The 72,089-nt window shown below is 32.0% G+C and overlaps 4 protein-coding genes across 4 annotated transcripts; 3 read left to right on the plus strand and 1 right to left on the minus strand.

Annotated features, from left to right (window-relative positions):
• Positions 1–10,367: 10,367 nt before the first annotated feature.
• LOC148627331 (scm-like with four MBT domains protein 1) lies at positions 10,368–28,700 on the minus strand. Its single transcript, XM_088571425.1, has 16 exons — positions 28,639–28,700; positions 22,663–23,897; positions 21,927–22,021; positions 21,290–21,530; positions 20,997–21,085; positions 19,758–19,998; positions 19,129–19,226; positions 17,940–18,198; positions 17,337–17,419; positions 16,191–16,453; positions 15,689–15,729; positions 15,039–15,276; positions 14,151–14,326; positions 12,859–13,226; positions 11,736–11,906; positions 10,368–11,038 (listed from the first exon to the last, which is right to left on the minus strand). Exons 2-16 carry the CDS (start codon positions 23,867–23,869, stop codon positions 10,898–10,900), a joined length of 3,711 nt encoding a protein of 1,236 aa, XP_088427551.1. The 5' UTR covers positions 23,870–23,897; positions 28,639–28,700; the 3' UTR covers positions 10,368–10,897.
• On the plus strand, positions 28,541–30,406 carry LOC148627332 (uncharacterized). The gene is made up of 2 exons (XM_088564828.1): positions 28,541–28,565; positions 29,413–30,406. Exons 1-2 carry the CDS (start codon positions 28,541–28,543, stop codon positions 30,390–30,392), a joined length of 1,005 nt encoding a protein of 334 aa, XP_088420954.1. The 3' UTR covers positions 30,393–30,406.
• Positions 30,407–34,261: 3,855 nt separating this feature from the next.
• On the plus strand, positions 34,262–46,208 carry LOC148627333 (store-operated calcium entry regulator STIMATE-like). The gene is made up of 7 exons (XM_088571438.1): positions 34,262–34,721; positions 36,734–36,782; positions 37,243–37,338; positions 38,237–38,358; positions 39,621–39,733; positions 41,231–41,314; positions 42,302–46,208. The coding sequence occupies exons 1-7, from the start codon at positions 34,556–34,558 to the stop codon at positions 42,527–42,529; spliced, it is 858 nt and encodes a 285-aa protein (XP_088427564.1). The 5' UTR covers positions 34,262–34,555; the 3' UTR covers positions 42,530–46,208.
• A 3,721-nt stretch (positions 46,209–49,929) lies between these two features.
• LOC148627334 (uncharacterized) lies at positions 49,930–58,465 on the plus strand. Its single transcript, XM_088571452.1, has 7 exons — positions 49,930–50,053; positions 51,761–51,872; positions 52,521–52,589; positions 52,829–53,022; positions 54,304–54,408; positions 56,954–57,008; positions 57,336–58,465. Exons 2-7 carry the CDS (start codon positions 51,812–51,814, stop codon positions 57,584–57,586), a joined length of 735 nt encoding a protein of 244 aa, XP_088427578.1. The 5' UTR covers positions 49,930–50,053; positions 51,761–51,811; the 3' UTR covers positions 57,587–58,465.
• The last annotated feature ends 13,624 nt before the right edge of the window (positions 58,466–72,089 follow it).

Here is a 72,089-nt window from a genome sequence, read left to right on the forward strand (position 1 = left end):
AACATAAATGTGTTCATAGTTCAAAGCTATTTTAAGGTAATCGAGTGTATTTATAAACATGAACTGAAAAGTTCAACTTTTGATGTGTTTAACCAAACTAAGTCGTGAAATAAAGGCAATCTAAATATATAAATATCACCCACCCACCCACCCACCCACCCACACATACACACACACACACACACACACACACAATAAGTAGGGTAAGCTCCCCTCAACTACCGTTTTGCTTGTATCTTCACTATTCTATTGATAGTAATTTAACAGACTGGACAAGACAAAACAGGTAAAAAATACAACAAAATAAACTAAAACTGCTGCTGATGAGAAACTGGTCATTGCAACACAAGTACAGCTCATAGAGAATTACAATATTTTTCTTTTAAAAAAATGACGACACCACAAAATATTTCCATCTTTGCCTTTCAAAACCACCTTGTATAAATTTGGAAGCTGTCACATGAATAAAATTTATATTGAAGCACGTAGGTGTACAGCATACTGAAATGTGCAATGTTTGTTTGATTAATATTTTTTTGTATTAAAAAACCAGTGGTTAGATTATACCGCAGATGGGCCACAAATCCTGCAGAGCATTGACCTGCCCACTAGCCAGACTTGTCTGACCCGAACTACTTACCAAAATTTTTCGAAAGCACAAATTTTGAGATCCAAACAGATACATTATGGCTTAATTTCTTCTGTTGAACATGCTATCTACAACCTCGATATACTTTGGTAGAACTTGTTGATGCTGGGTATGTCTTCCTATTTCGATATTTTTGGTTTTGAGCACTTCTTGTATACACTTTACTTTTATATCTTGAACTTCCTTAGTATTTGTTTCTGATGCTGCTAATGAGAAATGAGAATTTGTTCCTTTAAACGTGTGTACAGAATACTGAAATCTGCAATAACTATATGATTTATATTTATGTTACATGAATGAATTCATATTTGAAGCATTAAGTCGATGCTACTGCTAATGGTTTAGACGTCCCATAGGAAATTAACATTACTGATCGTGACACTTGAATATATCATATCTTGATTATATAACATATATTCATGCCATTACGTTCAATTACGCGCCATTTCTTGTAACATCGTTTGACAAATTTTGTTAACTTTGTGCAAAAATTGTGAAAAAATAAGCTTATATAACAGAACATCTGAATTTCTCGACAGGGATCAAGCATTTGCTTTAAATTGCCAGAAACACTCCTTTTATTTACTACAAAACCTTGCGTGCTGTTAAAATTGTCGATTCATATGGTGTGTTACTGTAATGCTCAAAGAAATCATTGCATTAGGTTGAACATTTGCAGATAAGATTATTATATAGATCGACATCCTCGGTTGTAGATTTGATATGTCTTGTCATTTTGAATGATTTTGCGTAAATTTATTCTGTAATATTAAGTTGCTTTTAGTTGTGAAATAAATTAATAAAAGCCGATTCGCCTTTTTGAAAAGACGGACTCCACATTCGTCTTTTGTAAAAATGTTTCTCTCAGAAGTCGCTCTGAGCAAATTAAAAATCATTTTCATCATCATCAGAAAACACAGCAACAACATTCCGATATGTACCAAGTCAGTCATGGTCTTGGTTCATATAAGCTCTACCTTCATATTTCCTTGACCTGTTTCACAAAGACACAATCTTCGTTCTCCATTTACTATTAATACAACCTGTATGGAGATTTTCACCATAAGCCGGAACCGAAACAGAAACCGATAAAGTAAACACATTTAAGTAGCAGTCTTTATAAAAATCAGACAGAAGGTGATTTATGCATGTCAAAATCTCACCGAATTCACTTTAATTTCTTATTTAGAATCAGTTACAGACCACATAATCAGTCATAGATTTTCATTTGGGTGTTGCGCTTTTGAGATAAAATTTATATATATTTATAAAATTAGCAAGATTTATCGTTCTTGATTTTATTCCCTTTGGTTGATTTTAGTGGGAGATAAATGTATGATATTCTCAAAAGTACAGATCTGAATATGGAAAAGACAACTGTTATGTAATAATATAGCATATGTAGATCGAAAAAAAAACATTGTTTGTTCGGTGGGTTTTTCTTCACCATGAATCACTTTAATATGCACTGTTCTGAATTTTATTTAGACTGGTTCTTAAGTGCTTGTATAACCAATGGCATTAAACTACTCATTTTTATTGTAAATAAAGACATGTCTGCGAATTCGTAATAGTGATATTGCAGATATAGACAAATATTTTATGGCCAGTTACGCTGAAATAGGAAATGATCTTATTTAGTCGCTTAATAGGTTTATGGGTTTGAATAAGAATTTTTACAGTCAATTTCTGAATATTTGTCTACACATTGAGTAGCCCCTGTTACATCTCCTTCTCCCTTCTTATTAGTTTTTTTTCGCTGATGAGGAGTGATCATGATCATGATCATCTTCAATCTCGGGTTCTGATATATTGATTCAGTAAATGATACCTTTTTAAAAAGTTCTGATTATTTGTATTTTCAGGCTTACACTTAAGCAATTTAAATATGGTATCAATTATTTAAAAGTTTTGTACACATCGCATATTTTCATACTGTGTCAACATTTTAAATAAGAATTAAAGCAAGGCAGTTATAACCACTCTCGACTAATTCTAAATATTTTCAGAGACATTCTAGGCCAACACTTGTAACGTTACGATATGTGCAGTGTCATCGTACTTGTGACATTCATATACTGATCAGTACCCATCCAAGCATCAAAGCAAGCTATATTTAATTTAGTCTAATAGAGACCGATCTCCTAACCCCTCCGCGATATTGGTGCTGTGACCAGGATGACATCTAAGATACGCCAAGGCCACAGAAGTGTTATTACTGTTATTATTATTATTGTTACTTTGTATGTATGATTTTAGTTACTTTATGTTCTTTGTTGTGTATGTCTGTTTTCCATGTCTGGTCTTTGTCCCTGGATTGCATTCTTTTGATTACCGCTATAATCTTTGTTTCCTTGATTATTCTTTCCAGACCTTTGAGAAAATTCGTAGAAATCCGTGATGACAAAAATGAAACAGTGCACGCACAGGAGCAAGCAAAAATATTCGGAAGTATTAGGGGACTTTACAAAAATTAGTTCAAGAAATTTTACATAGAAGCAGACATCGTTAGTACAGATATGTATGCTTACATATTAGATGATAAAATAAGCAAAATTCCATAGCTCCTTCCTCGCAACACAGTTTCTAGTGGAGACCGAATTACTCATTTACTCTTGTTACTTTATGTTCATTGTTGTGTTTGTCTGTTTTTTGTTCATGTCTGGTCTTTGTCCATGGATTTCATTCTTTTGATTTCCGCTAGCTAGAACCTTGGTACTCTTGATTACTCTCTCGCTCAACACAAAAGGAGCAGAATCCGTTAGTTAAATAGAAACTTTTTTGGCACAATCGCAGCCGCCTACACATGTTCATCCCACACTTGTTTAATCCATATATGCTCAACCCACACAATTTCAACCCGCAAATCCACAGTCTGTTCATTATCACTATAATTATAATCACTCCAATGTAGAAAACATTACAGCATTTTACTATCACTTGCTTACTATGAGAAAGCTATCACTTAGCTCCTAGAAAGATACGGACATCCCATGTGATCAGACGTAAGAACATGTAAGCAGCAGTCAATATCCCAGCACAATATATCCCGGTATACATTATCTAGCATAGAAAACTACTAACAACATTTTTTTATTAACTGCAGGTGAAATCCGCAGAAATGTAACCTTACAGTATATGTCGACATATTTAGGTTTGAGTGATTCATGTCGTGCATGTTTTGACAAACTTTACATCATACATACAGGAAAGATGTTTGAACAAAGTGAGCCGCATACAGCAACAGCTGCTTTTCTGAAAAATATTGAATCGAGAAACCGCATTGACTAAAAGCACACTGAGAGAAGTAATAACAACAGAAAAACAAACTGTAATAACGGTACACAAAAAATATATTGTGCATATTGTCAAGAATCACACTCATCTATATACTGTACAAAAACTCCAGATGCCCAATATAAATCATAAAAATAGATCGCCTTTTTTTAACTGCTTCGCACACCAAAATGCACACACACAGGAATCCAGGAATCGTCTTTGACAACAGGATAAAAGAGTGAAGCCGCAATACAGCACAACTCCGAACCACTTGGACACAGCAATTAACACTGTAAGTGCGAGACATGCCATTATTGAAGCAAATCTATTATTTTATTTTATTTTATTTTGATTTGACACATTAGGAAATTCAGAATGCATATGAAGATATGCATTTTTGATACAATGACAACAGATACTACGTTACGTCATTGTGGAAAGAGAATCGTCCAACGTTAATGGCAAATGTAATGTACTGCAAAAGACATTACTCGTGAAAATCGGTAAAATAATGGATTAGAAGGATAAAACGGGCTTTTTGGAGAAGGTTGATATACGAATGTAAACGAGGAACCGACGACAATTAACTACATACCTCAACATACAGTGAAAAAAACACAACGGCAATCAGAAGTTTGAACGTTTTAGTCTGCCTAATACAAATACTTCGTTTACACAGGTTTCCCCTCACATCTGATATAGAGATGACATTCTTGATTATTAGATTAGAGGCACCTGATCGAGATATCACACGTTCCGTTTTGTTCGATACAATGGATCCGTCAACACTAATAGCAGCTTACAGATTGTAGTCGGGGCTTCCTCCACACTATTCCTATCGAACGTTATTTTACATAAACACTTGAAAGTAAACCCATTTAAACGAACAGAAACCCTACTGAAACATTTGTTTGTGGATAACATATTCAAGTTTCTTGACAGAAAGTGGGTCAATCAGATATTTCGATACACCAAGAGAGTAACTCGTAAAGTCAGGCGTCAGCCTTCGCTCTTGGGCGCCTACCTAGAAATCGCTGGGCGACCGAGCAGATAAGCTTATATACTAGACAAAAGATGACTCAATCAAAGTACTTGGATTGATTTGGAATATGTGTGAAAACACACTTACTTCCGCAAATCGAAATACGCCGATTTTCGAGATTCAAAATCTACGATATGCTTGGATTAATTAGCCCACCTTCATTTCGTAGTGAGATAAAACTATCCTGCCTGAAATTGTGTCACTACAAGACGAAATTGAATGCACAAAGCTACGGGAAAAAGAGCGTATTTACGAACAGTAGATGATCTGAAGTTACATGTCTTCACGGACGTCAGCTTTAAGTCGTATTGGGTATGCACATATCTATTAAATATTCATAAAACAATTTTGCATTATCAAAGAGTAATTAAGGAAACCAAGATTCTAGCGGATATAAAAAGAATGTAATCCAAGGACAAAAGCAGACATAGCAAACAGACAATTGCAACAAAGAACATAAAGTAACTAAAATAATACATACTCAGTAATCGTTAAAATAGTTGATAATACATAAATTACAGTTGAATGCAACATTGATGGAAGCAAAGACAGTTAAATACATCTCAAACCTAAATGTAACCGAAGTCGTGATTTGGAACAAAAAGGCAAATCACGCTTAATTAGCTTACTTCTTAGAAGCAGTAAACAGGAGTTTTCGTTCGAAATTAGAGATATTACGAACAAGTGTCAGTGAACATATTGTCCGACAGATTCAAACCAGGCAGGTATGCATTCGAGAGGGGTGCAATGTACAAAGCTGTTAGCGTCAGATTTATGAATGAAATGGATAACGGATAAATCGAAATGACCATCGTGGAAAATCGACGAATCTCTCATTCTCAACACTACAGCTGTACATGATCAAGGGTCTATTAGTTCAGCAAAAATGATTCATAACAAACCAGTCCATCTCGTGAAAGAATCACTAATGTGATTGACATTCGACGATATGAATCGTATCAAAAAAAATTGTGGACTTGACGCTAAATTATCAGGAAAGTTAAGTGTAAAGGAAATTGACATTGCATCAAGAGTTATGTGATTGAATGTCTTGTTAAAAAAATTAGTGAAGCACAACTGAGAATAAACATGGCATATGAACAATATCCGTTGCCGCAAGGTGAGTAAAAATGCGCCCGTAAATATTGGATGCACACGCAAGAATTCTTCATATAGGACAAGAAATTTTGTGATACTTATCCGTAATATGAAAGTGCCCATATCCAAATCTTAGTAAATTTAATACAATGCTTCGAATATCCATTTTAGTCAGAACATATTTATAGTTACTATTTATTTTCAAAATCTGACTAAGGCTATATTCTTCATAAGAAACCCAAGCCTGTTTTTTTATATGTTTTGCCGGTATCCTGTATTAGAATTTCTGAAGGGGGCTGACACCAGGTGGTTTTATTCTGGAATATATTAAGCGTGTGATAATATTTTAAACATTCTGTTTCCTGATTATTCAAAGACTTTATTTTTTTTCCATGGTATCCTTTGATTTATTTTATTCTGTTCTAATGAACAAAGAAAATCCGTGATATTTTGATTATTTTTTTTTCATCTCAATTTAGAAAAAGTGATATAGTCTTTTAATTTCTGTGCCTTTTATATGCAATTATAGGTGGTTTGTTAAGTAATTGTTTCGTTTCTATATCGTTTTTAATTATATGCCAATGTTTATTAACAGCCCTTCTTAATTGATTGAATACCGGGTTGAAGTGTGTAGCTATAACTAATGGAGGTTTTTTGTTTTTATGTTTTTCTTTATACTTTTGGTTACAGACCACCAATTCAACCAATGAGCATTTGGAACGTACGCAAAAATAGTCCTACGCAGAAATTACCCCTGTTCCTCATAGTGCTGTGAAAAAAGTTCTCATCTTATTTAAAAAATTTAAACAGTTTCTGAAAGGAAAAACATTTCTGTACATTTTATAGGTGCATTTTGCTTCTTGTGATGTGAAGCCTAATCTCCATAATGATTTCTAAATATACCCCTATCTTGTGAAAACACTGGGATTTCCCATGCTATTTATAGACACTTCACTTCCGGTGACCAGTACTGCACTGCAAGTCTGCTAACCCCACATGCCATTCTGAGGATTGTGAGCTGACATATGTAGAATCATGCTGATATATAGTCCTCTGCAGGTTAAAGTTAAGGTAAAGTCCAGAGAAGCCATTGAATATTGTGAAATTTGCATAGAAGCCTATGGGAAGTGGAATTAGTGGTTTCTAGCCTTAAGCTGAAGCCATGGCAAAATGAAAAGTTTCTTGGAATAGCTTTAAACTACTTGAAGATCTTGATAAATTTTTGTGTCAAATATATTCGTTGTTTTGAATCTGTTTCCTTTGAAGACAGTTACATCGAGAAACTGTAACGATGTGTCCGACATTTGGAATTTGGATTTCTGAAGGGGATGTATTGTGTGCGATTTCAAATAAAATATTCAATTGACTTTGTTCGCCATTAAATGATATAATCCAATCGTCACGATATACTGACAGTAATAGTATTTTATCTTTGCGGGGGAAAGAATGAAGTAATTGTGTAATAATTTCAAACATACGTATTTTTTTTTAACTAGGAGAAATGGTTGATCCCATCGGAACTCTGACTTGCTGTTTGTATAATTTACCATTAAATTCAATTTCATTGTTTTTAATATGATTTCAATAGTTTCTAGAAGTTGTATTTTAGGAGGAAGCGGAATATTGAATTTGATTTTAGTAATTTTTTACCAAACCCTATTAACAGCTTGCAGTATTTCTTCATTGTGCATATTTGTGTACATGCAAGTAATATCGAATGGAGCTAAAAGCGTGTTAGTGTTTACTTGTATTTTTTTTTCAATTTTATTTCTAAATGTTGTGGTGTCTTTTGTATAGGTCCATTGCTATAACAGGACGTTAGAAATAATCACAAAATTTACTAATACGTTCCAATGGGCTTCCGCACCAGGAGATAATTAGTCTGTATGGAAGGTTTATATTAGCTAATATATTATCATTATTATTTTGTGCTTCATCGATATATAGTTGACCCTTTCAGAAATTCCGAAACAGAATAACGGCAAAACAAATAAAAAAAAAGGCTTGGGTCTCTGATGACGAATATGGCCTTAGTCAGATTTAGAAAATAAATAGTAACCATAGTTATGTTCTGACTAAAATTAATATTCGAAACATTAGGTGGTTGTATTAAATTTACTAAGATTGGATATGGGCACTTTCATATTATAAAACTGAACAATTTAACGCATATTGTACTCAGAGGAAATTTATACCAAAGCGTGCGCCTGGGAGAGATTCATCGGGATCTCCAATAACTGCATAAAAAAGTGCTAGGGCGTGCACTTGTAGCGGTCACGTGCTAGAGACTGTGAAATTCGAAATCGAATCAATACTCAATAATCGCCCGTTAACACACGTATTATCAGACCAAAAAGATGAAAAACCACCAATACCGACTCATCTTCTTTGCGGGAGATAAATTACTTTTAATTACCTTATTTAGGATCAGCAAGTGAGATTAGTGAACATGACACGCGAAACAGCTAATAAACTATTTACTACTCCATCACTCATCATTAATGACTTTTGGAACTGGTGGAGACGAGAATACCTCACCTCACTTGGGGGACACCCCGGGACCACTGGACATGAAGTTGGCAAAATTGTGGAATTCCAAAGACAATTTGAGATATAGCTATCATAACGAAACAAATTCATGGAGGTGCATAGGTCTGCCATTGTATGCACTAAATTAGTACGACATCTAGATCAAGTAGCAAACTATATCCACTCGAACTCTTTTCAAACGATAAAGGTGAAACATCAAGTGATAAATGTCTAACTCTCAGCAGTCGAGCAAAGTCCGATGCCAAGGAGAAAACCGAGATGGATACAACATCGATGCAAAACATAAGAACGTTTTAAAGTTTATTTATTCAATCAATTATTTTTAAAAGTTGACACACATTAATTTGATTTTTCGCAACAGTTATTCATTTAGCGAGAGACTACTGTGAAGTTAATATTTTCCATTTGATAATTGTATGTATGCAATTTTTTTTTCATTTGCGCGCCGAAGTACGTCGGGATTTATTAAGAGACATTCTAAGCCCACTCTGTAACGTAAGTACCAAAGTAAGCTGGCGTTCTAGTTTATTTAGCCTAATACAGTCTTATTCCAACTACTCTTTGATATTGATGTTACTGCCAATAATATTTTCCTCCCCGCTGCCCTAGTAAGTTAGCATTCTCAAATGTCTTTTTTCCTTTTCTTCTCGCTGGCAGTTATATTAATTTTTAAACAGATTGTATCATTTGCATTTGGCTGTTCCACATTGTAGCATTAGATACTTGTACATGTTTTCGTCCTCAAGGATCTCCGATGTAAAGACTGGTCTGTGTACATGAGACACAATCTCTGAAACTGAAATTTTTGAATTTGTTGTTACACATGCATTGAAAGTGTGCATAGTCATTGACTGTAAGCCATGTGCAAAGCGTTAGTTATGTAAAGGGAATAGATTTTCGAAATCATTTTTATCATCATGTAAATCGTTATCTAGTTGATATTCATCATTAGGAAAGTCGTCTCCAGGAACTCCAAACTTAAATGATTTTATCACATTTGATGAGTTGTCGCTTATTACACACACACAAAATTTGTCGCTTATATCAAATGATGTTTTGCATTCTTCATATTCCAGGAGAATTTGATTTGAATCAGTTTAAATAAACGGAGCATTCTACTTAAGTCTCGGGAAAGTCCTCACAGCCGTTTTTGATGCAATCTCTATCTACTTTTTTCCCCTTTGCATTTAGGTAACAGTAAGTTATTTTTAAAATTTCAAAAATTAATTCAGACCTTTAACAATTTATATGAAAGTGTCCTATATTGCAGTCCAACCTTGAAGAAAAAGGTAGTTGGTTTCAACATTTATATTGATATAATGTTCATCCTTTCTTTTGTGATAAGGGGCATTTTGTACAATATCAAACCATATATTTTTACTCCAGCCAATGCTTAAAAAACTGTTATTCCCCCTTAATTCCTAAACACTTAGTCATATATCCAAACATAAATCCTAAGCATTTTAAGGTATTAAACCTTGTGGCATAATTTCACTAATTTAATGGAGATTCATGGTTAAAACCCAAAAATCAACCCATGTCCGACTTAATTGTTATGAAATCTAGTAGTACAATATAATCACTTCATACACTTTTATTCAAGCTATTTTTCAGAATACAGAAAATGTTTGTTAAAGCCATGTTTTGTCCCCTTATTCTAAAACAGTTAAAATTATACAATAATTGTTGGTTCTATTTTGTCCATTGCTTGTACTGCTATCCATCTGTGCTAATCAAAAGTAAAGAACATACAAGTATTCATATTTTATTGAAAAAAAAATCAATAATCATGATAACAATTTATTCAACAATATCACATAAATAGATGTTTGATAGGTATAACACACTGTTATACACTTATTTTAGGTATATCCCAACAGAAGTATAGCAAGATTTCTGCCACATCTTACTGCATATCGAAGGAAACACATGTTGCAAAATAGGTTCAGACAACGGTCTGTCAGCAGATTGTTGTAATACTGGATAGACAAAAAAATAATTAAAAAGCACCCCCTTAACTAATCATTAGTCCATTAATCATTTGGCTGTTAAAAGGACATTAGTGTCCATTGTTAGGTAAGGATATATATGTCCACCTCATACAAATTTAAATGTATTTCTTTATGAAAAATAATGAAAATTGTTGTTTTTTATTAAATTAGCCACCTCAGACATGACATAAAAGCAATCAATGTCCCAGCCTTCTACCATATCAGGTTACTTGAAATGTCAAGTTTGTTTTTAAAGACATTGACAACAAAACACATTTAGTAACATTATCAATGGGCATACTGTTGAAAGAATGCTACTTTAATCTTTTCTATATGATGGCACAGTTTTATAGCAGGTCCAAGTTTTAGATCCAGGTATTCTTGTACTGTTGGCAAGTTCAGCAGTAGTAAAGCTTGTCCATCTATTTCCTGAGCAAGAAAAAAACACATCAAGTTTTTCTGTTATACTGCATAAAAAATTAATAATGTCATTTTTGTCATGTAACAAGATAAACTAGAAAAATTGTAAGCAATGCCTACTTAATTGATATCGCACTCCCCTTTTATTAACAATAACATTTTGACCTCAAATTGGTTTGGATCAAAATTTAAAATGGGACATGAACAATGGGAATATGTAGTAAAGATACTGTGAAAGTTTCATAGAATTCCATTCAAGGTGTAAGAGGAATTACAGATAAGAAATGCATATCCCTCTATGTAATGGTAGGAAGTACGGACTTAAGGGCAGACACCTCTATCACAAAATACCCCACTTTTGCAAGTGTGGATAGGGATGATGTATAAATTATGATTTTGTTTCAGTTTGCAGGTGACATTATAACCTCATGCTATTGCTTCTGTGAACTAGCATATTGAAAATATAGCTAGGGTTGTATAAATACAGAGCAAGGTCTGTTGGATTTATCAAATATTCTCATCCAGGAACACATGAAATTTCAGCCACAGGATTTAAACCACAATCAATCAATGTTCAAGCTTTGTTTTGTTTCACAACTTTATGGTCCTAGAACATTACATGCCATTTCAGTTCCCCATAGTTTCTTGGAAATCTAGTACAGTATTTTACAACAAGTCTATGAATTACATTTATTTAGACCATTACCTGTTCCTTAAACACCCTTGCAATAGGTGCACATTCAGTCCCCTTGATAAATTGTACCACCTCCTGGACAGACCAATATAAAGGATTACTATCAAGTTTCATAGCAGTCTTTACAGGAGAAATGTGATGTGGAGAAGTTGTTGTCTGTTCCTCTTTGTTGTGGGACTTTCTCTGTTGAATATTAAATTGTATACTCTATTATTGGCAAATAAATCAATTTCAGAAGTAAAACCCTTCATGATGGGATAAAAAAATGTGTCCATCATCTCATAGACCAAATGATTTACTTGTTGAATTTTTATACTAAAATTAAATTATAAAGAATGATTGTTATACTTCTTTGAAATAACCTCAACACTTGAAATTACTGCTACACAGTCATTTAGTGTACACCACATGATTGAGGTTATTTCTTCATTGACCAAAAAAATGTAACAGTCATTCTTTAATGAATTTAAAAATTCTGTATAGCTAGATACTTTACAGAAATATTAAAATAGATTAAGTGAGTGCATGATTAGATCATTTGTTCACAAAATTATAAATTAATGGTTACCCTGTTAAAAATTGTAATGTTTATTTCCAAAAAAATATTGCATTTCTTCCATGAAAAATAAAGGTTTCCGTTCACCAACATGCATTGATAATAATGTTATTTTGCACTAGCTAAATTGTAAGGATAGACAAATAGAAGATATGGTAGAAAATGATTTTCATAGGTAAAACTAAATCAAGAACGTCCAAGTATATATTAGCCTATTCTGGATATAGCCCAAATAACTGAAAAACCTTATTTCTAGACTAATATGATCTAAGGCTTAGCCCATGAGAGATAGAGCTTTTTGTACACAGTTGACTTAAGTGATAATGCAATGCCATGTTGTTATATTGCTCATGTCTTGACCAAAGGGAATATGGGAGATTTTATACTTGCATAGGTCATTTCTGAAATCCGCCACCCTCTGACAATGATTTTGAGCCATTCATGTTTCAGAGCATCTACATAAACAGGACAAATCTGACACTCCTTCCCTACATTAAAAATGTGATCCAGTTGTTAACATTGATTCATGTTTCTTTAATCATTTGTTAATAAAAAAATATAAACAAAGAAAATGCTTACATGTGGCTTTTGCAGCGGTTTTTCCTGAATAGGAATCTTTTTATGTGTTTTCCTCTCGAAGCTATATTTGGGTAACTTAGCACCTCTAGTTTTAATATCTGATGGTAGAGGTACTTGATGAACATATTTGCGCTTGGCTGGTTTTTCACCATTGTCATTATTCTCCACAGTCTTTGTTTCACTAGTCACACTTTCCTTATCCTCCTCTCCATCCCCAACACTTCCATTTTCCTCCCCATTCCCACCATTCTCAGATAGAATATTCATTCGTCTTTTCTTCTTCTTTTTTCCAGGTTTTTTAGGTCCATTTTCTAGATTTGTATGTCCACCAGGAGGCCGTCCCACTTTCTTTTTCGGATTATAGTAAGCTAAAATAAAAGTTTTATACAAAAATATACCATTTTAATGGACCTGTTATACTATCTATAAAAAAAGAAAAAATGTGACTCTGTATGCATGTGAAACTGTTCTGAATGAGAAGTGGAAGATTTTGCTGCAGAACCAAAGGGAGTTTAATCTAGAAGATTAAAATAAACTTAATAAAGCATATAATTTTGCAATGTTCATAACTGTAATCAATACAAATTTAACCTTTGACCTTAGAAGCACTGTGGACCTGCTTTCAGTTCGACAGGAAGTTAACCTGTAAGACCAAGTAAGAATCTTTACTATGATAGCTTCGTATCTTCGACAAACACAAAATGTTTATTTGTGTATAGCTCACATCTTAAATTTTGTTAAAATATGAAAAAAATAATTTCTAGTTAATGTAACACTGTAAAAGGTGTAATTATTTTTAAAATATCAATATATTCTTTGTCCTTTTTCAGGTTACACTTGCCACATATTACTCATTTCACCTCAGAAATGGACAAAATAATTAACTTAATTCATTTTGATGGTTTAAAGTACATATATAACTTATAAAGATAGTTCATGACTTTTAAAATACTGAAATGTCGGTGAATGAGCACATTATAATATATTGAATAATAACCTTCACAAACCTGAATTCTTCTGACTGTGTACTGAACTTTTTTTGTATAAATAGTTCATTTTGTGACACCACAATAGTGTAACCTTGTAACAGATCACATCCTTCCTACTATTTTATACTGTAAACAATACAGCAACCTCTATGTTTAAAAACCTAAAATAATCTTTACTTTTTTCTCATTCATAAAAAAATCTATAAACAGAAATCTAATATAGATAAATTTTTAACAAAACATCATTTTCATGTTGTTGTATGCCTAAAAAATAAAAATATTAAATATTGACAGCCTACTTACTATACTGTGTTTTTGTCAACAGCGAACACTTTTCGGGACATTCATTATTTATATATGTAGGGCTGATTAGATTTTTACAGCATTCTAACTTCAAACAAACATTTCGACAGAATTCTGGTAGATTTTCAGCCTGTCTACAAATCTCTACAATAGCTCTGTAACTTTTGCCTTTGTACCTGTAAGGCATAAAAATAAACAAATTGCTTTCAATCTTGCTCATTAAATACCCTTTCAATTCAAGAAAGTACACAGAATTAAAGTTCAAAATACTTCATTAAAATCATGGATGTATTGCATTTCTAATAATCTTACTCCCTGTAAATATCCATTAGCAAAAAAGGTAACAAAAATGTCACAAATATATGTTCGATATTAGTTCAGTGATTGACTTGAAAAAAAATATAAAACTCTTATACATGTTGTATTATTAATCAGTTCTTTTAAAAGTATACATTTTTTTCGAACTGAAGGAACATGAAAGTTGTTTTCCCTACATGGGAGACCAAATAGTACACTGGCAATTTTTAAGTTATTTTTTCACTTCTTATCGGATACTTATAAAAAGAACATGTAAGTAATAAGCAGGGATTTTTTCCACTAAAAATATGAGTAGGATTCTTGACATATTAAGGAAAATCTTGAAGCAAGCATCAATGCTTAGATAACATGGGGTAATTTTGACTGGTAACATAAGATTTAAAAACAGCATAACATTTTTTTGGCAGTGCATTATATTTGTATCTAATAAAAACTTTTTTCATTTGTAAGTAAAAATTTGTATAAAGATTGTATTGAGGTGTACAGATGTATTTCAGGATGTATCATTCCTATTGTTAGGTATGGCAATGCCCAATTCTTACAGAGACATGTACTTAAACCAAAGCTTACTTGGCTTTCAATGTCTGTTGATGCATATCAGGACTAGGCCTTCCTTCCAGCTGTAACTCTTTAAGAACACGGCATGGTTTGTATGCCACATTAATCAGCATGGAGAGAACTTCTTTCATCACCAGATTTATTGGACCAGGTCCAACACATTTAGGTAATGATGCAATCCTCCCTTTACTAAGATGAGGACCAGAAAAGCACTGGTGGTTGTAGTAAACCTTTGGGCACCACTCCCCACCTTAAGAAAAGTAATATTTTTTGAAAAAGTCACCTTATAAGCCATGGATTTGCTCGACAATTTAGATAAATATATACATTTGTACAATTGTACAATTTTTTAAATCCATGAATGCACATACATACATGAAATTTATACATTCACTGAAGTTGTTTTAGTTATCAAAATATTTCCTAAATTAAACAAATGTTTGTAACAGGGGATTTCTATAACATAAAATCCATACAGCCAAATTCTGCAACAAGTAAAATAAGTTTTATGTCTATGAATTACAATTTACAAAATTCTTGCAAATAGAAACATTGAATAAAATCTAGATTGGTGATCAGTTTGTGATGAAAACCAACTGACACAATTACTTTTTTTTTAACAAACATAGATTGTCTAGCAATATTACTTTTTATACATTCACCTGTATTAGAATGGTAGGCTTCATTTGTTGCATCATAAGTCCTAAAAAAATATTACATAATAGAAAGAAGCATAAACATCATCACAAAGAAAAAGTTGCCTCCAAAATTGGTCACAAAGACCAAGAAGAATGGAAAGTTACACAAGCCTTGTTAAGTCTTAATTAAACCTATATAGTGACCAATATTGATTTATAAAATCTTTCCTTTACAACTTTATCTGTTTGATTCAAGTTCAACAGTTAATTAATTCTATCTATTGTCAGTTGACCATACTCAACATAGATGTATACATGCTGTGCAAGTTGGGGAGGAAGTAATTTGAGTAAGAAAAATGTAGATGCATGTAAAAGTAACAAGTTTCAAGTTAATGAAAACTTGATGAAAGCTGACTTCAATTCATGTAGTAAATTGAAATGTATCTAGTAGAACAAAGGAAATTGAAACATATGCATATTTTTTCATAGTAGATTTAAAATTCTGAAAAGAGTAAAAATAGCATACTCAGGAAGAACAGCAGCAGTTCTTTTAGATATAACAGGAAGTCTGAGCTGGTATCCATTGCTTTCACACCAACCAACAGGGAACAAGTTGTGTGATTCAAAATGTTCAATATGGCTACTTCCATATATACGACTATTGTCTAGATGTATCCACACCAATGGTTCCACTACCTTAGAAATGGTAGCTACACAGATCTGGTTTGGATTTTCAGGATTCACAGCTTCACATTTCATTCCTTGAATGAACTCAAAATCAAATGCTTTCTAAAAATAAACAAAATAAAATGCAATGAATTGTGGTTAAGCATCTTGTGGCAGATATTCCAGGCTTTTCAGAACATTTGACCCACTGAACAGACTCTACTTTGTACTAGCCTGATGTTTATTATGCTAACTAGCCAAAAGCAACAGACCACAGGAAGGTATATCAACCCACTTAGACACATTATTCTAACACCAAGTCAAACAACTGTCACTCTATCTCACTTATGCCACTTGCTTGATGGAGGAACAGTGACTACCAATGTCTATAGTCTTTAGTATGTCTCAGCCTAGAATCAAACCAATGACCTTCTACACATGAGGTGAGCAACTTCACACACGACAATCTGTGCTGGTTTGAATTTATATGAAAGTAACTATTACATTGAAAACATTTTCTATAAATCTTCATGTGTATCAAATGTCATAGAATGAAAATTAAGTTCTGACATGTATTCAGTAAAAAGATAAGGTAGCAGCAAGTTGACTAAATATGAAAGGAAGACTTTAATTTTCATCTTGATTACTTTTACAATCAAATTAACAATTATGTACTTCTGTAAATATTGTGTCTACAACCCAGATATGGTAATTTGTCATAATCTAGCTTATACAGGTTTTCTATCCTCACTTTTATTCCAGTAATGTCTTATGTGGTTTTTTCAGATTGGATTTTGGCCCATACCATGCACAAATGACTAAACTAAATGTATTTATCTGCAGTGATGTCCACAAAAACTAAGCAGACACTGTAGTAACTGAAGTTGCAAGTTTATCTGACTTATAAACCAAACTTATATCAAAGAGCCTTTAGTAAGGAGTAAATATGCACTATCTGACTGCTATACTTGTTTGAGGAGTATAATTTATCTTTTGACCAAAATACCTGTGCAAAACAACTTTCAGGTGCTGCCTCTGCATTACAATGTTCTAGGTAGTCATTCCAGGATAGTTTGGGTTTAGGCCAACCTGAAACCAATGAAACAAAGTCTTGGAAAAAACTCCCAAATAATTAATCCATATATGGCTCAACCTAAGTATAATTGTCAATACATAGCCATGCTAGATTTCCTTAATATGACAACCCCATATTAAGCTAGAATATGTGCATTATCCTGTAAACATTTGACAGATTAGAATAATTACTTACAGAACAATCATATTTTAGCCAATGTATGTGAGAAATTTCCATAATTTGCACAATAATTTGCACAATGACAATCAAGTACTTATCATTTTATTAAGTTTGATGTACATCAAGTATGAGACAATGTATCGAACATCAGCTATCCTCATGCATGATTGGGAAATCTTAAGATTTCATTGGGTAAGATATCATAGTTGGCTAACTTGGTCCAGCCTCTTTATGGAATGATGAAATCACCCTTAAGTGATTGAGATCTTACCTCTGCACGGAGCTTTAGATTCTTAATACATTGTAATTGAAAAAGTAACAACTGCTGTGAACACTTGACCATACATTAACTACCTTTTGGGGGAGAGACAGAGACTCCTCCATTATAGTGACACCATTTGACTGGAAAAATACATTTAGAACCAGAATGGCAGCAAAATCTGATTTTGTACTCTGGCTCAGTGTTCTCTAAATCATCAATCTCAATAACAAAGTACTGTGAATTCAGAACACTGACAACAGTAGCTGGACAGATCTGGGTTTTGTTAATAGGATTCAATGCTTCAAGTTTCATCCCTTTCTGAAATTTATGGTCAATTATCTCCTCTTGATCCTGTAACCAAACAATTATAAAGTAACTGGAATGAATGTGAGTATATACATATATTTACGGTTTTCTTTAAGAATCAGAGAAAGAAAGAGGGGAGAAGTTGTACATAAATCCCCCATTTTTAACAGTCTTAGTCAGTAGTTTGTGTAAGAATTGTACATCATTATAATTTTGATACAAAGAATTCTTCTTGTAAAAGGTTATTATTAAACAAAATGGTAAAATTATTCATATTATGGTCTACCCATGACTTATATGCTGGATGGAAGAATTCTCATGTATTGTATTTTGAAACTATCCTTAGCCTGGGCAGAGGGCAACAAAACATAAAATTTCAATGGGGAGCTTGGATCAAAGAACTGAATATCATTTATTGTTTTCTCACAGGCATATGCATTTACACATGCTCATTGACGCCCTTTATTCAATACCTTTAAATTTAAAAAAAAATCATCATGATTTATATTTTATAATAAAGCTATTTGTTTTGCTTTATGGACAAGAACGCTGCATTAAGTTTTTAAGTTTTGTTTTCAAGTGTAACCCTAAATGTACCAATGCTTAGTATTAATTGTTTGTTAAAATATGAAGGCACAGCAATGGTCAGACACCAGCAAATAGTTTATCTTTGTGATAACACCTTGCAGATCACATATACCAGTAGCTCTCTTAGAACAAATGCTTTGGAAATTATTCAGGTTTTGCCTTAACATCTTAAAACAAGAACAAGAAGACCTTATGGACAATCTGCCAGATGCCTACCATAACCATGTCCCACCTGGGGGTTAAATCTATTTTACAGTTTGCATATCTTTGGTGTGGTACTGAAATTTCCCACAAATTTTTCTCAGATATTTTCTTGGTATTTATACATGTAATTGGATTATCTCTTAGCTGACACATTAACTATGCCATATATACCAACTTCATTACCTTAAATACTGCCAAAGGTAATACACATTTTTCTGCTTCTTTCATGGATAACTTTAGAACATTAGTCCAGTCTACTTCAGTGTTTTCACCAGTTAACTCTAAAAAATATAATATTGACATTTATATGTTCCATAGTAAGAAAAATCTGAAGTAATTCAAGGCAATGTAATCCATAAACTTCTTTTCTTTCTTCATGAACATGTTGCATGCATTGTAGTGTTAGGTATACCTACACTCATACATGAAGTTAATACATGTATTGTAGTTAGCAACCAAAATCACTTACAAAATATGCCCCATGACCTACATAAAACATTATACATCAAGACACACACCAAATTTGAAATCAATCCATCCATTTTGAGCCAAGTTTTTTGTGATGAACAATTTTCTAGATGTCATTCCTTATAGTGATAAGTGGCAAAGTCCCATGAACCTGGAACTTGATATACAATGTATGTCCCATCTACATGAAATTACACACTAAATTTGAAATGAATTCATCCATTGAGAGGCAAATTTTTTTATGAAAATTTTCATTCCATGTAGTGGAAATTAGCAAAGTCCCACTAAACATGAAGTTGATACCAAAACCTTATTAATTAGAAGATAAATTGTAATATAAATACCTCTTGGTGGTTGATATTTCAGCCCATTTGCCTTTGCCCAACCAACAGGATGAAGACGATGATTAAGATAAAACAACCAGAAGTCATGGGTAGCTATTTCTAACCCTTCAAATCTTAGGTAAAGACGGCCTCCAACATTTTCCAAGATTTTAACCAGCCACACTTCCACAGAATTGATAGGATGCTGAAGTTCTAACCTCATTCCTTGTTTCAGTTGGTCTACTGGCGTGATTCCAGTGGTCTAAATAAAATCAAAGTAGCCCTGATGTATTTTATTTTGAATATTGCATGCCTAAATGTTTAAACCCAAACAAAACTACAAATTTATGAACATACAATGTCAAAGAATGACTGAATCAATATTATTCCAAGAAATATACATGTATTTAATAAAATAAACATTTATTTAGAAGTATATGTGCAGTAACTGAACCGATCAATGCAACTAAAATTGTGATCGGTCACTGATAACCAATCAGTTATCGATCCATCAAACTGATCCATTAAACCGGTGATTGCATCATGTCTATATATTTTACGGATTCCATTTTTTTGTTTGTCAATTTTTACACAAACAAATTTACATAATGCAATAGATTTAAACACTGATTAATCACTTTTATTTTAAATTCGTTTTATTCCTAACAAAATACAATACATGGATTTAGTATCTTAAAGTAACTTCAATATGGTTGTATATAGGATTCGTTCCACTTGAAATTCTTAAATTCACATGAACTAGTCATCCCTCATTTTACATAACAAAACTGCAATCAGATCGATCATAGGTCATCAGTTATCGATCAGTCAGCAGTCATCATTCTGTCAAATAGTTGCTTGGATGGGTTCAGGGACCGTAATGTGAGCAAGCCAACATAAAGAAAAACCCCTGTCGTATTAAGACTCTAAAATATGGGTACCCTAAAGTTTGATAATCTACCATTGCAGGGATTCAACAATTACTATCTTCTTCCGTACACATAAACATGTGATCTAACCTTTCTATTAAGTTTCATAAAAAATCAGGAGGATGTGTAAGTACAAAGGGTCCACATAACAAGATATACCTTATTCAACAGGTGGGTTGGAGTATTGCAAACATCCATTAAAGATTTGATCAACAAGCAAGGAGCCACAGAATAAGATAAACATTATCATGAATAAAGTGGCTTGAGTATTAAAAATTCCAGTCAAAGATTTGACCATAAATTAACCACGGACTTGCAGAAAAAAACATACCTTGTCCAATAAATATGCTGGAGCAGTACGAGCACCAGTCAAAGATTTTACCAAAAAATCTCTCCAATCTTCAAATTTATCTTTGATTGCTGTAATAAATTTAATCTTAGTTTCATAATGCTTAATGTGTGTGTGTATATATACCTATATATCCAAAAAAAGCACTAAAGGCAAAACAATGTATGCTTCCACTGTTTTCTCCAAATTAAATTGTCCACTTGATTTTTTTTCATTTGAAACCTGGTGAAATAATTATTTTACTGCAATTGTGTTATATGCATGTATTTAAGTACCTTCAGGAGGCTGTAAAATCTGGTTGTTCTGTGCACACCATCCTATTGGATGAATTTCTGAAGTCAAAAGGTCACACCAAAAATCAGCAGCACTGTCATCCTCATAGCCATCAAATCTCAGTCTCAGTAAAGGTCCACATGTCATCAACACTGATGCTACCCAATAGGTATCCTTATTACATTTATTTGGGACTTCTAGCTTCATACCTTTCACAAAACCACTTTCCAGACTACTTTCCACCTTCAACCAGCAATACCCAATATTATACAATGACAACTTATTCATATTTGTTTTGATAAATCAGTGAAATCTTCATAAAATTATGGTAACATAAATTCAAATGCATTTTCATGCTTAATGTTTTTAAAATTCTTTTCAAGAAATGTAGTGAAATCACATCTTTTCCTATCAATAAATAGATGATTACAGTTGTAAAATCTAGAACTTCGATATAAATTTGGGTTTTTAATCATCAAATTACATGTATGTACAATGTAATTTTTATTATTAAAATATCTTAAAGCCCCTACCAGTATTTCATAGAAGACGAAATCTCCACTCCTTTTCATATACATGTAAATTACACATATGATTTTACAAAATATGTTATATTTATCTATAAAACCCAATCATTACATGTTTAAAGGTTGTAGGTGGAACAGCTTGGGACCCTGTTTCTTCGAGATGTTTTTCCCAGACAAACTCTGGTTCCTCATCAACTTTCTCTTCAGCTGGAAAAAAATCAGTTTTATTTCGTGAATATTTTAGTCAACTAAATTTGACAAGAGCATTGGTAAACATAGTTTTGAAAAGCTTAAAATATGAGTAAAAGGATAATAAAACGGAAAGGGTGAATACTAGTAACCAAAATATGATCATTAGTGCCAAAGAAAGCCCAGAATCAATGAGTGCATAGACCTTGTTTTGTATACTTGAAATTTAGCAATGAATAATGGAAGAAATCTATATAATAAATAGGATAATCAATAGGTTATCATGAATACCCAAAAAATGATCACTTGTGCCAAGAATGAATATGAACAAGTTCCGTACAATTGTTAAATCTAAGCATTCTTTGGCACTTGTGATCATATTTTGGTTATTCACCCTTTCCAATTAATTGTCCTATTATTGATGCACTTGTTTAGTGGGTGTATAATTACCAAAGATTTAGACCTCATCCTTAAATGTTAAAACATTCAAGTTTTTATACTGATAGCAACAAAACAAAAAATGTGTTAGGCATCGAAATGTATTATATTTGAAATATTGTAAATAAGTTTACATCACTGAATACTGACTAGTGCTTTTAAACTTACATATATAACTTCATGGGTAAAGAATGAAAGGGTCTAAATTTAAAGGTAAATACCTTTCTTTTTCTTCTTGTTCTCTTCACTTTTTTGTCCCTCTTTCGATTGAATGGTAGGTAAAGGACCTTTTCCATCTTTCTCTTCAGATTCCTTAAACTCACAAGTTGTCAAAAAGTCACTTTTACCTGTATTATCAGACACTAATTTCTCCTTTTGTTCTGGTTCAGGAGGGCCACTGTCTTCTGTAAGGGAGATTGAAACAGTCTTATTTTGTAAAATAAGGTCATGCATATAAACATTTCTTTCTTTTTGATCTTCTGCATTGTAAGAAATTGATTCTTTGTCATTAGTTTTAACTTCAAGTAGACTGTTTTCTTTCTGATCTGTCTCCATGCACATATCTTCCTGGTGAAGTAAACTAAATTTAACATCCTGTACTGTATTTACAGACACTTTAGAGAATCCAGTGTTGGATGCATCGCTCTGTAAAATACCAGCCTTACTATTGTCTGAACAAATATTTTCTTGTATCTTGTTTTCATCTAATGGGAGCAAACTTTCAACTGATTCACCAGGGTTCATAACAGAATTTGTAACAGAAACAACTGTATTATCTGTAGGAGTTTTCTGACCAATGACTTCTACCACAGATCCTTCTAAACCTTTAGCACTAATGTCTGAGTGTACTCCCTGGGAGTTTCCAGCAGCATCTGAGATACATGTATCCGTAGATTCGAATAGATTTTTATCACAAGCACCTAAAGTCAAAGAGGAGTCCAATTCTAATTCAGCTCTAGAAGTGCCAGCAGCAGAAGATGGAAGCATCTCTGCTGGCAGATCATTTTCAACAGCAATGTGACAGACTTGCAAAATACTTTCAACACGTTCACCGTGATTAGTTAAAATCAATGATTCACTTCCTGGCACATTGGGTTGTAACCTTATGTCTTCCTGTACTTCTGGGATTTCAGATGCATCTAACAAGTGAGACTGTTGAGTACATGTCTCTAACACAGTATGCTGTCCTTGAGTAGAGTCAACTACATTTTGTTGAGCAGAATCAACCACACTTAAGCCAGATTCACACTTGCCCTCCCAACTCTCAGTTTCCATAGCTACTGCAAACATTTCTTCCTGGCCTGTTGACATCATCTGATCTCCCAATGAAGTACAGTTTTGAATGTTGATCAAATTGTTCTGCAGATTGTCTTCATTTAAGATGATCCCTTCCTCTGTCATGTCTGTAATGTTGTCAAGTGAATCCATTTTAAGATTAATTTTACCTGTACATCATCTGAAAAGGAAAGATTCATAGTGATCATGGATTCCAATGATTATATTCCTGTTAAATCCAGTCATATGTGTAAAAAAAATAAAGTGTCTGATTAAAAAAAAAAATTTCATATTTATTGTGTATATTTAATGGTGGATAAGCTACAAAAGAATAATTATGAAGTAAGGGTACAGGTAAAATATAAGGAACTACAACCAAAAATTACATGGGCCATTGACAAACATGAAAATCATTTCATAGTAAACTTCAAACAGAAGAGGTGTGTTCCAACTAAAACTGAAAGCTGAAAGAAAATGTACATATACATGTAAATTCAAGTGGGCTTTTGGGATGACACTAACACTTTTTTTACCAAGAAGAATATGTGCATGGTCAAAAATGCATTACATCAATCTTGAATTGTAATGGAAAACACAAGCATGGGAAAATGTATTAAAATGTACAAATATATACACTGTTTAACAAATCTATTTTGCTTTTAGGAAGCAATTTTTTTTATGTAAAAAATACAAAGAAGTCTTAAAATTGACTTATTATACTGAACAACTATGAGAAGTTCAGTGCCTGAAATGAGGGCAAGCCAAAATCTGGCCCAAAAATTTATTTTTCAGTTTTTGTTGAAGTGCACTATCTTTAAGGTTAGGCCTGATTACAATATGTTTTGAGGGTTTGTTTTTATCTCCACCTCCCTGTCTTTTTAAGAAGTTCCAGCCCTCTTTCAGCTTCTCCATGGTCATGCTGGCATTCAAACAAATTAGAAAATTTCCACTGTCACAACCTAAATAAAACTTCTCAGGCCTAAGACACCTACAAGCCAGATTTTATAAATACTTTCTTGAAAAATTTAACATCATTTTCTGAAATTCATATGACCTAGAGATGATGTAAGCATGGCAAATATTGAAATGATTTGAATTAAAAGACCTGAATTTTAATCTTCTTCCACTGAACCAAATCATAACTTGTGGTCAGAATTGAATATTAAAAGATCCTTTGTAGGCAAATTTGATCTATGTTCTTCCAATTACAGGCAAAACTTCACAAATAAGTTTCAAGTAAAAATATAACAAAATGAGGAAGGTACCTACTACCAAAGTTACACAATGTAGAACTGTATATACAATAAAAAACCAAGGAGAACTAGTGTGGTCTAGTAATGATTGATATATTGTGACCTTTAATTTGATCTGCTATTGCTCAAATTTACATTGTATTTCTATATTGTACTGGTATTAACCAATAATGAAGGCTGTTACGTATCCAGACTTTGTAAGACAACTCAGCCCTAATGATGTCAGTCAAATTGTATTCTTGGTACATGCATTTTGTAGTTCAGGTCACACTGGCATGAATTAACCACTTACCTTAAGTTATGTACAATTGTACCTTTGTCACTGAAGTGGCAAAACATAAAAACAACAAAAAATGATTAAGATTTTTTTATCTTTCTAGGATGAGGGAGTAGTTATCCGAACATTTTTTTTGGGTTAGCAACTTAATGTCTTTTGGCAACTTTTAATCACCCAAATACAAAACTGGTCGCATTTGGCAAGCGGGTGACCAGCCTTTTCAGGCACTGAAGTTTCATTTAAATCAGTCAAAAAATTTAATACATTTGTATATAAGGCACACACTTAATGACCGTCATACATTCAAACACAAACATTAAAAATCAAACAGAACATTTTCAAAAGCCACAAATATTTCAAAATGATGGCTTTATACCTGATTGATTTTCCTACTGTTTTGGGTAAGTGCCCAGAGTAACTGGCAAACATTTTTTTTTTACTCATTTAAAAAAAATATATATAACAAAGATCCTCAATGAGGACCATTGAAGGTCATGAGGAGACCTCTGGATGACAAATCTGATACAATATAGTGGAATGAGGATTTTGCAAAACTTACATATCTCCATTTTAATCATGTACAAATCTTGAGATGATGTTTCAAGTCACAATTGGTGATTTCAAAGTTGAAATTTGGTAAATGTGGAGCATATTTTTCCTTGGGAATGGGATTAAAATTCAGACCCAAAATCACTGAACCCTGACCTTCTTAAATCTCAATATATTGTACAATGTATGTAATAAGGAGCACTTGTTTCTAGATCTGTCGTGTGACTCTAATAGAATTTGCAGCAGTCTTAAACCACACTTGAAATAATGTTTATTTCCCCTTACCCAAACTTACCTTCTAGCTTTAGGTAGGTAGGTAATTCCCCCTCCCCCTCCCCACAACCAAGGTTCAATTCATTTGGTAAAATCCCGATAAAAAAAATGAAAAAATGTTGCTTTGAAAATTAAAAAAATCCTTGTGAGAGCATGACAATGAAATTAATTTGATGTAGGGCCAACCTTTTGTATGTACAATATAGGTAGAGTAAAGGGAAATATTTTAATTTTAGTCTTATCCATGAAATCTCTTGAAAATGTTTGAAGTCTGAATTGCAAAAAAATTTGTTGAAAATTTTGTATTTTTGTTTAACCCTTTAGTTAAGTGAAAAGCTTATCACATTTCTTGGTAATAATACAAATAGGGTAACTCTATCATAGATGAGGGAGTTTCTCATAGGTGATACATGTGGTGGCATAGCCAGTGCCAAATCATCATGGAAGCTTTTTGTAGCACAGAATAGGAGGGATTTATTTTTCATTTTTCTTTTGCAAGCATGTTGAAGCCTTGGCTTCTTCTTAAACATTGTACCTACGCTAAACTAATTAAAATCAGATCTCGCTCTTGCTCCCAGTGTATTGATATTCACACCTGAAAAATCAGTTAACAGGGCGCAAGTGTGAGATCAAATTTCAATTGGATTGTAACTATGCCACTGACTGAAATGTATGTGTTGCATCATATAAATATGCCTGAACAACCAATCCTTTGAACCTATAAGTTACATTATTACTTAAACAAGCAAATCATAGCCATATATCCCAGTGCCCATCACATAAAAAATGTTGAAGTGCAATAGTACCATAACTTCTGTACAATTAGTCAAATCAAAATGGCAGCACAAGATAATCAACTACATATGGTGACAAATAACAATCCTACGAATTCGAACAAAATCAACTGAAAGGTATCTGAGGATTTGCGACCACAAAGTGTTCTTATGGTGTAGCATGTATAATTTCTCTAGCTCCTGTAAAAATAGTGGCACAATATGATCAACTACAGCATGTTGACTACCAATGCTAGGAAATTTAAACAAAATCCGTTGAGCGGTATCCAAGGAGTTTTGTCCACAAAGTGTTCCTATAGTCATAGTGCAGCATGTACATATTAAACAAAGTCTTACAACTCCTGCAAAATGTTTTGAATCAAAATGGCAATGCAATATGATCAACTACATATCCTACAAAATTTGAACAAAATCTGTTGAGTGGTATCTGAAGAGATGCATCCACAAAGTGTTCCTATAGTGTAGAATGTACAAATTCATTGAAGTCCCATTACTACCGTAAAATTTGTCAAATCAAAATGACAGGACAATATGGTGGTAACTTACAATCCTAAGACAAAATCTGAACAAAATCCATCAAGCAATTTCTGAAAAGCTGCATCCACCAGTATGACAGGATGAAAAGATGCAAGGAATCCACAGACTACTGTATTTCTATGTCCCCTTCCCTGTAGCGGCAAGGGACAAAAACACATGATTAAATTCAACATATACTGACAAACATAGAAGTACAATGTATCAACTGTAAGTATTGATAATTTAAATGCAAGAATTTAAATGATGGAGCTAGACCCAATTCACTCTATATAATCACTTCCAACTTCTGTTGATTTAAAAACTAATTTCATTACTTACCTCTTACTTTCCAAATTATTTTCAAATGGTTTCGTGTGTTTGTATTTTTACATTATAGATTAATTATTAAGTCTAATCTACATACAAGGACAGTAGCATATCTAGGGGAATTCTAGGGTTTTAACACCTTTTTAGTAGGAGGCTTTGTTTAGTGTGTGTAGAACCAAGGTTAAAATGAGCCAATGCAGCTTGGAATCCGCCCCCCCCCCCCTTTTCTTAAAATTTCTTGATCAGGCTCTGGGAGTGTTCCTAGAACATTACAAGTTTCTATAGAATGATACACAAATTTACATTTTACCTCTACACAATAACAAATGTAAGATCAATTTAATAAAATGTATAACTCAAAACAGAATAGCCTTTATACCCCCTCCCCCTTTTTTCACTATTCTATATAAAGTGATAAGTACGTGCATGCCTGACAAAAGGATTCCTTTAAAAATGCTGATGGAGGATCTTGATAAAAGTATATCTATCTGGTAAGACTGGGAATAAACTGTTTAAATGCAACAGATTATTTTTTAACTTTCCAACCACATTTTAAATATTTCTATTTTTAGTTCACTGCAAGTTAAATTTTCCGCATATATTTCTTATTCTGTATTAGGATAGAACTCGACCAAAATGATCAAACCAAATAATCGTTTTACGAAAAACGACGACGTGTTGTCATGAGTTTATTTTTTAGTATCCTCAATAAAGGAAGCTAAGAATTACGTACAACTGCAATTTATATACTGAGTACACACGATGAATATTCATGAAGTATCACCGTTTTGACCGCCGATGAAATTATGCTTTGTTTTACAGTTAATCATTCACAATGTCTAGGAAAAAGATACAAGCAGGTAACACTTGGTTGCATTTTAATGCAAATTAAAAGAAAAATGTAACAGATCGATCATAAGTGATAAAATTTACGTGTTCGTCTTCTTCTGTTTGTTGCAAACTTCCACGTTCAAGATGGCAACTCATTTACTAATGCGCATGTCAAGGCGAGCACAAATACTGCGGGTACTTATTCAATATTATTAGATATTACATTTGAGTCGCATATGCCAATTACCTTACAATCGATCATGCAATCCGATACAATAAACAGATCAAGTGGAGGTGTCCGGGTGTCCTCCAGGACGTCCGCGTTCAGGTTTCAAAACAGAAAAAAAGGGGGGCTCACAATGTATTCATTTACCATCCCATAGTCGTGGTCATAGCATCCGTACCGAAGAGTACCTTCACCCTTAGCTTGCAATTAGTTACCCCTGAATACAAAACAAGAACATATCACGATGTGCACCATTTATTTAATATTACATGTAAATAGGGAGGAGTGTATGATATAAATTAATTCCTTGGTGTCTGTTAAGGTCATCAACTTGATTTTATTAACCACGACAGGGCCAGATCCTGGTGTATTGTCTATTAGACGGTCAGCAAACTTTATAAAAGATATTAAACAGTTTTAAAAAAGACACTTTACAAAAGAATTGGTATTAATTGATCTACAATTAATAGTGAACTTCCGTTAACACAGATGCTTCCGTCCACCCTTTTTTTACAAGAACCATTATTTCCGTCTGATTCGTTAATTTGATTTAAAATCTTATTTTTACAAAAAAAATTTAGCACATTAAACATGATTTTAGATATTCATCTAAATACATTATTTACTTAAGTATTTATTTTATATATCAGTTAAGCTTGTGCAATTCACTTTAATTGAATTGATAAAGGAAGTCGAAACCCATAAGCATCTTGGTTTAACTTTTAGTGAAGACGGTACTTGGTGTTCACATGTAAACTCCTTAATAGATAAGGTTACCCCTCGTATTAATGTTCTAAGAAGTCTGAAGTTTAAATTAAAACGTAAACATCTCCAAACCATTTACTTTAGCTTTATACGACCCATCTTGGAATATACGGACATAATTTGGGACAACATTCCTCAATATCTTGCTGATAAGCTAGAAAGTTCACAAATTGAGGTAGCCAGAATCGTTACTGGTGGAACAAAACTAGTGTCTAAGGCTAACCTTTATGAGAATACTGGTAGGGAACCACTCTCAGTAAGGCGTCAAAAGCACAAAATTCTAAAATTCCATGAAATGTTTCATAACAAAACACCCGAATATTTAAGTAGCTTAGTGCCCCAACAATTATTACAAATTCACAATTATAATACTAGACGGACTCACGACATTCAAACTGTTAATAGCAGAACGGCGTTTTATCAAAATTCATTCTTACCATCGGTTGTTCAATTGTGGAACGGACTCCCGGCTGAAGTTCGAGAAAACTCTTCCAAGCAATCTATTAGGAATCATCTTAACCAAAACATAAAATGTCCTCCTCGATACTACAACTTTGGAAAACGCAAATCTCAAGTTCTTCATGCCAGACTAAGATTAAACTGCAGCGCTCTAAACGAACAGTTGTTTAATCGGAATATTACTGATAATAAATTTTGTTCTTGTGGATCTGTAGAAAATAATAGACATTTCTTACTACAGTGTCCTAATTATACAGCTTTACGACAAAGAACTATACGCACCCTTAGTAATTATAATACCAAAATTCTTCTTTTCGGTGATCCTTCGAAAAACGATCGCGAAAATGAAAATATTTTCGAACAAGTTCAGAATTTCATTACTGAGAGTAGACGGTTCGCTCTGTAGATGCTTAGCAACATTGCTTCTCCACCCTAATATTTACGATTCTGACTGCCTAGCTTTGTTACATGTAGTTAACTGCATCTATTATGTCTCCAATTGACCGGACTATAAACATAGCCAAAGATATACTTCTCACACATCGCTGCAGTTAGAATTACTTTTTAACCTTAATTTAGCTGATTTTTGCATTGAAGTTGATATGTTCTTAATATATAATCACGATTTATTGATGTTATAATCACGTTCTATCTGATTTTTTTCTGGGGGAGACGGATTAATATTTATTTTTCATGAAAGGAATAATGGTTTTCCTATCGATATTTTGACTCTTTCCCTGTATTGACACTTGACCCTTAGGTCTTTTTTTTGTTAGTCTTGAGAGTCAGGGCAACCGTATTAAGGGGGGAGGGGGCGTCTGGCCTGTAAAACATGTTCATTCGCAAAATGCCTGTACCAAGCACAAGGGCTTGCTCCCACTATGAAATACTGGTATGCAGCCCCACTAGCATACTAACGTATAGGTTATTATATTAGTGGGGCCGTATATTTATGCAGCCCCACTAGCATAATAACGTATAGGTTATTATATTAGTGGGGCTTTATATTTGATAGTGGAAGCAAACCATTGTGTACCAAGTCAGGGGTTTGATGGCTGGCATTGTTTGTCGAGTGCTCTTGTTCGGATTTCAATATTGTCATTTTTATTTGTGTCGATTGTTCTTAAATCAACGTACTGAATATGGCATTTAGAGTAGATTTGGAGAACAACAAGAGCCTCCCAGGAGCCTGAATCGCTCACCTTGTTATAACTCTCACAAGGAGCTGTCCAACAATTTTGACTCCAAGAAGACTTTGGAAAGACTTATCATATGGATCATTCCATAAATTGAACGTTCATTCTATCTATTATAGTTCTCAAGATATTGGCTGAAAACTACTAAAACATAATATTTTGCCTTCCAAGGGCAATAACTCGAACAAGGAGCCGTTCAACGTTTGATCCCCTCAAACTTTCGTAGGTCCTATCATAAGGATCATTCCAGCAATTGAAAGAGTAATCAAGGGAACCAAGATTCTAGTGGAAATCAAAAGAATGTAATCCAGGGACAAAGGCAAGACATGGAAAGCAGACACAAACAACAAAGAACGTAAAGTAACTAAAATAATACATACAAAGTAACAAAAGTAAACGAGCAACTCGTACTCCACTAAAAACTGTGATCATGGACTACGTGCACCGGTAGGGTAAGTGTCCTCTGCTTTTCTAGAGACACCTGTCGAGTTGCTCATAAAAATTCAAGTCCGGGGTAGACGAAAGAGGAAAGGAAAACTATGACACGTTGAACTAATCAGTTTTCATGGTACATATGGATACACCGTAACGATCCACGAATTCACGATGACGACCATTAAACTTCTGTAGTGATGACTTCAAAGTTGTAGCAACATAACCCAGTTCCAGAAGCCTAATTATAAGAAGTCCAGCGCGATACATAAAGTCTGCGTAGTCCCGGCAAGTTCTGGTATAACGTATGAGTTGTGATATGAACACTCCATACGCAGGTGCTGAAGGGATGTTGCCACAGGTGAAAGGAAAGTTAACAATTCTGAATGAAAAGTCATCACGTTTGTCGTAAAATTTGTTCAATAGTTTTCCTTTACCATCGATTTCTAAGTGCAGGTCAAGAGTCGAAACAGTCACGGGTCAGAGGTTTCTTGTTGTAGTCTTCTGCGCTTAGGTCCTGCATGCTTAAGCTTGTTTATGGTTAAAAATTGTTGATGTATAACTATAGGTGGCAATAGGGACAGATTGACTTTTGAAGTATGGTGGTGTTTCTTTCATAATTTTTTTCGGTTGAGAATGTTCTTGATGCTAAGCGCGTCAATACCTTTATTTGTAAATCGGATCTGCAAAAATATTCTGCTGTTGTGAATAAGGGGCTCCGATCTGACAGTTTTGAAAAGTTGGAAAGATGCCTCATCACAAATAATACCCACCAGGGCCGGATCCAGACACTTTGAAAAGGTGGGTGCCCCTGAGGTTTTTAAGAATATAAACAGGCAATGAAAAAAAGATTTATACGAATTTTATGTAATCCAAGATGCTGTTTAAGCTTCTAAAGAGAGTCGCTAAAGATTTTGGTAATGATATTGACTCTGATGGCTTTCAAGCATTAGGTTGTTCATGTGGTTTTCGACCACGTAGACTTTGTCTTAGGTTGAGTGTTAAAGAGACCCATAACATTAACTTCACTGCTTTGAGGACTTGACGATAGATTCTCAACACCTTTGATGTTATCATTACATGCAGCCGTAAGGCATTTCAGTACCAAGCTCCCTTACCCAATACATTTCTCTTCCTGCACGGAGAGGTATCCTAAGCGGTGAGCTATTTGTACGGTGATAAATTGTCTGAATGTTGCGTACATTCATCGACAATCACCGGTCATGAATTGGTATGTTGAAATGGTTACATTATATAGAATTATGTAATGTAGATCTTTAGCATCGAACCGATGTTTCATCTTGGCATAATACAGGTTTAAAATAGAATAAAACATTTCCAGGCACGTGTACTATGTTAAAAAGACGAAAAAAAAATTCTCAAATTTCTTTATATGTTTTATTTAAATTAATTATAAACTGGAGACGATTGTGAGCAAAGGTAACTATGGGAACACTGGTTACTGACGTGATTCTACTAAATCAGTTTTAATTCTGATTATAGTTAATTGCTCCAATACGAAATTGAAGATTAATTTATCTAGGACTCACACAGACATAATCCAGAATTCATATAAAGCAGCTAGTTAGTAGTAACTATAGACACTTTGGCCGTGTATTTAATCATTTATTTTGGTTATTTCCCATGTCTAGTCATTATCCATGGATTATATTATTTTGATTACTGTACCTGGTGCCTTGATTCCACTCACTTCGCACACTGAAATACATGTATAAGGGAAAGCATTTACAGTTAATTTTAATAAGTGAATTTTTTAGAAGTTGAATGCATTTTTGTTATGCATTGCACAATTTTCATAAATTCTCCAAGCTTAAGAACACAAAAGTTGTCACAATAAGTCGTTCTTTCTTGTGAAAAAAGGGACACTCCATAATGTAATGAATTAAAAGGAATACATTTATTATAGGTAGCTTTAGTTCATCTCTATCGGGCCCCGTTCCTCAGACATGCTTTAATTGACAGCTAATATATGGTTTGTGAAACTGTTGATAAAAAAATCAAATTTTCATCATGCACTTAAAGCACAAGGGCTTGCTCTCACTATCGAACACGCAGACCCACTAGTATAATTATGCTTAAAAGTCAGACGCTTAAGATCTATAGCAGTTGAAACATTTAAAATAATCAATAAGCAAAATCCTGTATATTTACAAAATGTAATAAATGTGAAAAAAAAAAAAAAATAAATATTCTTTTTGATATTATCTAACAGCTGACATTACAAATGTTCGAACAACAAGTTATGGTTTGAAATTATTTAGATACTTTGCAGCAAAAATGTTAACTGAGTTACGATGAATTATAATCAATTTTTAAAACTTATTAATACATGGAATGGCAATAAATGTCTGTCTTTAATATGTAATTATATGTATGTCTGTATTGTTATATACGCTAATATTTATAGTTGATTATACAAGTTCAACTTACAGTGCTTGCTGAAAGGCTTAAAGTCTATCTGATCTCTGAATGAATTGGATATTTTGGATTTAGGTTATGCGCTGGAGCAGGGCTTAATATTACTTATAAAGTCCATGTCAGGAGGATTTGTTGCGTTTCACCATATCCATGTATATGTTTTTCTGTTGGATCCCGGAGAATTTGCATAATTTGTTCGAGATAGTTTGAGCAATTACAATCGCCTTGATAACTTCCGGTAAAGAAAGACATTTGTCGATTTGACAACAAGAAAAACAAAAAATTAATGGTTTTGAAATGGAAATGCGATCATAGATGTACTATTTCCATTAATCAAAATGATTAGTTCATTTGACAGTGGCAGATTTTTAGAAAACCACGGTCCTTAAGAATCAAGTTCATGGCACTGGTAAAATGACGTATACATGTAGCTGTAGCTTAACTTATCTTAGGCTCAGATCAACATACTTTGTAAAACTTAAATAGAATTTTAGTATTTGCTATGTCATCAATGAGCAACAGTTCCAACATGAGTGATAAAATTAACAACACTGTGCAGTCAGTGAAGTCTGGATTTCAGTACCATTGTTCAACAGGAGATTTAATGGGACCACTTGGTCTAATGGTTCAAGGATTGCTTGCTTTCCTGGCATTTTCCTCTTTAATAGGTAAACATATACACAGTGCATAATGTAAGAAGAAGCTTATAACCAAGTGTGATTTTTTTTTCACTTTGAAACTTCAGGGGTCTAGAATGATTAGTATGAAGCTTAGTCTGAGATTGCTCTGACATTAAATGGCTGATTTGCCAGACAAGCCATTGGACATCTGAGATTGTCCCATATGGAAAATACTGGATTTTGCTGGAAAACCAAAATTCTATAAATTAAAAGAAAGACCGTTATTTGTTGTTACATGTATATCCGACAACACTATTGACATATTTTTCACTCTATATGAAATTTGCACACTGCTTAGTGTTACAAAATTCACAATATTTGACTCTGTAATCTTGAACCTCATAAGTTTGAGGTCACAATATTTTGGTATTTAAAAAAAATTTTCATTCTAAAAACTCAAATTACTGCAGAGAACCAAACACATACAAAATGTACAGGTGATAATGTTAATAGTATAAACCGTCATGACATACCTACATGAACAATGTAGTTGTAGCTTTTCTAAATGAAAAAAAAAGTATTAAATTTAAGTATTAAATTTACACAAGAAAATCGGTGAACAAATCGAACGTTTTTGATACCGGACAATCTTTGAAGTCCCACAGCCCCAGCTTGTCTGGCATATGAGGCATTGGATGTCAGAGCAATCTCAGACTTATATCAGTTACATTTTTGTACATTTACCTTGCCATTCAAGCAGACTTTCTCACTTTGTCAAGCTTTCTGATTTTTTCTGCTACAAATTTTAAGTATGATGCTGTTGTTTTTGAGAAAACATTTTTTTTAAAAAGTTACATCTCCCCCAAAATACATCATAACATGTACCTACAGTGTAGATGTTCAGTTCATACATGTACATTGTATACATTTGTAATTGTATCCTGCAGGTTTCATCATTTTCTGTATATATTCGGTGTCTGCCAGGGTATTTACTTTACGATATGAATTTTATAGATCTTTGACATTTCATACCCCATGGTGACATAACACAAAAGGCTGGCTTGGATTGAATTTAGAGGTGTAACTTTTGAACTGTTTAGGAATTATGGAAAAAGGGGCCAGAAACAAACATTTTCATTATGTCTGGACAACTTGACTATGAATGATGGATCTCTTTGGAATTGTACCACAAGTTGCCGAAACACAAAAGGAGGCTTAGGGGGATTTTGAATGTTGTGACTTGTACTGTTTAAGAATTAGAGGCCAAAAAGGGACCAGAAACATGCATAAAGTTTGCATTATATTTGAAAAATAACTTGGCTTTAAATGAAAAAAAAACATACACTTTGATTTAGAATTGAATTCTTATCCTGTGTCAAATATTTTATCACAATCAAAATTCATATCTATATAAAGCTTGAATAGTGTGTTAATACTAGGCCATGGAAAAATGTTCAAGGTTTGACCTACAGTAGTTGTATCAAGCTGTGCCTTGCAAATCACTTTATTTAACCATACTGTTGAGTTGTTGTATTTCTACCCTATAAATTCTAGATATACATTAACCCTCAAAAGTTCAGAACAGATATGGAATATTAAGGCAGTCATAAACAACACTTTTTAAGAGCTTATTTTTGAAATAGATGCAATATTCATCGTAATTTAATTTGTAAATTTACAGAACACTTAGAGTATTCTATAAAGCTTAAATCTTTTGGCTAAACGTGTGGTCTTGCAAGTCTTTGAAATACTTATTAAAAGAAATAACTGACCTTCCAACAAAACTGAATTAAATTCCTGAATTGTTTGCTGGATAGTTTGTCAGACAGCCAAAAATATTCAGACAGACTTTCACTGCCTTTGGTCTTGCAAATTTCCAGAAGATTTGGACTACTTTGCATACTTAAAATACTCTCATAAAGCTGAATGACATATGTTCACATAACAGTTTTTGATGTGGGAAGTATAACAAACTTTAATATATAGATATATACTTATGTATATATATATATAAGTTATGAACACCATTGTTACTCAACAGATTTGTTTCTATATTGCAGCAAAAAGATATTGTGAACCAAAGTATGAGAGAAGACCATGGAAAATATGGTAATTATATTTGGTTCTCTATTAATTAAAAAGTAATAAGGCCATAATAGAAATATCATGTTTTTACTTGCTTTCATCATTACATTATTTCAGTATCCTTTGCTAATTTAAAAAAAAAATATGATAAATAAAAAATAAAATATGAAATTTTGATATGGTTGAATAAGTCAATAAATTTTATTAGCCCTGCATATGCACATATTCTGCATTCCTGGCTATGCAGCCATATAAGTTGATATGATATTATAAAGGTGCAGGGAGGTATGATAGTTTAATAACATGGTAAAGAAGACATCATGGATTTTCTTTCTGTGATGTCAGGTTAAAAGTTCAAAAATTTTGGTCATAACACTCCCTTTTAAAATTAAAATTTTAATAATAATGCTCTCAAATTAATATATTTATAAGATACTCTTTGTTAGATTATCCTGGAGACAATCATTTTTACTTTCCATTCTAGGTTTTTTGACACTTCAAAACAAGGCTTTGGGGCATTCATCATACATTTTGCCAATGTTTTTCTTGCTGATATGTTTCAAGGAGACCCATGTACTTGGTTTGTATGATATTATTTTAACTTGTAAATATCACCCCTATAGAACTTGAGAATGTATAAAATATTAAATAAGCTTATGCCTGGACATGTTTCAGTTTATCAAACCTTGAATAAACTTGCACAAAAGTTAAAAATAAAGTTTTTAATGTAGCAAAGTATTGATAGAATTTAGTCAAATTTCACTTACTTTAATCATACAATTTCCATTAATCCCTTGAACGTCTCTGGAAGTTTTGAATTTACAAACATTACGCAATTAAAGATATTACTTTTGTATGCTTAGAAAAATTTAGTGAAATAAGAGGAACTTCAGACAACCCAATCAAAATGCTTAAGGTATGGAAAATCGGCACCTTTTCTTGAAACTGTTAATTGTTTTTTTGTATATTGTCTTTATTTGAATGTCCATCCTTCTGAAATATCCCACCCTCAATATTTAAAGTGGCACATTTTCTTCATGTATTAGTAAAAAAGAAATTGACAAGGATTGGTACTACTTGGTCTTTGGTAGAATACATTACCACAATTGTTTTTTTTACCCTTAGTTCATACTTTTTTTTATGTTAAATACCAGTAGATTTTCCTTGTATGATTTGACAAAAAATTACAAATGTGAAAAAGATTTGTACATGAAGAAGACAGACATGTAATTCTTAAAAGTATCTCAAAGATATATGTTGTCTTGAAATTACAGATTAATCAAAGCCAATTTAGGTGGTTCATGGCTTTGCTCATTTAAGTAAATGTATGCTAATGTTCTGTCCTGTGCTTGCACTTAAGGTTGTAATTAGATACGTGGCATCATTTTAAGTTTCACTGTTTATTTTGTATTATGAACACACATCTCAAGGTCTATGGAAATATTAGTCATATGAAAGCATTTCTATTTATTTTACAGGTATGTTGTGAGCTTCTTACTGGATTCTACTATTGGATTAATTGTAATCTACATTGGTCTGAAGATAACACAAATTATTGTTAGAAAGTATAAGTGTGAGACACTGATATTTGGAGAATATGGTATGTTTAGTGACCTGTTAATGAAAGAAGTTATGCCAGTTTGTTCTTGCTGTTCCTTCCAATTCAACATTTACATTAGTTATTTGATAAACAAATCTACTCATACATGTGCAGCTATATTAGATGTTTGAAATCTACTCATCTTTAACATAGTGTCATTGAGGAAATGGAAAAGTTAAGAATGAAAAAGAATGACAGATTACAGTCTGCTAAATTTTGAAAATTTTTTTTCAAAATAAAGAAGTTTGTTTTTTCTCCTCCAGATTTGTGCCTGTTTATAAATCATTTTAGTCCTGCTTAGGCCATGGGTCCACTATGGTGTAGCATTTATGCCTATACAAAAATGTACTTGTACTTTATTTATATATATATGTGTGTGAAGTGGTTTTTATAAATTTTGATTTAGAAAAGTTTTGGGAAGAATCAGTGCTACAGCTAATACATACTGAATATTACATGTCAAAATCTGAATAGCATGCTGTATCAACCAGAGACTCTTATAACACCCCAAGGGCCACCAGCCCGAGGGGTGATATAGGTCAGGGGTTGATACAGCATGTGATACAGATTTTAATATGTCATATTCATTATATCATATATTTTAACCGTACTTCAAGTTTAGTCTGTGAATGGGTGTGATATAAGGTATGCGATATTGGTCTAGGTGGTGTAATATAAGGTATGCGATATAGGTCTAGGTGGTGTGATATAGGGTATGCAATATAGGTCTCTAGGTGTAATATAGGGTATGCAATATAGGTCTCTAGGTGAGATATAAGGTATGGGATATAGGTCTAGGTAGTGTGGTATAGGGTATGTGATATAGGTCTAGGTGATATGGTTTAGGGTATGCGATATAGGTCTAGGTGGTGTGATATAAGATATGTGATATAGGTCTAGGTGATGTGATATAGGGTATGCAATATAGGTCTAGAGGTGTGATATAGGGTATGGGATATAGGTCTCTAAGTGTGATATAGGGTATGCAATATAGGGTAGAGGGTATAGGGTTTAAACAAACACTTATAATGCATATACAAAAACATTATATTTTAATCTGAATATATGACATAAGGTGATACCCAATTCTGAATGTTTTGTTGGCACTGGTTGTGATCAGTGAAATAGTGTAAACCTATTGAACCTATTAAAATTTAATGTAAACATGACATATTCTTTTGTCCTGATATCTCTATACTTAATGTGTATAATGTTTTGTCCTGTAAGACTTGGCTCAGACATGTGATTTTTCTATTTTTCAGGGAGTCCACCAAAATGTAATGCTTTCATAGGACAGTGTGGTTTGTATATACTGGTGATGATAATTGAGAAGATATTAATGACACTGCTGATATTGTTCCATTTCTGGAAAGATGTAAGTATGAATTAGCTTGGATGACATCAATGTAATATCATATACAATTCTCTGATTTATTACATTAATCAAAGCATGTATTAAATTCTGGTACAGGTGTCTGATTATTCATCAAGAATTCTGCTAAAATCAACATAAATGTCTTTAATTCAGTATTTGTAAATGGTTGTTCTGTGTGATTAAGGATAATACACATTTTTAGCTCACCTAGCCGAAGGCCAAGTGAGCTATTGCCATTACTTGACGTCCGTCTTTGTTAACAATTTTTCAAAACTCCTCTCCTTTGACCCTATTTGACCAATTGGAACCAAACTTACTATGAATGTTCCTTGGGGTATTGTGCATAGAACTGAGGTGGGGATTTTCAATCCATTGAAAAACATGGCTGCCGTTACTAAAAATAGAACGTAGAGGTTGACAGTAGTTTTTCGCATATATCTCCATATTCTTTAAATTTAGCCAAATTCTGACATGGTTAAAATCTTCAGCATGGTGAGGTTTATCCTTGGTTAAATTTTCATTTTAATCTGTTAACCCCAGTTGGAGTTATTGCCCTTTTTCGACGTTTTTTGCAAATTTTAATGTTATTTCTTTCAAAAATCTTCTCCTCTGACATTACTTGACCATTTGTAACCAAACTTGGTATGAATGTTCCTTGGGTTATTGTGCATAGAATGGTTGTAGGGATTTTTGATCCGTCGAAAAACATGGCGGCTGTTACTAAAAATGAAAGATAGGGGTCAGACAGTAGTTTTTTGCATATATCACCATAACCCTTAGGTTTAGCCAAATTCTGACATGGGGGTTAAAGTATTCAACATGAGTAGATCTATCTGTGGTGAAATTTTCATTTTAATCTGTTAAGCCATGAAGGAGTTATTGCCCTTTTTTTGGCGTTTTTTTTTTTGCTACTTTTGATGTTACTTCTTTCAAAAATCTTTTCCTCTGACACTACTTGACCAATTGGAACCAAACTTAATGAATGTTTCTTGGGTTATTGTGCATAGAACTGATGTGGGGATTTTTGATCCGTTGAAAAACATGGCCTTTGTTAAAAATAGAACAAAGGGGTCAGACAGCAGTTTTTCACAGCAAAATTATTTCTATTGCTGAAATGACCCTTATTATGATAGTTCTACCAAAGTCTTCTTGAGTCAAAATTGTTGGACAACTCTTTGTTAAATTTATTACCCTTGAAAGACGAACTTTAACCAGGTGAGTGATTTAGGCTTCTGGGAGCCTCTTGTTTTCAGAAATTATGGATGTGTAAAATCAGACTTTTCACTCACAAACTTGACATGAAGTACTTTGGACTTCTATATTTTTATGTGTGAATCATCCGATTTTACTATACAATGATAAATTCTGGAAAAAAACCATTGTTTTATCCTATAATGAAATTCCAACAGAAAAATGGATATCTGAAATACTCAATGTCCTCAGTTTAGCAAATCTGAAGCATTTAGATTATTTTGTTTTTAATTAATTGTTTTTCAGGTGAGAAAGTTCATAATGTCACCAGTCAAAGATCCGAGGGTAGAATTAGTCATAGTAATGTTTATAATACCTCTTGTTGTTAATGTAAGTTAAATGTTAGCTATTTTATGTCCAGACAACAAAATTAGAATTGGGTGCTTATAATTATATTAATATGGGATGACATGATGAAAGTATAAACATGTCCATAATGATACTTTTGAAGATTTAATTTTCATCGGAAACTACTTTTATGGTTTATTTTCAGTCCCAAAAAAGAATATCGAAATATTTGGCTGTAACAGAATCCACAAAATAAAAAACATTTTGTAATATACAAAGTTAGTAATATACAATGGAGTTAACTACTGGGAAAAAAATTGGTTGTCCATTTGTTGAATGGCCATTACCTGATGAAATGTCAACTTGACATAACTTAAGTGTTTTGATTTATGTTTGATAGAAAGTTGATGTCTCTTTGTTAATTGTCCATTTACCTTCCCCAAGAATGTTTATCTGATGATTGTCATTTAATCCAGAAAAGGCAACAAATAAATCCTGAAGTTGACTTAATTTCTCACTGTAATTTACAAATTAAAAAAAAATAAGTGTTATGTTATGAACATCTTGAAAGGATTTTGATTTTAATTCATACCACTTGATGAGTAAGATAAAGATGTTTTTTGGTGTTCACTGCACTTAAAGTAACTTAATCACTGGGTATACATGTACATACATTTTTCTATTAAAATGTATTTTTAGGGAAGATATCTAAATTTATTAACAGTTTTTTTTTTAAATCTCAGTATATTCTATATCTAATACTCTTTTCATTTGATAAGATATTGTATTGTGTTGTTATGAATTCTTTTGACTTCAAAGTCAAAATTGAAGCATTTTGGAAAACTTACTGATATATGTATTTTGTCCACTTATAGAGATATTAACATGATGTTTTATTGCATGAATATGCCTAAGGGATTTAAGTTAATATTATTATTTTCTGAGAAAACCATACTATCTTTTACAATCTTTAAAATGATAAGAAATTCAAGAAAACAGGTTTGGAATATATGATTTTGTCTTTTCCAGGCATTTATATTTTGGGTTGTTGACAACTTCCTCAAGTTAAAGAAAAGAGGCACAAAAACAATATATGTAACAGATAATGACCCTTCAGTTACTTACCATAGGCGATCAGAAAAGGCCAAATCTTACAATAAAATTGAAAGATCTGAAGAATCTGATTTACTTGCCTCTACAGATGAAGAAATTGATATCAGACACAGGTCAAGTTCTATGGATCATTTATTATCATGATGTTACAGGAAGTTTTAAGAAAGAGAGACAACTCATTGAGATGGTTGATCATGTGATAGATTTGTTTGGTTTTGTCTTAAGATTTGAAGTGAGATATTTTGGTGCTGATGTTTATGTATGTAAATGTGTGTAAGAAACCAAACATGACAATTTAAAAGTGCAATGTTGGTAAGTATGCCATGCTTTTGGGCAGAAGTCAGTATTATTGAATTTTAATATAATTTCTTTTTCCAGAATGCATGTAAAATCATTTGTGTGTTTTAAAATTACAATTTTCTAGAATTGAGAACTATAAATGAAATATTGCTGTAGAAACTGATTGGCTATGCTCATCCAATATTCATTATCTTTACTAATTGGATATAAAAAATAACAATTTAAGATTTGAAACCCAACATTGAATGCTGCTTGTACTTAGATTTCTAATTTACACTCAGGTTTGTAAACTTAGGATAAAGTCTTTTTTCGAAATTACATGATATTATTTTTGTGTAAACATATGAACTCGCAGTAAAAACACTTATATAATAAAAATTTGCCTTCAATATGGCTGGCAAAAATCAAAGTACTTACTTGGTTCTCAGGCTTTCATTTTTCTCTATTTAGAGAGTCTTAAAATTTATATTTACAACATGCATAAAGTAAAAGCAAAAAAAACACATCCCTCTGGGAAAGGCAAAAAGCACCATATCACATTTTGGAATAATGAGAAAGTAAGAAGAATATATACCTTTCTCATTGAATTATGTAAAAACGTCGTTAGAAGCAAGAAAGTTGGGTTAATTAAGATAATTTAATTTTAACTACTATTGTTAAGTATATATAGAGGTAACAAAAAGATTCATTTCTAAATAATGTAACAAAATATTTCAGGTATTGATATCATAACAACTAGGACCAACAACCAAACATCAACTATCTCTGTGGCTATGAATGATTTAATGAACATTTTAGGGTTAGATATATGAAAGTCCTAGTTGTGATGCTTTTAACTTGCAGTTAGTGTAGATTCAGTTGAAATACATTGAAGAAGTATAGGATGTTTATTTTCTGTTAAAAAATGAAGGGGTTTGTTTACTTTTGCTGTTTTAACAAGTGTATTTAAAATAAGATATTAGAATAAACTTTTTTCAAGTGTTAATCACAGAACTACTTTTTTATGATAGTTATATTAAATTCTTGTTGGGTAATAAAACTAGTTGAAAGTGTACTGTGTTAGTATTCATAATATAGACTGTATGGTTTTACTTTTAGAGGGTGGTCTTTATAGGATTTCAATTAGAGGAAAGGGAGTATTCTCAAATCAACTTTGTAAAGCACATGAGATGATTAGTATTTGTTTAGATAACTTGAAAGTTTTGTAGTTGCAATTTACAATCAAATAATATATTTAGAGAGGAAAGTATATATATAGTTGCTAAAGTAAATTTAGAAGTTATTACAAATAAAGTAACAAGGTTTTAAGAGAGTGTCCACGCAAAAACTGGGCACTGGGTGGCACATGACAAATTTTGTTTTAAATAAATTGTCATTAATGCATCCTTTCTCAAAGTTGAATGTTGGTTTATGATTAACTGCAATGATTAAAGAGAAAAAATTGAATTGAAACCGTCGAAATTCATTACTCTTTCATTTTGTGCAAAATTTGGTTGCTTTCCTTGGGAACTGTAAAATTATTTCTAAGCCATCCATTAAAGATTAAAATAAATCTTTGTAATATTGGACATATATATGAATTAAAAATTACATTGGAATAAAAAATTCTGTTGGATAAAATTTACTATGTGCCATCCATGTCATAAAAACTGCCTGGTTTCTAAATGGACAATCTCTTTGCAACTGATAAAACTTTGCAAATTAGAAATTTATCTTTTATTAACCAAGTAAGTAATACTTCATCTAAACTAAAGTAGGTTATGAAGTTCTAAAAATTTACATTATGAGTGCAATTAATCATTTTAAATTTTGACTTAATACAGTTGATTTTATTTTAGTTGATTGAAAACATTATTGTTATATTTATTATAAATTTGATTGATCTTGCTGCTTAACTATGTAGTATATAAACTGTAGTGCTAATCTGCTAGTCTTGAAAATGTAAGGTATGTACTGTTTTCAATTGTTTGTGAATTGTACTGATTATGTACATTCAGGATATGAAATTGTTTTCTCATTACATCTATTGACAGATTGCCATCCTAAGTGTGTGAGCACTCTGGATTATCTGTTCTTAAAATAATCTACTTAATATGCATTCATTGCTCTACTACATACAATGTATAAATGATAATACAAGTCATCTTGAATTTATCTTTCAAGGATATACGAAAAAAATCATTCTTTATTCTCATATTGTGTAGAATTTATCATAAAGATGCATATTTGAATGCAGCTTTTAAATTTGAAAAGAGGTTACTGATCACCAATCAAGAAATATTTGGTGTTCATTTACAAGTTATTTCTCTTGACATTTATTAAAGATATATATTTGATCAACTTATTGATTTATTTAAAATTTGGTAATTATGATGTGAAAAAAATTGTACATTTGTTTTTGTAGATGCTAAGTTATGAGCTCAGAGTTAGTATTTTGCTGAATTTATTTTAGTGGTTCTAGAGAAAATAAAAGTATGTCAAAATTAACATCCCATGAAAATAACCTGCTGTACATTACCATCAAAGCTGGCCATTATGGTAGAAGTGTTAAATATTGTATACATGGTGCTACTGAAAAACTTGCTGTTAACATGATTGAATGAAAATGTGACCAGAAATGTTGTAGATCACATGTCTTTAAATGATCACATGATATAAGTTCACTCGTTTTTTAATACAGATATACGGAAATCTTGACTACCATATATGAATAAAAAGCAATTTGGAACAATGACAACCCAATTTGTACTTGACTGCATTTGTCAGAGGCACCAAATCTCTTTTCAACTTCTCTTTCTTTCCGAATACATTAATTAAACTGTTCAACTATACAATATAGAAAATTATTATTACATGCCAAATAAGTGATCTGAAAAATACATTTATTTGTTTAAGTTTTTTTAATGAAAAAAAAGTCAAGTGTTCACTTTAGAGATGCCTCCTGTCTTTTTTAAATCTTGCAGGTGATTTCTATGATGACAATATATGATATAAGACAGTAAATCAAATAGAATGTTTTGCAGAAGTTTTACTTTTTAACCATTGTGTTCATCTTTCTAGTCTCAGTTAATATCGATTAATTTTATAATTTATCTTATCATTCAATTACATGTACTTAAAAATGTTATATGTGGTCTCCTAGAACAAGGTGTATCCTTAATTTTCAACAAATCTAGAAACTTAATTTAAAGAAGCTGAAGTTGACTGTCTGATAAGAAAAAAAGATGGTTGTCAATCATTAAAATGTCAATAAAATGAAATTTCTTACAATTATGGAAAGGCAAGACCTAATTTATTTCATGTTTTATTGGGTATTATTCTGCAAGTATTTCTATGATTAAAAAAAAAGAATTACTGGTATCTGTAGAAATGTTTGGGATAAATATTGTTCCAATTATTTTTGTAAATGAGTTTTCACTTTCATTTCTAAAGAATTGGAAAGATCGCATAAAACAAAAAAAATGAAGTGCTGCATTTTTGGTTTAATGTTCTCTTATTTTTATCAATAGCAGTCAACCAAGAAAAAAAATCATATACATTTATGAATACATGTGTTTTATTTTATGCTCAACTTTATACATTTAAATATTAATTTGCTGTTTTAATGAATTACTTGCTTTAATATATGCAAAATTGTGGGATATTGAAAGGATCACTTTCTCAATCATATTTGAAACTTAAGTATGCAGGACTCAGCTGTTGTTTTTTTTTAATTATAAATTCTAAAATGTGATGAATGAATGTTGGATTTTTTTATTCATAACATATTTATTTTACAACGAATATTCATTTATGTCATGGAGGTCAGTTCATTTATACACATTGCCGATATTTTTTTTTAAAGAAGTGTTGGATGTTCTCTTAGCATTCAAAGGCATAGGCATTTTCAATCGTGCTAAGTAAAAGGTTTATTAAGAATCAGTATGGATATAAGCAAAATGAGATACGTGATGCTTTTAGAGCTTTGTTGTGTAAAAAATCAAAACTAAGGGAATTTTCATTGAATTAAGTCAGTAAAATGATGGAGCTTCTATTTATATCCTCTTTTAAAATCATTGTGATAAAGTTGATTCACACAGCCAAATAAATACTACATCTGTCTGTGACTCTTTTCAGTACATGTATTTAATTTTGCACTTATTTATTCATTAAAAAAATTCATAAATTGTAGCTTGAAATCTACAGTCAGTATATGTAGCATGTTTGAAAAGGATCAAAATTAGATGTTGATGTAATGAATTAGCTACATATTGTTAATAAAATTATAGTGTACTTGGACGAATTGTCTTCAGCATAGGAATTTGTGCAGACTGTTGTTGAATGTCTGAGCAGAGAACAGGGTTGGAATTACATCAATCAAATCAAAAGCAAATCTTGCCTCTCTCCCGGTTTTGTGTTTTGTTGCTCACACAAAATCAAGAGTGATGTGAGATCAGCTTTAAATTCCATTTGAATGCCACAGATTTGATTTATATACATGTATGTGGAGCCACACAAATTATATTGAGGTACAAAGATCTCCTATGATAGTATATATAATTACAAACATTATTTACAATTTAATTATTATATTGGATAAATTGAATACAGTTATCCAAAATATTTGCATTCAATTCTTACCTATCAAGCACATGCTTTGACAATCGAATACTCGAAAGTGTGTAATGTTTATATTGCTTTTTTGTAGTGGTCAGTTTATATTATTTGATGAGTAACATGATTTAATTGCCAAAATTTAGTTAAAATATTTATGTTTGTATTACACTGTTTAATTTTTACACTTGGCTTTATGTGTTCAATTTTATGTACGTGAATCAGTTTTAAATCTCACCATTTTGTTTTGCCTTGACTCAAAGCCGCAAACTAGCCCAAGCATAAAAAAGAAATCAATTAAAAAAAAAAAGAAAGGAAGAAAAGAGGTTAATATTTTTTTTCTCTGAAGACTAACGGCTTTAAAGATCATAACTTAGTTAGAATTTAAGATCTGAGAATCATTGTACACTTGGCAATCGCTTAGTTTGCTAGTTATTCACTATTATTTATACGTTTGACAAAAACTGTTAATAACTTGTCTTAATTTACGAATGTAATATTACAAGAAATTTCTTCCCCATATGGACACGTTTAATGATTTTGAACATGGACTGAATTGTGTGTTTTGTTACATTTTTCATATGTAAGCTTACTATGTTATAAAATGCCAAAACTTAATTTTGATAATAAAATATATCAAAATGCATTATTCTGTATGATTTTATTTGACATGTTTCAATATAATCCAAAAAAATTTTCATATTCTTATTTATTATTCTCGTCAACAATAATTCATAACTACGTTTTAACGTCCTTGACTACTCTTTCGAATTTCAACTTGATACATAACATAGGCGTTTGATCATGCACCTTATATGGGAACGTTACAGAAAAAAATGACGATGAGGTTACAACACATTCCTCTACCCTGATCGAGGCATACAATCAGAAAAATACATTGTTGTACAAAAAAAAAAAAAAAAAAAAAAAAAAAAAAACGGTTTTATTTGATCGTAAATTTATTTCAACAAACTATCTAGCATTAAGAAAACGAACTGCTCACAAAAAAATTACTCACAAAAGTTCATTGCATTTCCAAGTCTGAATATGAAGGTGAATACGAGCTGTTATTACGTGTATGCTTTTTACATTTAAATGAAAGAAGTGGGTTCATTATTTTATTTCAAATCATTTATAGATGTACTGGTATAAATACGACTATGATTCTTAAATTCAGTTTCACCTCTTAACCGATAGAAAGAAAGGGAAAAAATAGTATGGAAATGCCCATGTCATGAAAGATTACACTACTGACAAAACAAACGAGATTAAAAAGATTGCATTTAGTCTGCAAGATACAAAGACGACATATTCTTCAATAAAGAGTAATCAAGGGAACCAAGGTTATAGCGGTAATCAAAAGAATGTAATCCAGGGACAAAGACCAGACATGGAAAACAGACATACACAACAAAGAACATAAAGTAACTAAAATCATACATACAAAGTAACAAAAGTAAATGAGCAACTCGGACTCCACTAAAAACTGGGAGCATGGACCAGGTGCACCGGTAGGGTAAGCGTCCTCTGCTTTTTTAGAAACACCCGCCGAGTTGCTCATAAAAAGTCAAGTCCGGGGTAGACAAACGAGGAAAGAAAAACTATGACCCGTTGAATAAATCAGTTTTCATGGTGCTGATGGATACACCATAACGTTCCACGAGTTCATGATGACGACCATAAAACTTCTGTAGTGATGACTTCCAATCTTGTAGCAACATAACCCTGTTCCAGAAGCCTATTTGTTAGAGTTCTAGCGAGATACAAAAAGTCTGCGTAGTCCCGGCAAGCTCTGGCATAACGTATGAGTTGTGATATGAACAATCCATACGCAGGAGCCGAAGGGATGTTGCCACAGATGAAAGGAAAGTTGACAATTCTGAATGAAAAGTCATCACGTTTGTCGTAAAGTTTGGTCAATAGTTTTCCTTTACCATCGATTTCTAAGTGTAGGTCAAGATATGAGGCTGACTTCACAGTGTCTGTAGTATCTTTTATCTCAAGATCTTTTGGGTAGATGCGATGTATCAAATCTTGAACTGATTGTCTCCAAAAGATCTTTTGAATTTTTCAGGATTCACATTGAATTAATACCACTACGGGAGTAACAAGTGTTGTGGTAGGACTGTAGACCCTCTTTGACAGTTATGAGTATAGAAATTAAAAGTTTTGAAAGAGGTTTGGAGGTACATTTTGCAGATCCAGCTATGAAACGTTATTTGTATGGATTCTTGTGAAGTTTAGGAATCCAGTACATAGACGGTAAATCACAATCATCGTCCTTGGTAGAGAGACCAAAAGAGGATAGCACAGATTTATGGTTTTCCACAATCTCTTCTTTGGAAAGAGTGGTAGCAGTGTAGGTCTTATCACTGCTATTATTTTCTACGTCTACCTCTGATAATAAACATTGGATATAAAACGTTTTGCAAACAAAAACAAAAAAATAGCAATATTGAAACTAGATATTCAAATTCAGACTTTTAAATTTTAAACTTTTAAGTGAATAACTCAAAACTGTAACTAATTTGTTTTGAACTTGACATTGGAAATCCTACCGCTGATAGTTATTTTTCCTCAATTATCCATATTTGATTTCTAAACAATAATTACTGTTCGAGTAAAATTTCATTGTAGACTTTGTAAAAATACAGCGTGACTCGCCTTTTAAATATTTAAAGTTTGAAATGTATTTATCAAATTAAAAGAACGAGATTTTTTCTTGTTGACGTTTGCTAATTTTACACGGAAACTTTCTAAAGCAAGTATATCTAGGTAAGAGTTGTTTTCGAACATTCATAATTTAATTTGCTTTTATTTGCCTTTTCCATGTTTCATAACCATTTTCTATCAATTCCATTTCAAGATGTAGTTGATATCTGAAATATGTAATTCTCACCTATTTCAATTTAGAAGCATGTCAAAGAGGGTCTACAGTCATACAATAACTCTTTACTCCCGTAATGGTATTAATTCAATGTGGATCCTGAAAAATTCGAAAGATCTTCTAGAGACCTTAAATTCAAGTTTATTATCAGAATATAATAGCATTAAAACCTATGATTTATACTTCTGTTGCCCATACTCAGTTAAAATCCCGACATATATAGTTCTTGGTAGAGGTTCTTCATATTTTGTAAAAAAACTAAATCCGAATATACAGAGGAAGATGTTTTCGAAATGCTGGAATTTTTGATCGACAACATTTTGTCCAGTGTGGTGGACGCGTTTTTCAATACACGGTCGGCAATCCAATGGGAACAAATTGTGCTTATCTACTTGCTGACCTATTCCTTCACTCTTATGAGGCTAACTTTATACCTGATCTGATCCGAAAGAAAGAATAATTTTTGCTATATAGATGACGTATTATCGTAAAACAATCCTAATTTCGGGGATTTGATACATCGCATCCACCCCAAAGAACTTGAGATAAAGGATACTACAGATACTATGAAATCGGCTTCATATCTTGACCTACACCTTCTCAATGGTAAAGGAAAAGTATTGACCAAACTTTACGACAAAAGTGTTGACTTTTCATTCAGAATTGTCTACTTTCCGTCCATCTGTGGCAACATCCCTACGTATTAAGTGTTCATATCACAACATATACGCTATGCCAGAGCTTACCAAAACTACGCAGACTTTGTGTATTGCGTTAGAATTCTAACAAATAGGCTTCTGGAACAGGGTTATGTTGCTACAAAATTGAAGTCATCACTAGAGAAGTTTTATGGTCGTCATCATGAACTCATGGATCGTTACGGTATATCCATCTCTGCCATGAAAACTGATTTGTTCTACGTGTCATAGTTTTCCTTCCTTTTTCGTCTACCCCGGAATTGACTTTTTATCAGCAAATCGGCGGGTGTTTCTCGAAAAGCAGAGGACACTTACCCTACCGGTGCACCTGGTCCATGCTCCAAGTTTTTAGTGGAGTCTAAGTTGCTCATTTGCTTTTTTTACTTTGTATGTATGATTTTAGTTACTTTATGTTCTTTGTTGTGTACGTCTGTTTTCGATGTCGGATTTTTGCCCTGGATTACATTCTTTTGATAATCGCTAGAACCTGTAGTTTACAGCTACATAAGAAAAGTCTGTATTTTCGTTATGGGACTTCGAAAGAAAATCCAGTTGGCTTGTCAATATGTTTTATTATACAGAAACAAAGAAACAAACGATCTATTATACAGTCGCAGTGTTGCTCTTCTACAAATAAAAGTCGTACATGTAACCGTATAGAATATTGTCAGTCTTTGAGAAATGATAATAAAACCGATACTTTTATTTGTTGATAGATATTCATCAAATGTTTATCAAACTCACACGACAAAAAGTCTTCCATACTTAAATTTGGAACAATCAAATAATGTGAGCTCAAGGAAATAGAAAGAGATGATTTGATTCACAGTAACACTGGCATACACACATCATAGAAATAAATCATGAAAGCAAACGTTAAGTTGTTAATTTTTGCAGCAATCAAACAGCAAAGAAACTTCAACACACATTCCAAAAGAATGTTAAACCATGGTTAAGCTAAGAGTTGTGATTACAACGCTATATGTCTTTCTTGGCTATCATCTTGAAAGTAAGTATACATATGTGATGATTATTAAATGGAATTTCAAGGAATATTTTATATTACATGTTTTATAAATTTCATTTATATTAATACAAAAGCCGTACGGGAATGTGATTTAAAATTATTCAAAAGTCACTGATAACTTTTACGAAAATATAAAGCGGAGCAGCAGAAAACTTTTCAAATTCAGCCGCAGAACTTTAATTTCTAGCAAAAATTACAATGCATGTTTTCTCACCTGTATTTTCTCATAAATTAATGCACTTTTAAGTATTGTAAACCTTTTTTTGCGGATACCCTTTTTTCGCGTTTCAGGATATAAGTAAATTCAATTTTGATATAATTCATTTTCGCGACGAACACACTCTCACATTTTCCAAACGGTGGGACTCTTTTGCATCGATTTCATATTGCAATATTTTCTTGCTAGGAAAATGAATGGAATAATTTTTTTTACATAATAAAATAAATTGATTAAATACAAAGGTTCTATTGATGGTATAACAATAGGAAAATGTTAAAAAGGGTAGGACATTTTTCGGGCAGCTTATGTAAGCTATTTGATTTTTAATGGTATGAAATCCAATCTGATGAATGCAATAATACAGACAATAGCTGTTTTTTATCAAATGTTTTCTTTTGAATAAAAATTAGATGCTGTAGGATTGGACCGAGTTTGTACAAACGACATAACCTGTATATATCCAGGTTCCTTGGCAAAAGGTACATCGTTTTAGATATTCATCAAAACCTGCAAGAAATAATACATTTAAAAACATGTAATCATATTATCAAAGAAAACCATTAAGAAAGATATAAATTTACTGAAAAGCGGATAATCACATATACAAAAGTACTCTGACTTACAATTCAGTAAATATGTCTAAATCTAAAACAAATAAGACACATAAAAACAATATTTATGTGTCCATATGTACAGCAATAAATTTGAATTTTTCCAGCCTGCTTTTGTGGATGCCCAATCGCTACTGTTAACAGAGATTTCCTGAAAGTAAATTTTACGGCATGTGCAGATGTATTGAGGGAATGTCCTTTCTATGAACTTTGGTTGCATATTCAGTTTCTGAACGAGGAAGGAGAATACATATCATCCAACAATATCTATCTGAAAGACACCCTCAATAAAACCTACCAGGTTTGAATATTCTGAAGAATCATGATTTGATTGATTACCGTTAAAGCTAAAGTTTTCTATTAAAATAAAATAAACATTACAAGACGATGAAAGTAATGGTTCCTTATTATCAGAAACTTTCTACATATATTACATGTTTTGCATACGATTAACAAACGATTTTTTAATTTATGTTAATGTGGTAAATTAGTAAATAAAAAAACCCCATATTTTTAGATCACCTGGTCAAAGGCTATGTGAGCTATTGCCATCACTTGGCGTCCGTCGTCGTCGTCGTCGTTAACAATTATACAAAACTCTTCTCCCCTGAAACTACTTGACTGATTAGAACTTAACTTGGTATAAATGGTTTCTGGGGGTATCATGCATAGAACTGATGTGGGGATTTTGGATTCGTTGAAAAAACATTGCAGCCGTTACTAAAAATAGAACAGAGGGGTCAGACAGTAGTTTTTCACATATATCTCCAAAACCGTTAGGTTTAACTAAATTCTGACATGATTAAAAGTGTTCAGCATGATAAGATCTATCTCGGGTCAAATTTTGGTTTTAATCCGTTAAGCCATGTTGGAGTTATTGCCCTTTTTCAACGATTCTTGCTATTTTTAATGATATTTCTTTCAAAAATCCTCTCCTCTGACATTATTTGATTAATTGGAAGCAAACATGATACGAATGTTCCATGGTATATCCTGCATAGAACTGATGTGGGTATTTTTGACCTGTCAAAAACATGACAGCCGTTACTTAAAATAGAACATACAGTGTAGGGGTCAGACAGTATTTTTTTGCATATATCTCCAAAATCGTTAGGTTTAGCCAAATTCTTTCAATAGCTGAAATGATCCTTATTATAAGGACTACAAAAGTCTTCAGGGATAAAATTTGTCAGATGAGGTCTCACTAACCACTTCTAAAGTTTCTATTACTTTACATGTTAAAAAAAATAATTTTCAATGTTTCACTGTGAATTCTTAAGACAAATGACACCTGAAAGTTGCATACCATTGCGAAGCTTGGAAAAGAAGGCTTCCAAAATCATTATTCTAATGGTATGATGACCTTAGAAATTCTTCAAAAAAAATTACTTTTTTTAACTGACAGCATGGAGGCAAATCACTCACACATGTAAACAAAATTGTTGGACAACTTCTTGTTAAATTTATCGCCTTTGAAAGGCAATATTCAAACAGGCGGACGATTCAGACTCCTGGAAAACAAATGTTGGTTTCAAACATTAAATAATTCTTACATGCATCTGATGGTATATTGTTTGTTTAGATTTTTTCGCTGTCTGAAGTGACCAATAAATTTTCCGCTGATGATCCATTGTATACACACCAGCACGGCCTACAATTGGCATTTGAAAAGAAATATACAGTTTTAGTAAGTAAAAAAAAAATTATATTCTGAATTGAATAAAACAAACTATGATCAATGTTGTTATTGTATTGAAATAAATCAAAATAATAAAAAAAAAATAGTAATTCAATTTGAAAAGACTTTTACATCAGTGTTTTAATTATCAGGGATATGCTTTTAGAATAAAGAAAGGAATATATATTTTTACCAATGTCTTTGGTTTTGAAAGGTAATCAATAACAATCGTTAACTGTCGACAAAATAATAACATGTTTTAGATCCACTTTTTTATTTTTATTACTGATGTCACGGGATCTTAATTTTCTATATACATCTTAAAGGGGACTTAAGTACTTATCTAAGAATCTTTCATATGACTGATTGAAATGATACGTTTTGATTAATAAAGGGCACGTACTTAACACTAAGTTAATTCCATTGCAGTACATTTTATAATTAAAAAAATTAATTGTTACAAATATGTCATTATCATTTATAGCATGTATTTTGACGTCACATGAAATCACATGTTCCACGCAGCGGCGGACGTTTGTTTCTCTCTTACTAACCGCTGTAGACAGGCCTTTCGAAATTCTCGGGCATTATTCAAATCATATGTCGTTTGTCATTCGGAAAACGTCGCGTAAAATCATTCGCTTTTTCCCCGACTTTCCAAGATTTTTGCATTTTCTGAGAAAGCTGGCGGCAGGTCTACAATGAATTTCGAACGTTCGAAGCTGTTGGGAGCTTGATAAAATCTACGTTGAGTGTCTAACGCAGGGATAACTTGATATTACATTTTAAAGTTAATATATATCTTCATTAAGAAAACGTTCAATTGTAAATCACGTTTAAGCCAAAATTGTATTATTTTATGAAGACTAAAAGTTTGAAGCATACGTTGCTGTACTTTTTAAAATTTAAAGATTTTTTAATATTAGAATTTCATTTTATAATATTAAAAATTCATTTTCTAATATTACAAATGCCTGCTTTAGTAATGTTATAAAATATCACACATTTTGTAATATTACAAATTGATTTTGTAATATTAGAAAATGAATTTGTAATTTGTAAGAAAATCAGTCACATTTTTTTAATATTACAAAATGATTTTCTAATATTAAAAAATCGCAACTGTTTACGACAAATCCATTTTCAAATATTAGAAAATCAATTTCTTATATTAAAAAATCTTTTTTTTAATATTAGAAATTCAATTGAATTTTTAATATGAAAAAAAGTGTTTTGTGATATTAGAAATTTAATTTGTGATATTCGAAAATGAATTTGTAATATTAAAAAATCTTTTTTTTAAATATTAAAAAACACTTATTTTCTAATATTACAAATTCATTTTCTAATTTTACTAAAAATATCATCACTGATGCCAAGAACACTAGGCGTTTTTCGGCGCTCGTTATAATATTGTGGTTAATTTACTACTTTCAATTAATTACACTATTACAATTTCAGACGCTGTGACATGACAATCGATTAAGAATATGTTACACTTTTTATTCTTTTATGAAATCCATATTTCATTTTGCCAAAGTCGGATGTGAAGTCGTAATAAAATAACAATTTATCTGATAAACCAATCTCACGGGTTCTTCCACTGGTTTCCTTCTTTTCTACGATATACACTACAAGTTTGAATACAGAAATTGTATTTGGTTAGTAGTGTGGTAGAGGTGTAAACCTCGCACAGTAAAAAGTATAGAATATCATTTTTGGTATGTATGTGGCTTCGGAATATATTACATCATACTTCCCATATGCATTTTGCACGGGTATTATTTTGATTTGAGATGACGCTAAAGACATTATATATTTTCGACAAACATGAACAATGCAATTTGAATAATATTGTTTCTTAATTAAAGGTACCCTTAAGTATCGATTGACAGCGCATTATAATAAAATAACACTATAACAATAAAGTTAGAAAAAGATAGCACTAATTGATACTTTTACCTGTTTCAATGCACACTTTTTGAAGAAAATATTGTTTTAAATGACTTAAAGCACTGTTCTCCTGTTTTACTTTTTAATGAAACCCACTGATATATTTACACATATTTACAACAGCCGATCAAATAAAGACGTGACGCTGCAAATCGATCTGACGAATCTGCCCATGTGCAAATTTTTGACATTTCTGAATAAAACCCGTCGATATATATACACAGATCGTACTACATAGGGCCACAAAAACCGGGTAATAAGGTGGTAAACAAACTTCTATGTTGAATTTTATTTGCGTTTTAATAGCTTTGTCAACATTTTTAAAAACATAAATCATGCCTGTGCTTTTGTAAGCGAGACCTTCTTATCAGCAGAAAAAAATATAAATAAAATGCTGGTACCTCCGCGATACACTCTTTCCATGTCGATAAGAAGATCTGAACAATAGTTATGCAAGATAAAGGGGGTATAAAATGGTGGTCATAATCTCCATATTTTTGACTGGATTTTCATCAAACAGTCTTTGAATCACATATATTGAATTATTGTAAATAGTTTACTTGTAACGGTAATAATAAAAAATGTCAAATTCATATTTCAGATTCAACCGCATTGTACAATATGTGACGAGTCGTGCAACTTCATGGAAGATACCGGTGTGTATATAATATAACAGTTCCTTCATTACATGATACATATGTTTTGAAATGCTCTTACCTATGCATTTATTGTAGTATGGGCCCAAAAACATTATTAAAACCAACCAAAAAGTTAACAGTTGCATTTGTATTTTTACAGACAATCGAAAGTATGCTTTTGGTTAGTTGTCAAAGAGTAATCAAGGGAACCAAGACTCAAACAACACATGCAATAAAAAGGTCTTTATACGTTGAAAATCAATAATTGCAAATAGTCCTATATATTAATCAGATGCTGACTTAAATATTGACAAAGTAACATGATTCTTTACAAACCTTTTACAGAAATACCTGCAGTGAAATATAAGGAGCTAACCCAGAACATTGATCCCACTGGAAGCAAATACCCTTTGATTTTCATATTAACAGTTTGTTTTGTGTTGGCCTTATCAGTATTAGGACTATTTTCCTGCAGAAGGAGGAGGATGAAAAGATCCAGTGAACCTCACATTTGTAAAGAGCTACATCCAATTAACGTGAATAGAGATATTCTGACCCTAACGAACGTTACTATAAACAGCACACATGAAGTCTAAAAACTCTACATTTGTTCATGGAATACCCTTTAGCCACTAAAGACACTAATGGTTTTTTTTTAATAGAACAAGAATAAAGGTAGCAAATTAAGAGCATTGTTCTATCATGTGTATCAGATGCTTAAAGAAAATTTAATAGTTTGTTCTTATCAAGTTTACAGTGTGACGTTATCCAATTGACATTAGGCTTTGTTTTATTTCGTGGGACATATTTTTATTCCTTGGAAAAGAGTATTACTATTTTTTTTTCTGTGAGATAGAACTATGATATCTGTTTATCTTAAGAGCTAAACTGAGACCAGGGTATCCAATTACATACGAAACAAAATAACTTATACATTGTACTTTTCTAAATGTCGTTCAATGTGTTTTTCTCTTTTTCTGATCCGGGTAATATCAAGGACAAGGAAGTTCTACAGATAACTAAAAGGAAATAATGATCGAACTGAATAATAAAAATCCTTTTGATTAGCTTGGCGGCTCCACAAATCAGTTTACAAATCAACATTATGTTTAAGACTGAAAATAAAATCAAGAAGAGAGAAACACAACATTGTCAACAAGATGTTGTCCTGGTGGGTATTGTCACTCCAACACGAGTTCTTGATTTCGACCGTACTCTTTTAGTAACAAGTCTATACATGTGAAAACATCTCAATGTTCCAATGGATCATTTGTGTAAGATGTTCAGTATTGCACAAAATACAGGTGGCTTCGACATGCCATAATCTAAAATATTAATTTTTGTGTAGATGGATAATCATTTGTCTATTGATTTTTATCGTTTTGTCGAAGTAAGAATTCAAAATGTTATGTTCGAAGATAGGTAGTCAATACTAGTGTCACACTAATAATTAATTAATTAAATCTAAACTACCAGTCGTTTTTTTTTTCTACAAAATAATGCCTTATATACTGGATTAAGTTGATAACAAACGGGATTATCGAAAATGTGCACATATTTACAATGGAATCACTGGGTTTTTTGTTCCATTTGAAGAAGAAAAAACCTGTTTGAAGAAAAAGGCTTATTTCTATTCTTACGAATGGAATGAAACACTTGGCTTATCGAATGAACAGAATTTACTGTCACAAAAAAAGGAATGATTTAGAATTTGGCAGTTTTAAGCAATACCATACGTAATTTTATGTACCAAATAATACCAGATTATAGTTATCATTTTATAACTTTAGATGTAGTTCTTGATTTTTGTTTGCGTTGATCCACAATGAAGACAATGTATATTGTCCACCCCCCAATTTTTGGCATACACTTGTTTCAACATAGTAGGAATATAAAGAAAGTTTGACAATGGAATACCATTAGATAGTAAGAGTAATCAAACAAACCAAGGTCATAGCGGTAATCAAAAGAATGTATTCCAGGGACAAAGACCAGACATGGAAAACAGACATACACAGCAAAGAACATTAAGTCACTAAAATCATACATACAAAGTAACAAAAGTAAATGAGCAAATCGGACCCCACTAAAAACTCAGTTCCACGAGTTCATGATGACGACCATAAAACTTCTGTAGTGATGACTTCAATCTTGTAGCAACATAATCCTGTTCCAGAAGCCTATTAGTTAGGATATCAACAAAATTATGGAACACTAATCTGATTCATAATCAAGATTAGTCCGAAATATATCTTGCAAAATAGATATTACACCACCGGAACAGCTGGTACCGCAATGGTCCAGGTACAGGCACTTCAGACGAAATAAAATTAGACACTACAGAAATAACGTACAATTTACCACCAATTTTGCTAGTCTGATTTTGTTTCTATTCGAGAGATAAGATGTGTAATTAATTATGATCGCTTTCACCGGTATATCAAACTTAGTATTATCAGTTCACATGCAAATCAGTTCACATATACAATCAACATCACATGCTTCTATTTTTATTCAGAACTTATTGTTTATTTCTTTTACTTTAACAATAAATGGATACGGGGAAACTGTTTAAGAATGATGTTGTATTTGTTATATTAGAACTGTTTCAACCATCCCACCAGGAGTTCAATTCATACATCTTAAATCATTATTTCATTAAACTTTATAGTTAAGAACACCAATAAACTGGTCATACACATCAAAGTCGATGAAAGAGATTATTACAAACCTAAACAACACATTTACATACCCCTTAACCTTTGAACAACAAGTCACTTATAATATTAACTTCGAATTACAGAGAAGCTTTTTTAGGTTGATGTCCACAAATCGAGTGTTCAATTATCACATATAAACCTTCTCCGTTGACAACATTGAGTGGATTGCAACAAATTTGATCATAAGTATTACTTTTTGATTTTTTTCGATTATTCTGACGCGACAACAAACATAATACCAGTCTTTATCATTGCAAATTGAAGTCAGTTACAGTTTCCCAAATTAAAAACAACTCAATTATTAATGAGGTAACAGTAAACTTGCAAAATCTAAAAACAATTTTCCTAAAATAACATATAATTGACATACGAGTACCCCATATCAAAGTCTATGCAAATGGCAAAGATAGTCGATATACTTGAATGTGAAATGGAAAAGTAGATCCAAATATATCTTTTCCATGCTCATATTTTATATCTGTTCTAACCAAACAATCAGAATAGCCGGTAGTAAGACAGTTCTAAAGGTTGCATAGAACAGAAACCAACTCTTCTGACAGTACTGCCAGAGCCGGTCGAAAACTGTTCCCGTATATTCAACTCTACGAGAACTGCCCAACAAAATGATGAACTGTACGATCGTTTGTACCACAATATCCGTATAACTAACTTGTTTCACACTTTATCAATTTGTTGTAACAATTTACAAAACAAATTCGTTTATTTGTAATAACAATTAGCTGACTTGTTATTCACATACAACTAACTTGTTGAATAAGCGATTTGGAGAGTTCAAGGAAAATTTAATTAACATAATCAATACTTGAATTTTAGTTTTCTTTAAAAGGAACAGTAAGACATTTTTTATCTAATAAAACTGACGCTTAAACTGTGATGAAGATGAAACTTGCCGTTGCAATTTTAATGATAGAAAATATGAAGTTGTTTATAATAGGACTGAAAAGAGAGAACTTCTATTCAGTAAACACCAATGTCAAGTTATCACAGATGGAAACATATTCAAAGGGGTCTATGTCCTTATTAGCATGTACAGGCAAATGTTTATCGTTAGAAGAAAAATGCTGCGAAGTGACATACAACGAATTCACTAATGAGTGCAGGATTGGAAACAACAGCTGCTGCAATTATTCCACAGAATTTTCTTATGGATCGTTTGTCTTAGAAAGGGTCAGAATATTCAGAGGTAAGTAGATGGATTATAGAGTGTTTTCTTTACTTAAAATTGAACTTCTTGTCAAACAAACCTTCACTTGTGGACGTTCCCTTCAGTTCATGCTTCACCTGATTTGGCAGCCTTCATTTAAAAAAAATAAGTTTACAGAATTATTTTTTGTTATCAAGCAACTTCGATAATCCAGAAACTGATAATACAAATATGAAAAAAGGTCTACATCGACATCAACTACTTAAATTAAAAAACCCAAAGTATTCAAAATGAAATGTAAGAATTCTTTAACCAGATAAAGTAAAGCTATTGAAAATTAAAATAAGAAACCATAGATACAATATAATACAAAACATAGATACAATATAATAAAAAAGTATCAGAAAATTCGATCCATTAAAATTCAAACATTTGAGAATTATATATTCGTGGCAATTATATTCCAACGAAATGAAGATACCTGGTGGATACGTATATGAATACATGTATTTATTCAAGATTCGGTACAACCTTTGGTTGTTTCAAATGGTATAAATCTTGGAGATTGGACCGAACCAGAGTACTGCACTAAAGGGCAGTATGCCATAGGATATAAAATATGGGTAAGTTTCAAGATTGTTTTGAATTAATGGTTAGAATATTTGATAGAAACAACTTAGTGTAATTTAAGCTATATCCAAAAATATATTATTTGAAATGGAGAATATTGTACAATAACGATGATGCATTAATCATTTCATAAATATTGAAATATTTGTTTATTACCGTTGATACAAATAGTCAGAAACGGAATTGTCTTCCCTTCAGTGATAGAAAACACAAACCACAGCTAATAAAGACTCACAATAAAACAATTGTTCAATAAAATGTTACATCGGTTTTTGTTTAAAAACTTCTCCTGGTAACAACCCCCTCATCATTGTGTATAATACAAACAATCTGTAAAGGGAATTATATACTCATGATTAAGTGGATAGCCGCACGTCAACACCGCTGCGACGTGTAATTTATTATAACATATAATACATAATATATTCCAAATGAAACACTTAGCCACATACGGTTAAAAAACATACAAAATTTTATCGAACCGATCGTCTGAATATAGCTGAAATATTGCTGCTCGGACGTTAAACCCCAACAAACAAACAAACAAACAATCGAACCGATCAGTAGGATGTAGTCGTGCTGAATGAATAATATACACGAAAGCCTGCCGAAAACCCAAAATATTTTGAGCGGGAAAATATAAGAAGGATAAGACCATAACAACCACACCTACAGAAATGATGCACATATGATGAAGAAATTAATTTCATTTTAACTCAATACTTCAACCGAATGAAATTATAATTACACAAATCTAATTTACAGTACATTCTAGCAAATAACTAAAAAATATTAAAACAAATAAAAAGAAATGATTATCATTAGTATAAAAATGTGAATGATTATGTCCTTCCTCATGTTTTCTTTTAATTAAAAATTTTACGATTATAGGTTGAGGAAAATGACGATGACTTTACTGGTGCCAATTCTATCCAATTACTTTGTGGATCTGCAAATGGACAAGCTTGTGGTGACACAGCTGAATCTAGCAAAGGTAGATGGATGGATTTATATAGCGAAAAGAATTGTCCCAGGAAAACCTTTCTAGAATCGTTTAATCTTCAATCAGAGGCACAAATAGTAAGGTTTACATGTGACTGAAATAATTCAAACGCGGAGGAATTGTATAGATTAAAACCTGTATTGTTTTAAAAGTCATTAGTTTCAACTAAATATCATAATTTTAACGTAGTAAATAACTTAGAAATACTGGGAAAATATACGAAATAGACAAAATTAAATGAAAATACCAACAAACCCCATAAAACGTATGCCATTTACCGATTCTTTTTAAAACCCGCAAAGTTTGATCTTGAACTTAATATCACAAATATGTTGGAAATGCAATAGCTCCAACATGGGTCAATGAATTTTCACGAAATTAGAACATTATCACCCCGGTCAGAATTCATTCAAACTTGACGGTTTTTGAGGTTTTTGCAAAACAAAAGTGTAACTCCTAGTTACGACAGCCATGTTAGACTATGGATCAGAAATAATCATATCAATTATGCGCACAAGACCCTGAGGAAAGTTTAGAAAGAATCCGTCGTATAGTTTTAGTGAAAAGGAATTTTTGAAATAATAAAATGATTACAAGTTAAAAGCAAAAAAGTAAAATTGATATTCATTTAGAAAAAAATTGCTTTTATGATTACCTGATTACCATTTTTATACTTATTTTGTCTTCTTTTTGACATAGCATGGATATAAATGTTTTGAACCACTATGAAGAATGAATTATGTACATATGGCAAAAATGATATCATATATACATTTACAGTTAATCCTTGATCATTATAAGAATCATGATGTTAAAATTAACTTAATATGAAATGCACCTCTTTACATTCATATATCACTGACCTGCATTGTTAAATGTATGAAAACCATTGTATTTTTTTCCAAAAATATAAATGTACCTTAAAGGAAAAAAAAATTGAGATAAAGGAAATTTCCTTACACAAAATTTTAAAAAGTCTTGTTAAACTTAATTTGTTATTCTAAACTGATTTTACAAGCCTTACATAGTACAAACAGAGATAAAAGTGTATTAGAGATGTTTGAACTGATATATTTTCAGGGAGAGTCAATAGATTATTCTGGACCAAACTGGATTAAATTTCAATGTCGCGACCTTCACACCCCGACAAAGATGGTAAAAATTGAGGCATCACAGACTAAGCTCACACATCTAAGAGGCGCTTACGGATATTGGAGCGGAAGTTGTCCACTCGGCACAGCTATTTGTGGTATACAGACAAGGATACTAGAGTTCCAGGGGTATTATTCTGATGACTTAGGTCTGACGGATGTGAAATTCTTTTGTTGCTAGTAAATACACTTGTTGAAGACATGAAGGGATATAGTCAGGACCATTGGTTTCCAACTTTAAGTTTATTGTGTAATTAATTTCACATCTTATCTTTCGAATAGAAACAAAAGCAGACTAGCAAAATTGGTGGTAAATTGTACGTTATTTCTGTAGTATCTAATTTTATTTCGTCTTAAGTGCCTGTATCAAGTCAGGACCATTGCGGTTATATTTAGTAATGTGTTATGCTAAAGACATTTTATCACTGGTGTCTGTAAAATGCATTGTTTGATATGTAAAAATACTACAAAATTGACCTCTATGAAAAATATTCTGCATTTCCTCTGACCCTGCACCCCTACTCTTTTTTATTTGGATATTGAGATGTCGGGTCGTATGGCATATCGTTCTGAAACCAACACGACATATCAACATACAAATAAAAAAGAGGCATGAAAAATGACATGTAAGTATATACAGAGTTCAATACAGATTTAATTTTAACATTTTTAGTTCCTTAATCCAAGTTCTCCCTTGTAGAAATATGATTTCGTTAATATCCACGACATGCAAAATCAAAGTATTTTATAGCACATACGTAAAATATAAAAAGGAATGATATATTTTGCAAACTTATCACGGACAGTAAATCTGTATTGTAATCTCCCAGAGAGTTGCCTTTGATAACAATGTTAAACGCATTTAATTGAAAAAAAAAAATATCATTGTGGGAGTTTTAGAATGTTCAGAGTTTCCAAACTTTTTATATACTTTCTATTTTATTACAAAATTTTCGATGTTTCAAGATGCACTTTACCACTAATATTTTACTTCAAAAATGATATCTTTGTATTCTAAAGTAAATCACATCAAATTTGCCTTTAAACATAATTTTTTTCAAAGAAAGGCAACCATTATAATGGCGTACCTATGACAGAACCTAGATGTCGGTATGACAACCATTATAATGGCGTACCTATGACAATACCTAGATGTCGTGAATGTATGACAACCATTATAATGGCGTACCTATGACAATACCTAGATGTCGTGAATGTATGACAACCATTATAATGGCGTACCTATGACAGAACCTAGATGTCGGTATGACAATCATTATAATGGCGTACTTATGACAGACCTAGATGTCGTGAAGGTATGACCACCATTCATATTATGCACATACTTGAACAAAACAGAATAACAAAATTGGTGTTAGCACTTATTATTTTAAACGATGATATTGGAAAACAAATCACTGAAAAATGGCAGAAATAATTAAATACTAAAATTTCCCCATTTTATTGTTTGATAACCATTGTGACAAGGAAATTAGCGCCTTTCCTGGTGTTAACATACAAATCTTCATAAAAAATGCAAAGGTGGTATTATATCGGTTGAGCTAAGCATAAATGTTGGTATTCAGACTCATTTTTAGAAGGAAACGTGTCCAATTTTGTTACCAAAAAGGCCTTGAAGTAGATAAAATATTTATGATGATAAAAAATGTTTTCAAGAGTATTAAAGCTAGTTTTCATTTCAGTATTTTGAAGAAGGGTCATTTATATGAGTTATGAACAAAAAAAAAAAAAAAAAAAAAAACAAAAAAAAAAAAAAAAAACCCGGAAAATTCCCCTTTTTCCCATGAAGTCAGGACAAATAAGGTTAAGGACCTTAAATGAGCAAATATAAATACTTTAAAATTAATAATAAGCAGATATTAATAGTATAAAAGTTATAATGGTAAAAAAGTCTTTTCTAACAGTGTTGTATAGTAAAAATAGCATTTTCCTTAATATTGATTCACACATTTTATAGATAGAGATGGTAACTTTTCTCTTTAATTGATATCAAATATAGCACACATTCATTCCCTTTACTCATTTGAAAGCTATGTACTTTATAAATATACTCCATCACTCAAAAGCTATCTATTGTATAAATGTACTCCAACACTCAAAGCTATGTACATTATAAATATACTTCATCACTCAAAAGCTATGTACTTTATAAATATACTCCGTCACTCCAAAGCTATGTACTTCATAAATATACTCCATCACTCAAAAGATATGTACTTTATAAATATACTCCATCACTCAAAAACTATGTACTTTATAAATATACTCCATCACTCAAAAGCTATGTACTTTATAAATGTACTCCATCACTCAAAAGCTATGTACTTTATTAATGTACTCCATCACTAAAAAGCTATGTACTTTATAAATATACTCCATCACTCAAAAGATATGTACTTTATAAATATACTCGATCACTCAAAAGCTATGTACTTTATTAATGTACTCCATCACTCAAAAACTATGTAATTTATAAATATACTCCATAACTCCAAAGCTATGTACTTTATTAATGTACTCCATCACTCCAAAGCTATGTACTTCATAAATATACTCCATCACTCAAAAGATATGTACTTTATAAATGTACTCCATCACTCAAAAACTATGTAATTTATAAATATACTCCAAAACTCAAAAGCTATGTACTTTATAAATGTACTCCATCACCCAAAAACTATGTACTTTATAAATATACTCCATCACTCAAAAACTATGTACTTTATAAATATACTCCATCACTCAAAAGCTATGTACTTTATAAATGTACTCAATCACTCAAAAGCTATGTACTTTATTAATGTACTCCATCACTAAAAAGCTATGTACTTTATAAATATACTCCATCACTCAAAAGATATGTACTTTATAAATATACTCGATCACTCAAAAGCTATGTACTTTATTAATGTACTCCATCACTCAAAAACTATGTAATTTATAAATATACTCCATCACTCAAAAGCTATGTACTTTATAAATGTACTCAATCACTCAAAAGCTATGTACTTTATTAATGTACTCCATCACTAAAAAGCTATGTACTTTATAAATATACTCCATCACTCAAAAGATATGTACTTTATAAATATACTCGATCACTCAAAAGCTATGTACTTTATTAATGTACTCCATCACTCAAAAACTATGTAATTTATAAATATACTCCATAACTCCAAAGCTATGTACTTTATTAATGTACTCCATCACTCCAAAGCTATGTACTTCATAAATATACTCCATCACTCAAAAGATATGTACTTTATAAATGTACTCCATCACTCAAAAACTATGTAATTTATAAATATACTCCAAAACTCAAAAGCTATGTACTTTATAAATGTACTCCATCACCCAAAAACTATGTACTTTATTAATGTACTCCATCACTCCAAAGCTATGTACTTCATAAATATACTCCATCACTCAAAAGCTATGTACTTTATTAATGTACTCCATCACTCAAAAGCTATGTACTTTATTAATGTACTCTATCACTAAAAAGCTATGTACTTTATAAATATACTCGATCACTCCAAAGCTATGTACTTCATAAAATATACTCCATCACTAAAAAGCTATGTACTTTATTAATGTACTCTATCACTAAAAAGCTATGTACATTATAAATATACTCCGTCACTCCGAAGCTATGTACTTCATAAATACACTCCATCACTCAAAAGCTATGTACTTTATTAATGTATTCTATCACTCAAAAGCTATGTACTTTATTAATGTATTCTATCACTAAAAAACTATGTACTTTATAAATATACTCCATCACTAAAAAGCTATGTACTTCATAAATATACTCCATCACTCAAAAGCTATGTACTTTATTAATGTACTCTATCACTCAAAAGAGCTTGTTATGGTATTTCAGTAATAAACTTTAATATATTGTCCTTATATCGTTATATTTTTCACACTCTACTATAAAGTGGTATTCATCCTCAATAGTTTTTTTTTATTATTGATCTACATTATGACATCTACCAGTTTCTAAATTTAAATTATATTAGATATGTTGTTATCATAAATCTAAATGTAGAAAATACGAAGTTGGTTGGCTGTAATTGAGCAATTTGCTCCAAATTGAAACTAGTGTTATAAGGGCAAGCTATATTATATTTCTAGCTATTTTGTGGAAAACTTTACTTGAAAATAAGGTTTTCTTGATTTCAAGACGAAGAAAGTTATAATATCTTTCCAACCACAGAGGAAAAAACAAAAAAGTACGTACAGTTTAAGAAATATGAAATGCGCATATATACATAATCTAATGCCCAAAATTACAATGTATAACGAGAATAGGTATGGTGAATATATCAAAAAGACAACAATTCCACCGAGATGAAAATGTCAGCCCAAGGCTACCAAGTGATCTACAATAAACAACGAGGAAACCATTACACCACAGGGCAGACTGCAGCTGGCCCCATACAATCATTATACACAGGTACAGCGAAAGAGTGGCCCATATTCAATAAAATAATTAAAGGTGAAAACAAAACAAGTCATACAGAGACCAGAAATTCCTTACCTTGGACAGACGCAAAAAAAATGCGGCGGAATTAAAGTACTTTGGCATGATGAAAACCCCCCTTTACAATCTAGCCACTGTGGAAAAAAATATTACACAATAAAACACACCTAAAATCAGTCCAAAAAGGTTTGTGCTCCTAGTTACAACAGAAATAAAGAAACTGAATATAGATTACACAAATGTACAAACAAAGGACTACTAGCAGTCAACTGACATTCCAGATCCAGAATTGTTTAAATCTACAAAATTAATTTCTAGCAAGAATTCTAATTAACTCAAACTATTCAAAACTGACCACATAAAAAAGTGACCCCCATATAGATTGCAAGAATAATCAAGGGAACCAAGGTTATAGCGGTAATCAAAAGAATGTAATCCAGGGACAAAGACCAGACATGTAAAACAGACATACACAACAAAGAACATAAAGTAACTAAAATCATACATACAAAGAACCAAAAGCAAAGGAGCAACTCGGACTCCACTAAAAACTGGGAGCATGGACCAGGTGCACCGGTAGGGTAAGCGTCGTCTGTTTTTCTAGAAATACCCGCCGAGTTGCTCATAAAAAGTCAAGTCCGGGGTAGACAAACGAGGAAAGGAAAACTATGATCCGTTGAATAAATCAGTTTTCATGGTGCAGATGGATACACCATATCGATCCGTGAGTTCATGATGACGATAATCACTTCTGTAGTGATGACTTCAAACTTGTAGCAACATAACCCTGTTCCAGAAGCCTATTTGTTAGAGTTCTAGCGTGAAACAAAAAGTCTGTGTAGTTTCAGCAAGCTCTGGCATAACGTATGAGTTGTGACATGAACACTCCATACGCAGGTGCTGAAGGGATGTTGCCACAGATGAAAGGAATTCTTAATGAAAAACATCACGTTTGTCGTAAATTTTGGTCAACAACTTGATTACAACCCAAAAAGGCACACTAGTGTTTCACATAATGTATTGATCAAACGATTTTAACTATTTATTTCGATTGTTTAAGTAAAATAAAATACACTAAGAAGGTCGTATATGAGGCAGGGGAGAAATACAAGATTAAAGCATATTTGAACTATGTTTCATTGTGCATTATTAATAAGAAAAGCATACCAAAATTCATTCCATCAATTAGTATTTTTGGTTTATGGAATTTTTATTGAGTTCGTATATCAAACTTTTTTTTAATTTTCAGTGACGACAATGTAATTTTATGGTTTTCGTTACTCTGGGTGATGTTATTTAAGCTCATATGTGTAATGTGAGATTTATTTGGTAACGTTAGATACTTAAATTATGAAATAAAATAATCAACGGGAAATTATGCTGCGTTGAATAAAAATGGTTAGAAAAAAGATCATTGGATGAATAGATTTTCTGTAAAGGTTGCAAAGGACAGGAACTGTAGCGATGCTGCGATACAATTGCATGAGAAACATAACATATAGTCTTTTGACATTAAAGAAAGTAAAAGAAATGACACTATACGCCTGATGACAAAAAGATGCGTAAACTTAAAAAAAAATCCTGCTACATATTTGCTAAAATTATTTATAAAACACGATATTTCAGTTCGACTGTTTTCATGTTTGAGGTCAGTCATTATACAAAAATAAAATAAAATAAAATAAAATAAACTTGCTTCCAAAACGCATTTTTATAAAGAGATATAAATCAGGGTTTAATAATAGATCAATAAGGCTATGGAATACAAATGAATACAACCAAAATGGCATATACATAAAAAACAGACAAACACAACAAAGAATATAAAGTAACTAAATAATACATACAAAGTAACAAAAGCAAATGAGCAACTCGGACTCCACTAAAAACTGGGAGCATGGACCAGGTGCACCGGTAGGGTAAGCGTGCTCTACGGTTCTAGAAACAATCGATGGACAAATCAGTTTTCATGGTGCAGATGGATACATCGTAACGATCCATGAGTTCTTGATGACTATCATAGAACTTCTGTAGTGTTGACTTCAATATTATGGCAACATAATGTTGGTTCTAGAAGCCTAATTGTAAGAAGTTCAGCGCGACAAAAAAGTCTGCGTACTTACGGCCAGCTCTGACATAACGTATGAGTTGTGATATGAAAACTACATACGCAGGTGCTAAAGGAATGTTGCCATTGTGAATGAAAAGTCATCACGCCAAAACATTGTAATTTTAAAAGTCCCGTGTCATCTATGAATACCTTAAGAACTGGGTATGAGGCATTAAAATTTAGTATCAATAATCTTTTTCATCTCAAATTCATTTGGACAGATGTAAGTATTCCTTAAAACTGGGATTATTCGGAATTCTAAATTTCTATAGAGTGTTTGAAAAGTTTATGTCTTTTTTTGGAATTCTTTTTTTATGATATTTGTACATCGCACTGAAAAGAAGATTTTCTTTCTAGTTTGATAACTCTGCAAACACTCTGTAGCTGATGTACAAAATAAAACAAAAGATCAAAGCCAAGGAAAATCAAACGCTTTTGTAAAAGATATGTCAGATAATATATAGTTTCGCTAATATGAAACAATTGAAAACAAATATTTAAAACAAATATCTATACTCTTTTCATTAATGAAGTTTTTTTCGGAAAACATATAAGTTCCTTTTGATTTTATTTACATGTTTTTCATGCATTAATTTGTAATTCGTATCATATGTTTGCATGTGTTTTCATGACCTAAACATACAAAATAAGGATACGTGTTTAGTGCAATTCAACACATGTGCAATTCATATATTGCATTGCTACTGAGTTAAAAAACTATACATCACCTATGAAGCCAATATTTTGACGTTTTATATAGAAACTGATATTTTTTTCACTACATTGAAAATATTTTTGAGACAATGTTATTGGAGGACAAAACTGTAGAATCCCGAAATAGGCTGTAAAAGGTTCGATTTCGTTTCATGCTTCTGAGATATTACACTGATCAGTGAATTAGAAGGTACAAACTTACTTTAAAAAAATCAAATATATGGTCGTGAGACTTTGACGAAACTTATACGTTGATACTCTTCAGACTAGTGTAAACAAATCATAATAAATTTACAACACAAAAAGGAAAAAACAGTACCCTTACAACTATTTGTAACGTTGAAATGGTGATGCATTAATTACCGATGAATGTAAGTGGCTAAAACGTATGTTGAAAAAGAAAAAAAAAATCGAATTATTTACAAAACTTATAACGAAATACATCACAATTTAACACTACGCTCACCATAGTCTCAAGCTTTTGTTACTTTGTATGTATGATTTTAGTTACTCTATGTTCTTTGTTGTGTATGTCTAGTCATTGTCCCCGGATTACATTCTTTTGATTATCGCTATAACCTTTGTTCTCTTGATTACTCCTTCAGAAACGCGTCTTCTATCACTAAAGAAATTGTGCGATCGTCATTTCACCCATTTGCACTGATGCATATATCTTTTCATTTTGCGAAGTAAAATGAACATATAGTTATTATATATTATGGAATGTATCTGTAATTGTCCCGATGCAAAATAACACGATAATGCCTAAACACAAGTTTCAGCTCCTGTGCTAAACTGGAGAACTGTTCTTATCATTCAATTTGCTAAATTATTTTCCATAGAAACCAAAAACAAAAAACAAAAAAACAACGCAATATAAGAGTATTTCCGCAAAAAAGTCTTGCCTGGAGGGTAGAAAAAGACATTTTGAAAAATATGTTCATATTTTATTAAGCATGTATTTCACAAGCGTCGAGCAGGGTTATTCAAATATAAATTCGATCACACTTAAGCATCTATAATTTGTTGTTAATCTTACTAGGGCATTACATAGTCAAAATTAAACACAAAATTACCAAAGGTGTAATATGTTTAG

This window comes from Perna viridis, chromosome 1, assembly GCF_037379345.1.
Source record: "Perna viridis isolate PV_CMFRI_1.1 ecotype Kerala chromosome 1, ASM3737934v1, whole genome shotgun sequence".
NCBI lineage: Eukaryota > Metazoa > Mollusca > Bivalvia > Mytilida > Mytilidae > Perna > Perna viridis.

Coding starts and splice junctions, on each gene's coding strand:
- LOC148627334 (XM_088571452.1), top strand. CDS start 51,812: ATGGTTAAGCTAAGAGTTGTGATTACAACGCTATATGTCTTTCTTGGC. Junction 52,590..52,828: donor TCCAGGTTCCTTGGCAAAAG/GTACATCGTTTT, acceptor GAATTTTTCCAG/CCTGCTTTTGTGGATGCCCA. Junction 57,009..57,335: donor CAACTTCATGGAAGATACCG/GTGTGTATATAA, acceptor AACCTTTTACAG/AAATACCTGCAGTGAAATAT.
- LOC148627332 (XM_088564828.1), top strand. CDS start 28,541: ATGTCTAGGAAAAAGATACAAGCAG. Junction 28,566..29,412: donor TAGGAAAAAGATACAAGCAG/GTAACACTTGGT, acceptor TTTATATATCAG/TTAAGCTTGTGCAATTCACT.
- LOC148627331 (XM_088571425.1), bottom strand. CDS start 23,869: ATGGATTCACTTGACAACATTACAGACATGACAGAGGAAGGGATCATC. Junction 15,277..15,688: donor AGCCTACCATTCTAATACAG/GTGAATGTATAA, acceptor ACTTTTCTTAAG/GTGGGGAGTGGTGCCCAAAG. Junction 11,039..11,735: donor CAAGGGTGTTTAAGGAACAG/GTAATGGTCTAA, acceptor TTTCTTGCTCAG/GAAATAGATGGACAAGCTTT.
- LOC148627333 (XM_088571438.1), top strand. CDS start 34,556: ATGTCATCAATGAGCAACAGTTCCAACATGAGTGATAAAATTAACAAC. Junction 37,339..38,236: donor CAAGGAGACCCATGTACTTG/GTTTGTATGATA, acceptor TTTATTTTACAG/GTATGTTGTGAGCTTCTTAC. Junction 39,734..41,230: donor TGTTCCATTTCTGGAAAGAT/GTAAGTATGAAT, acceptor ATTGTTTTTCAG/GTGAGAAAGTTCATAATGTC.